The sequence below is a fragment of the Ambystoma mexicanum genome, chromosome 8 (genome assembly GCF_040938575.1).
Source record: "Ambystoma mexicanum isolate Mex_15411 chromosome 8, UKY_AmexF1_1, whole genome shotgun sequence".
Lineage (NCBI taxonomy): Eukaryota > Metazoa > Chordata > Amphibia > Caudata > Ambystomatidae > Ambystoma > Ambystoma mexicanum.
Window position 1 is genome coordinate 1454392047 of NC_090929.1, and position 72089 is coordinate 1454464135.

Consider the following 72089-nt stretch of genomic DNA (forward strand, 5'->3'; position numbering starts at 1 on the left):
TTCAGTTGACTTGTTCAATTGGTGGCATCTCCATCTCCCCCAGATCATCGACTGGGTATGACCTGAGTGGCTTTCTGAGAGAGTAACGTTTCTCACATCTGCGATACATCAACGATGGCAGTGAAGGACCTAAGAGCGAGGTGCATCTGTCGTCTCTCAGTCTTCGGGCTGAGAGTCGTATGGCGGTCATAAGGGCCATTCTTGGACCTCCATCTTCAATTGGCATTCTAATGGCTGCTTTTTTACATAGATTAAAAGATCATTTTCCAGCCCCTTCTCTTGGGAGAGTCTACTGGATAAATCCTGCTGGCATTTATCAGCCTTATAGTGCACCAATCAAAAAAGGCTGTTTATTCCCAAATGCGTGTCGTCATTAGCATATGGTTTGCTATATGCAGCCATAATGAATAGATCAGTATTTGCATGGTCTGTCTTTTTTACATAGCCTATGTTAATTGCAAAAAATACCTTTCAGGGAAAGCGCTAGGTAGATTTACAATGTAAAACCCAATAGCAATCTTTAACGCTGCAGCTGCTTTAAGAAGCCCAACTGCCCTTTGTATTAATACCTCAAAACCAGATCTGTCTTGTGACAAATCACACATAATGACCATTTCCAAGATGGCTAAAAGCCCTGTAACTTACCCCTGTCCACACTGTGAACACACATAGCTGCCACGAGACATCTCTATTCTGTGGTGTCAGTGTGCAAAGGTGTCAAAGTGTACAATTTGGGTTCTGCCTTTCCTCCACTGGACCACACAACGCTGTGTTTTACAGCTGTTTCAACAAGACTGAAAGAAACACAATGAAAGAGCATGCATCTTAAACAACAGCTTTATGCACCCTCCCTTTTCTAATCAGCGAACATTCACACCTCTTAAGGGATATGCCAAGGACGATAGACCCCCACATTCCATGCACACAAAGATGTGCCTGCAGCAATTTCACAATCGTGAAGGACAAATGCAGAAGACAAACGCTGATCTTTGCATTGCAGGCCTGTGTGACAGCTTGGGAATGAGTGTTATGCTCCAAGCAGACCAGAGCCAGCAAGATAGCTCACTAGGACCCAGCTTCAAAACCCCAGTATGGGAGACGCAAAAAACAAACGTACCGTTCGCCTGCTATCCAAGAAGGGTCCTCCGAGTGACAAAAAGTAAGGGAACGCTGGTGGATTTTGCCAAAAAATAGAGGAATGTCTTCCTCTTTAGTTACCACCGACTTTGACCTCTGAGTGTGCAGCACAAAATTGAGAACCAAAGACAGACGTTGCGTTGAAGGAGGATAAGGCAGATGAAATACAAAATGGTCCAGGACCTCTCTATGTCCTACTTTACAGCCTCCAAGTGATCTGCGAATGTTGCCAAAGTCTACTGGCTCAGAGGCAGAAACCCATACCATCGGAACTGTTAAGGCAAGGAGAAAGCTCGGGGAATTTTCGTACCAATGAGAATCTCGCTACAGGGATATAAAGGAAAAGCAAGAGAAGACAGCAGAGGTTCAGTAGGCAAATGGTTGGAGCCAAAATAAAACAGAGCTGGAGAGATTCTAGCGTCAGTGGCTGGAGACGTCAGTCTACCTGAGCAGATGAACGCTCAGACTGAAAGATGTCCTGCAGAGTCCTCTGATTCCATGAGGCAGCGCAGCCCGGCCGTAGGACATGGGGGACAGATCCCCCCACAATTTTAGGTTGGGGGATACAATGGGATTTATCCCCCCTCCAGTTTCCCCCAGTTTGTGTGTCTCCCTGCATGTGCAGTGATGCGTGCAAACTTCGGACTCTGAAGTTTGCACGCAGTTCAGCAGCAGCGCTGCGCTGGTTGTAAAGAATCTTGTTACAAGTTACAACAACAAGAGGAACTCTCGTGCGTTCAGAGTGTTATCAGTATGTTCCTCCGCCTGGTGCGCAGTGCACTGCTGCACAGCCGCCTCTCTTCCAGAAGAAGCCACTAGCAGCAGGCAGCAACGTGTGCTCGGCTCCTCCTGATAGTGTGACTCTCTGACAGACTGCTCCTGTTAGTCGACTCGACCTGCAGTCCGAGACTCGACTAAAGAGACACCTCACTTATCAGCTAACAATGTAAGTCAAAGTGCCCCCCCCCCTGTCTGTGGCTGGCCTTGCCAATGCTTGCCAATGCTTGTATAGGGTGCCCTGAATGGGCACCTGTCTTGGTGCTGTGTTTTCCTGCCTGGGGTGTAGCTGCCTGTCTCCATGTTCACATTATAGCACCTGTGCTCGGCAGAGCAATAGTCTCTGCCCAGGGCCTGCCTTTCTAGAGCAGTACTCACACAGCCGAAAAAGAATACACATAGAGCAATTGTAAGCTGCACCACCCAGCGGTTCTGCCAAGTCAAGGGTGGCGTCGGAATTGAAGCATGTGCACGTCAGTGACATTCAACACTCACTGCGCCCAATACACAAAGTGGGCATTTATGTAATATTAATAAGCTGGACAAAAAAATCCATGTTTCATAGTGAATTTATCAAAATTTGACAATTTGTTAACAATGCACCAGAAGACATTTTGAAATTTCATTTTGTTTGGAAAGGCACTTCATAGAAGGCTCTGTGTAGTACCGTCCCCCCACGCCCTGTCCTCCCTTCAGACCCCCGCACACACTGAAAGTGGTGTTAAATTTGGACCCATTTTGCCTGGTGATTCTCTAATCTTCCACTGCGAGTTGCATGCGTTGGAAAGGCCGGCAGATGAGACTGTAGATGTGTTTCTATAATAATTCTGCCAACCCTACGTGTAGATAAAAGGGGTACTGGGTGTGTGCCATGCATTTGGGACTGCAGCGGACACATGGCTGAATGTTCATTTCCTGGAAAAGCTGTGTCTCTGCGTCTAGGGGCGTGTGCAGATGCCATAGGGTGGGTCCCCTGCGTCCTTGCAGGACTTTAGCAAATAGGCACACTCAGGTTGCAGAAAGGGCCACCGCACCACTCACACTGCAATCCATGAATACCTTTCAGTGAGCTCTCTCGGGTATTGTTTGGGCACAGCAACCCCGCATATTTGCGTGTTATATTCTGCACATATCTGCGCACAGGCGCAATCTGTGTAACACGTTCACACTGGCCCAATCATACAAGAAACATACACACAAGCACCCTGAAGGCATACATTGAGAACCCACCTCTCCCCCACCACCACCACCAGCAGCAGCAATGACGCACAGGATGCAGTGGCAGCACCTGCAAACTATGTTAATAGAACTAAGACTAACACCCCCCTCAATTTTTCAGAATGAATTCCCAGCTCACCCGCGCAGGAGGGTCAGTAGAACTGCATCGACCTGCACAGAGGGAGCAGGGGTGCAGGCCCTGGCCGCCCTCTCTAATTCTGCTCTCTTGAGGCTATGCAGATAATGCATAGAGAAGGTGTGTGTGCGTGCTCAGGCAGCATAGTGCACAAAGCTGAGCATAGCATGGACTTCATTTAGGGCCGGGATCACCATGGGTCGCAACTGCGAATCCCTAAGGTCTCCCTTGCTACCCCTGTGGTCTCCCTTGCTTTTTCTTTTTTAATTGGGGCTCATGGGCTGTGGCCAGCAGCATGTGGCTCTTTGTTGTGGATTGGCTGGTTTTCCGATAGCTATAGCAGTAAGCTAGCTAGTGGGTTGAGTGCTGGCTGCTGCAATGTGTGTGAGATTTGCAGGTTCGACTCCCAACAAGGTCAACTCAGCCTTCATCCTGCTGAGGTTGACAAATGAGTACCCACACAGGTTGGGTGATATTGTATGCATATTTGTTCTATATAAAGCGCTTAAGCGAAAGTGCTATATAATAACACATCATTATCATTTGGCCATGGACGTCTTCTTGCATTCACAATAATTTGGTAATATGGGCCTATTCGCCATGATTTTAACGATACATATGGTGATCCGTTCTTGTATGAAATGTATATCACATTACACTGATATTGTAACCATATTTTTCGTAGTGTACTCAGAAACAATGCTATGTGATGCCACTTCCTGTTTTGGCAAGGGGTGAAAGGTCATGTTCCATCGCTTCCTGTGATGTCACTTCGGGGTGGGGGCAAGTTATCAATCACTGATTCCAAGGGTAAATGAGAAGATACTCTGACAACATCCTTAACACATATAGCCGAATCCACTTCATGTTATCAGGCCTTTATTTGCAAGGACAGTCCAGTCTGCGTCCCTGGTTACTGAATCTTTGAACTTGTGCAAGTGCCATTTTGCGTGGCATTGGCATTTGGGCAAACATTGCCCTAGTGTAGAAAAACCTTTCAGTGCATGTTACACCAGTGCAAAGTTTACCCTACTGCTGATATGATCCCTAGTCACAATAGTAAGCACCAGGACACACATTACCCAGGTGTAAAAAGTAAGGCATTGAAATTATAGGTTGTTTGCACTAGGGCACTCTTAGCACTTGCGCACATATCTTGGGAACACTGCACTTGGGCTGCTGCAAGGTTTCTGTAATTCGGCCCCAGGTTTACTAGGATTCTGCACGAGCTGAACATATGGCAGCCCTCCATCCAGTGTGTAACTGTGGGGAATGCAGTGGCGTGCTAATGGGCCATTTTCGTCTTCAGATATCTGTTTTTGATGCAGTGGGTGGTCGCCCTCATTCTTGCCTTGTTTCCTCAAGGGGGGGTTTCTGACACGGCTGTAGTAGGCGGGAGAGAACCAATCACAACCACTCAATACACTATCGGACACTTCCATCTTTGTAATTTTGGAGGGGCAATCTGTGTGTTGTATGCCTGCTTCCTTCCGTATTACAGATTATACCTGCACCCAAGGAAAGCTAGCCGGTCCACAATTTGAAAGCATGCAGTGCACGCTCACTTGTGTGAGTGGTCTGCATGTTGTGGCAGAGCGTGTTCCTGTTTAATGGTCAGTGGTGTGCAGGTATCCTACTGCGCCATCGGTTCATTTTTGTATCATACGTTTGGCCTCCTGATTTAGATCTCCCGAATGTGTACCTTAATGTCTGTGTGACAGATGGTATTCTTACTTTTCGAGTTTTTTGATACAAAAAAAAGCTAAGTCCCAAGGAGTCCCCTCTTCCCCCCAGATTCTATGGGTCTCCTACGCCCCTGGCATGGGCCTAGGACATGAGGGTATGGGGGGGACAAATCCCCCCCACAATTTTTAGTGGAGGGATATAATGGCATTTATCCCCCCAGAATATGTCTGTGTTGTGCACAGTGCACTGTGTCTCTGTCACTGTCTGAAGTTGCATGCAGCATGTAAAAACACTTCTGCAGGCTTTGCACTGCTGAAAAGTGACTTTGCACTGCCAACAACCCCTGATTCATGGAACTGTGTAAAGTGCATTTTTGGCATGCAAAATCAGTGCAAAGTCATTTTTGCAGTACAAAATGACATTGCACTGCAAAAATACACTTTGCACGGTTCCATGAATCAGGCTTTGGGTCGGCAGTGCCAGTGCAAAGTCACTTTTCAGCAGTGCAAACTTGCAAAGGCACTTTCAACCCGTGAAGAAAATTCCATGAATCGGGAAAATAAAATGTGTCTTTACATGACATTGCCGACGAGTCGGGACCGACACTTCCCTGCTGACACAAAACTCTCTAATGACTATCAGTGCAAAATGGCACAACCCCGCCGCCGTTTCTGCCACAACCAGGTACACTAGCTATTCATTGGAGCCTATGGAATAGCTGTGAGAAACTACATAGTTTGGTATGGAAATTAAACCGAAAGACTGCCAGATGGCACACCACAACCCCTGTTGAAGATTAGGATGTATATCACAATATGCTAAAGCCATTAACATGACAGAAAAGTGATTTGGGAACAACCAAAGCATGCTGGGGCAGAGGACGTGCTGCACACAGGCCGGTTTTCCAAGTGCAGAGGGCAGGATTGGCAACCCGTACTCTTCTTCCACCCCAGTGTTAGCATGAAAACCAGATCAAATCATCAGTTTATCATTTTTAGCTATTCTCTGATTACATGAAGTAATCATCGGAAACCTTTGACACAACATTTCAACTTTGTATTTATTGAAAGCTCCTTCGCAACACAACACTTGCATTGGTGTGTTTACAAGAACAGGGCCTTTTGAGCTCCTGCATTTGTGCATCACTAATCCAAAGCTTTGGATATACCCCTTAAGTGCCAGGCTATTATGCAAGTCTATGCAAAAAGGACAAGCATACTCGTCCTTGGCACTTAAGGGGTGCCTAGATAGAAAATGGTGTTTCAAAGTACCACAAAACAAAAAGGGGATGGGGACAGGGAAGAAAACATCAATGACAGTCCTGCTAGGCCTTGCTGTTAACAATATATGCTGTCTGTCAGACGTCAGTGAGATAATAAATCAGTAGCTCCTGACCCTTATTCACATATCCTGATTCCTTCTCTTAAAAGATCTTGGTGAAGCAACTGCACATGCATGTGGTTGGGCAACCAGCAAGGCTCGAAATAGAGAAGTATCCAAAGCGACCTTAATTAGAAATTCCACTCAGCCTCATGGAGCCTCACCAGTCTGGAACCCAAGGTCTTTAGTTCCTTTAATCACTGCTTACTCAGTTGAAGTTCTGTCCCATTCAGCCGCAGCACGTCCCAGAATGCTGCCAAAACATGCTTGCCTCATCAGCCTACGCCAGCCTACGCCAGCCTACCACAGCCTACCACAGCCTACCACAGCTTACACCAGCTCCCACAGATTGCAGGTACACAGCTGAGAAATAGATGTTGCGGCTGCCAATGCTCTATTAGTCTAATCAAAATGTCGTAACCAGGTTCGTGCTCAGCCACTTAATTTATAAGCACTATGTGTGTCCTTCACTGCAGTCCTGGTAAAAACAAACATTGGCAAAGCCAGCAGTTTTGGCTTGTGAACAAGTATTATGCATTGGCCAAGCGCTGCTGTTAGATGCCCAGGTACTCACACCACAAGTGACTTTGCTGACTCAAAAGCCCAAACTGTTGGCATTGTCAATGCTTGTTCTTTTTCAAATCAATTAGGATAAAATCAAAAGAAGAAGATATTGTGTGAGTATATGTACTCTATTGGTGAATTGAAAGATGCAAGCACTTAGACGTGGGGCTTCAAAAATAAGTTATTGACGGTAGAATAAACATCTGCTTTGTGGGATAGGGGATGCAGGTATAGGGGAATCTGAGGCTGAACAGGGCAGTTCCTGTATGTGGGGAGCCCTCGCAGCCCTACTTTACGTGATGCTAATGCAGGTTTTGGCTAATGGGTGGGCTGATGCATTCTGCTCACGGGTGTGGGCAACAAGAGGCCTGCAGTGTAGGAAATTACATTATCCTGGACCATGTGTTTTGGTTTGATTGAGCCCACTAGCACAGGAGCCGAGATTGAAACCAGCTGCATTGGTTCTTCCACTGCGGTTTGGTGGTGCTCAGGCACCTCAAAGAGGAAGGGAACTTTTATTTTTATGTGGGAGCACAGCCTGTTGTCATTTTGTGGACATAGAATACCCTATAAGGTTGGGACTCTGCACTTCACACCCTTCTCGGAAGGACTTGGAATGAAGGAGCCATATGAGCCCAAGCAATGACCAAAACGCACACCTTCTCTTTGTACACATATTTGAGCGATGTCTTACATGCACTTTGACCACCTCCGAAGGTTCCACACCGTATACATCAAAAAAAGCCCCTGTGTGGCAAGCCTCAGCCTCCTCTCTCAGTAGCCATCAATCCCAGACTCCCATGACTTTGTGTGGAGATTGGCACAATCATATCACTTTTTCATGGATCGCCTCCTTCTTGTCCACATCTCTTGGACTCGCCATTTGCACCACATCCATCAGGCAGCGATTAACACTTTTGTCATTATTCCTGCCCCTCATGTCCCCAGCCCTCCAAGATGTCAGGCTGGAGCCAGGCTACGATCACCTACATGGCCCTCAAGGGCCTCTCCATCCCTCCAAAGACCCAATTGGAGTCAGACGTGACGCTTGTGGCACCAGACTCAATCACTCCCATAGGATAACATTGGGGATTGGACTTGTAGTGCATTGACGGGGACAAGATGGATGCACCCACATATTTCGGTTCCCAGAACTGCATGTGCAGTCTAGTCTTTTGGGTGTGGTTCAGCCCAGAGACACCTGGGATACCCAGAGACTATTTAAGCCATGCCCAGGCTGAGAAACATGCTTTGTGTTTTCTGCACCTGCAGCGTGACACTCACCGTGTTTGGATCGGTCTCCAGTAGGCCTGCATCTTTCTTCTGCGCTCAGCTCCTGCAAGAACAAGAACACCGTTAGGAACAGCCTTACCTTGCAGTGCTTCTGCCCATCATTCATCGCTCCTTCTGTTCTGCGAGCATCTTCGGCGGTGTCATTCCCATCCCGGCACGCCGCTTTCTAAGGAAAAGGGAAAAGAACAGAAAAAAGGCATTAGTAAGCATTCAGCAAATCTTTGCTTATTTTTAAAGATTGTACGAGCTTCAAACATGCTGAAAATGTTGCGGCACCTAAAAGACACAGAAAAATAACTCAGTTCAATACAAATACGAAAGGGTCACATCGCGCATCGCGCTCTCACTCACCTTCAGTGCTACTCATCTCAGCAGCACGTCGCCATCCCCGGACACCGGCCATCATCTAAGGAAGGAAAGGAACGAAGTTAGAGAACTGTTCAAAAGACTCATTATACTTACCTGTCGGACTCTTGCCAGTGAAGTAGCTAGGCAGCAACAAGCCTGCATCAATCAATGCGCCCCTGCGCTAAAAGCAGGGCGGAGAGCACACTTTCCAAGAAAACAAGGTGAGCTGTGGATCAAAGGGAAGGGTTGGACCCCGGGGAAGAAGGGGTTCAAGCACACAGAGACAATAGGGAGTTAAACTCTACCAATCCTGTGTTTCAGGCCCAGTCTCCAGTCGAGTAGACTCCAGGAAAGGGTTTGAGGTCGTAAGAGGTCAGAACAGGCTGAGTGACGTCCCAGTGGATACCAGGTGAGCGTTACAGAACACAAAGCCTCACATCAAAATCCACCTTGGCGTCATGGAAACGTCAGAAACCGACCAGTTAGCCCACATGTTGGGGCAGCTACGTTCCAAAGCACATGCAGCCAGGCAGGAGACCAACACCCTGAGGAGAGAGCTGATAGTAGCCAAAGAACACACTGATGATTTAAGCCAGCAACTTCTCCAGTCACAACCAGGGCATGCACCATTGCCGGGAAGCGTGCTCTCGATGCCAGCACCATCAGCCATCCCGTTCAGATAACCCTTCCTGGGGCAGTTCCCTTGGCCCCGCCCGAACGATTTACAGGGGATCCCAAGAGGTTTGCAACGTTCATGAACCAGTGCCGCCTGCACTTCCTTTGTAGACCAGGGGCCTTTCCGAATGACCAATCACAGGTCGCTTTTGTGCTATCCTACCTGAGTGGTAGCGCCGCGGACTGGCCTGTACACTTTGTGGCCCAAGACGATCCTTTGCTGCATGACTTCAGGGGCTTTCAGCAGGAGATGCAAAAGCTGTTCGCCCGTCGTACTCATGGGCAGGCATTAGACAACAAACTTCTGTCCCTACGCCAAGGGAATCAAGACCTATTAACATACATAGCCACGTTCAATAGACTCGTAGTTGAAGCAGAATGGCCAGTGGAGAAGAGAACCACGTTATTTCATCAGGGGTTGCGGGGGGAGCTCAAGGATGTTCTCGCACAAGTAGTGAACCCCCCGAAAGACTGCTCAGAATTCATTGACCTTGTTGTTCAACTGGATCATAGGTTGCAGGACCGAAGAGCAGATCGAACCAGACCGGACCCTCGACCTATTTATGTGCATTCAAAGGACAATATTGCCCGCACAACGGAAGGTTCAGGTGAACCAATGCAAATCGGGGTGTCAGATCCCCCTTGACTGAAGCAGAAAGGGATAAAAGGAGACAGCAGCAGTTATGTCTGGACTGTAGAAGGTCAGGTCATTTCCTTAAAGAGTGCCCTGTGAAGCCACCGAGGAGGACGGTAGGGGCCACGGACAAGGAAGATACCATCAAGGAATCGGAAAACTCCCCAGCCCGACAAGTGTAGGGGTCCACTTGTCGAGCGAAGAAAGTGAACTACAGACCTCCAATTTTGCACTATCTGTGGTCTTGATCAATCACCAACAACCATCTCAGATGCACGCAGCAAGAGCGTACATTGACAGTGGAGCCGTTGGGAATTACATCAACCAGGATCTTGTGGCAAAGATGGGGCTTCCGTTACGCCCTAAATCAACCACCGACACTGTTACCACTGTGGACGGCACGGAAATAGCTTCTGGTCCAGTATCCCAATGCACTGCAGCTTTAACCCTTCTGTTCCAGGATGGACACCAAGAATCTATCGTTTTCGACCTCATTAAGGCACCACAATTCCGGTTGATTTTGGAAATGCCATGGTTGGTAGCTCAGAATCCTCGAATCGATTGGCATGCAAAAGAATTGGCCTTTCCTGAGACTTGCGCCCACACATGTTAACGCCAAGAGAAATAACCAATAGACACCAGAACCTCCACGCTTGCGACTGTGGCAATCGGCACCCTACCAAGCAAATACCAGGACTTTCAAGATGTCTTTCAGAAAGAACAGGCTAATACCCCGCCACTGCATAGACCATACGATTACCAAATCGACTTGATACCCGGCGCACAAATCCCTTGTGGGCGAATTTACGCACTCACGGAACCAGAAAACCAGCACCTGAAGGCCTATCTTGACCAATACCTGGCCAACGGGTTCATCCGTCCCTCAAAGTCTCCAGCAGCCAGTCCTCTATTCTTCGTACTGAAAAAGGAGGGGGACTTGAGAATGTGCATCGACTATCGCGCACTGAACCAGATTACTGTAAAAAAATGCTACCCCCTGCTACTGATCCCTGAATTGCTTGATCAAGTTAAAGATGCCCAAATCTACACAAAACTAGACCTGAGGGGGGCATATCACCTTGTTCGCGTAAAACAGGGGGACAAATGGAAAACTGCTTTTCGCACCAAATACGGCTTGTACGAATATCAAGTAATGCCCTTTGGCCTTTGCAACGCGCCTGTAGCATTTCAATACTTCATGAACAATGTCCTACGGGAATTGATTGAAGTCTGTGCTCTAGTGTACATCGACGATATTCTAGTATATTCTGCATCAAAGCAGGACCACGTTAAACACGTCTGATCCGTATTGGAGAAACTCTGTCAACACCAGCTCTATGCCAAGCTCGAAAAGTGCTCATTTCACATCTCCGAGGTGGAATTCCTGGGCTTTATTTTCAACCCGAATTGAATCTGAATGGATGTACACAAGGTAGATGCTATCCTGAACTGGCCATCTCCAAATTCATTAAAGGGGGTTCAAAGTATGCTGGGTTTTGCAAACTTCTACCGCCGGTTCATCCCAGGATTTTCGTAAATTGTGCATCCCATCACGTCATTGCTAAGGAAAAGCAACAAAAAGTTCCAGTGGACAAAAGAAGTCGAGGGAGCTTTCCAGAAACTCAAAGCAAGATTCACATCTGCCCCAATCTTACGCCACCCTCGCTCTGATCTCCCATACCTGGTGGAAACGGATGCCTCAAGCATGGCTATGGGAGCCGTCCTCTCACAAAAGGAGAACTGCTGGCCATTAAGTCAGCCTTTAGGCATAATAGCTTGGTAGATGTGTCAGGACATCCAATTGAGGGCACTTATTGGAAAGCCATGTGCGGCTTTACTTGCAGCGTCTCATTAAGTACTAAATAGAAACTAATTAAATTCAAAGTCCTACACCAAGCTTATATGTCCCCCAAAAGACATCTTAAATGTGACCCCTCAGTGTTAGGCAAGTGCCCCAAATGTGCAGCAACTAATGCTACTTTATTTCATTTAATGTGAGCTTATCCACGTATTCAAACATTCTGTTATAATGCCGTCTATTTGTTGTTTGAATTCTTCCGTCAGCTCCCGCATCCGCATCCCATTGCGAGCTAAATATACTCCACAGCACTAACCTCTCAAGCACATCGTAGACTCCAACTTTCCACAATGTTTTCTCTGTGTTTCCATTGTTTCTGGTTTGTGTTCAATATTATGTTTCACCTGGTACAGAATTATAACAGAATATTAGCAACTAACTTGGCGTTGGTGGAACCCAGAAGTGGACTCCATGCATTTTGGTGCTGGACTGCCCATGTGCCCGGGACAAAGACAAATACATACAGGTTGTGTTTGCGTGTCGTCACAATATGCCCCAACCAACAACCCATTACAATGTAAACCAGCAATACCGCTCAAATCAACGGTTTTCATGAAATGAAATTACATGTTTTTTGTCCGGTTTTAAAATGGTGAACCTTATTTTTGCGGGTATTACACACCTCCCGTCCTTCAATCCATAGCGAATCCTCCCTTTCTTCCAAGGACGAACAACAATTGAACCTTCTTAGGAGCACGTATGCTAAGTTTCCTTTTGGTGAAGGAAAGCCACAAATCAAAAACATACTGTACAGGAAGCGTTGGTGTGAACTGCCACAAGCAACATCAAACGCACTGACCTTCACTCCAAGGGATCGATTAGCCCGGCCGTCCAACATGGCATTCAAAATATGTTCGAAAAATGAACTAATTGTTTGCTGACATCCACCAATGCCATTCTATCGTGAATACTTTCTTTACTAATCTATACTCATAGTGATTTACTTATTTTAGGGCAGCTTTTCCAGTTAGAGTCCTCCCCATTGTCACGTCTGCGTGCGCCCTGTTTTCGCAGAGGAATGTGCTGTGCAGATAACGCGAGACACTGACAAGTCATAAATCCAAGTGCCCTTCCATCTCCACTGAACTTCCTGTGCACTAACAAATGTTGGAGGAGAGGTGGTATATCCCGCCCCTCTGCACCATTCTCGTACCGGGCAAATGATGTATAAACTAAGGTGGGATACATCTCCACCTCTCCTCTACCTATTTGCATCACCAATGTTTCATATAAGTGTATTAACGCTGTGCTAATATGTATACTTTGAACTCCATTTGTGTCCTTCCAAATGCCATCTTTTTCTAGTCCCTCTGCCCCTCTGGTGAAATTTTCACTCTCCCTCTCACAGCGCCGCGCACAGTCAGCCCCCACCACCTCTGTCAGCTCAGCGCATCTCCTACTCTCACGGAAATGCAGCTATTCATTTTTGCAAGTAGCGAGTGTCGAGCCCTGACAAAATGTGATCATCCAAGAATGTGAGACAAAGGCCTGCTCCAACCTTAGTGCCCCATACATCTCTGCTGACCGACTCATGCCATCTCCACCCCCTCCATGCCAGGCCGTGGTCCCCTGAATCCATGCCCCCTATTCCCTTTGAATGCATCTGGTCACCAGACCCTACCCTTGCACCACCTCCAATTCACCTACCATATACCTAATCTAGAGTGGTCAGATATTTTGGTAACACTAACACCTATCACCACTGTGTTTGAAATTGTAAGACTCCAAAGGCTGCAAATCAAAGATCTTCCCTTCTGATAAGGCACCCGAAAGGAACGACCCCTAACACATTCCCCCATAAAAATATAGGTCACAATGCACCTATTTCACACCAACAGCCCCCTTTCATGCAGTGTTTTGCTAACAGTTATTAGTTCTTGCATGCCAAGTTTGTTATTTAGCTTACGTCTCATTCCCTAGTGGGACGCAAATTTATTCTGTCTATTTGGACACGTGCATGCTAAGGCAACCGCAAACCCCACAGTTGCTTTCATGCAGATATCCATCTGACCCTCCCGTGCCCTGATCAGTGAACGACCCACAAGAGCTGGCTGAAAGTAGGAAGGGGGGAAAACACAGAGTTACACTTTATGGCATCCTCCAACAGGCACTTCTTGCAAAAAGAACTGACAAAGAGGATACATTTGAAAAGACAATTTGGAAGCTTAATACTTCCTAATACTTTTAATAGCTTTGAAATTCAAGTTAAATGGATTTCCATTGGTCATGTACAATGTACAAACATTGTGGAGCATACACACCGCTGCTAATCATTTATACCGGGAAGTCAACTGTTCAATGAGGTCCGCTTTTGGTGGACATGGCTCATTTGCAATATTTTGTAGCAATGTATGTATAATAGGAACAAAATCAGGATCGATTCCATGAGTATGCATGGCAACACAGTCAAATGAGATCTTGCCAAATCGAATTCCATTTCTTGGTATATCGGCTTGGCAACCATTTTATTGCTTCGTTTTGCAAAGGCCATTGTGTAACAAAACATTCCAAAGTTCCCTGCAGTTCTCGATTGTTCTCTGCCTAGACTCTCGTTATGTGCTAATATGGCTACTAATGTTCAAGATTGCATACCGTCTATGCCGAAATGCAACCTCTTGGGCCTGTACTTTAGAAACATATTGTGGAACACCTCTAAATCTCCAGTGTGACAGAATTCTGTGAGTCCCTTCAGGTCTCTTGAAAGAGTTTTATCAAACACGATCTTCTCAAGAGCTTTGTGTGGAGATAAAGATGGAACCAACCACTTCTTCTTGCGTTCCTGTTCCTCCGATAAAGGTCCATGTGCACATTGGTGAAAATGTTGGTTTTCTGTCCATGAGTGACCGTTTGAACAGAAGTGCATCAATGAGCGCCATTTTTCAAGTAGAATTTCCCCAGACCATCACAAGTTTTGGAGCTCCACCAAAGTTGGTTGCTGAAAGACTGAGACCACTGTAAAATATTTTCTGAACCCTTTTTTTTACCAGCAGCTGTATTTTGTATTGACTGATTTGGCAACGTGCCATACATCAAATTGATGGTGAATGTTTGGAAACTGCTCTCGCATGGCCTTGGCTATTGAAACATGTCTGTCAGTGGCTATGAGATCTATTTGCATTCCCCTCGATTGAAGATATGAAACCATGTTTCTCCATGACCACTGAGGATTTACATTGGGACACCTGCATGACCTACGAACTCGCAATTTTGTTAGTTTCCATGTCCTGAAAGTGGTATGTGCACTAATCTGCTGAAAATCTGGGGCTGTCACATTGGCCATCGCCAGCTAGCCTGAACCGTTTGCCAGAGAATGTCCTTTCAATTGACATTTGTTCAATTTTCCAGGCTTGACTAATAGCAGGGAATAAACACTCTCTTTGATATTTGTATCAAAGAGAACTGAAGTCCCACAAATTGACAGAAACTGGACATCTTACTAAAAGTCGAGCCACTGAAAAGTAGAACTGCTGAACACAGTAGATTTACAGCTGCCACTTTGCCCAGCATCGGTTGAGCGGACCATGAAAATGTATCATGGAGATGGGCACAGGTGGTTTGGATTTTCAGGTTAGTGCCTTGTAATACGCGATTCACATTCACCAATGGATCCTCGCATATTTTCCCCCTCACTGGATATACACATTTCAGCATCAGTATAATCTCTACCAGGCAGCTGTCGAATACAATGTATTTCTGCTCCTTTATTAGCCAATCGTCCTGCATGATTGTGGTTTGTGACTCAACTGTGGTGGACAAATCGGCCCAACTAGACAAACTGTAGTCGAGATTTTTGGCAAGTTCCTCGGTCAATTTGCGTTGAAGCTTCAGTCTCTGTTAGTTCAGCTTGTGTTATTTACACACGAATTGGAGAAACCATCAACGTTGAGTGTTTATTGGGTGACTTTTGTTGCGGGTGCTGATTGTGTCAAGTGGTCAGGGAGGAATTTAAAAGCATCTTCGTTATATTCAGTTTCATCTTCATCTTGCCAATTTCTCACATTGTAGCAATGGTCCAACAACACTTTACTGGCTTTGCCAGTCACCTTCAATTCAGTTTCTGGCCATTGGACATAAGTATCTCAAGTCTGCTTATTGGCTGTACCACGCTGCGCCTTAAATAGTAGTTGCTCCATGGTGAAATCTGTTTGACAAGCAGCATCTTTAGTTTCATTTGTTGCCTGTGTCTTTATACTTCTTTTCCTTCTGGGCCTCTAGGAGATGGGTTGTAAAAACATGTTCATGTAAATCACACATCAGGTATATAACACAACACTTTAAATAAAAAAACATGTTATGAAGAAAACACAAGCCCAAAACAATTCTAGAAAACGAAAATGTTTGTTAGTTAACCTTGTTTTCTTGATTTTCTGTGAAACCATGGTCTTCTCTATAACGACTGCACCAGCAAGTTGCTCCACTTCCTCTGATCCATGTGCCTCCTCTTCCAATTCCTGACCTTGCATACATTCCTTGAATAGAATATTCATTAAAAAAACAAAAGTCAAACGTATTTGAAATTAAAATCTTACATAGCACACATCACATAATTACCTTCCTACGCAGTATATGCCATTTAGTGAAAATATACATTTCGAATTTCACCTGAGTGATGGCAAGTGTACTCGATCAGAGATCACAGCGCAAAACATACTGATTCTGATGTTGCCCTCAAACATTTTGCAATGTATTCTGCATTAGAGAGAAATTGTAACGTTAGAACTGAAATGATAAATGTTTCAAACACTTCACGTTTATATGAATGTCACTGTCTCATAGTATCCTATGTAGGATTTACTTTCTTTCCTTCAAGGGAACTGTCAGTATGCATACCTCATACTCTGGACCAGCTCCAAATGATGATGTAATTGTAGTCGGAGTACCAGCATCCCTCTGTAACACAGTACTTGTTTTAGTATGGATGAAAACTGCAGAATGGAACAGAGAAAATTGGATGCAGACAATGGTGCACGTAAAGAGAAATCCATAAATGACAAATAGTGTAAACAACCAACAGGATACATAAACAATTTAATATTATTTTAAATTCCCAGCACAATACATTCTCGTAATTGAAAAGTGAAATAAAATTACCTGATAGGAGCTCGAAGTAGTTGTTGGAAAAGAAATGGATGCAGAATCTTGGTCCATCATTTTCAGTGCATTGTCACAAAGTGGTAAAAGGGAAAATAAGATTTACATTAGATATGTGGGAAGATCCAACTCTCGATAATATGAACTTCTGCAAGTCTGTAGGGCTCACCATTGGTATACTGGACGTGTCAGTGGTTTTGTCACTTGCGAGGGTCTGTGCTTCCTTCAGTATGCTCTCCTAAAAAAATGCACATGTCAAGCAACCAATTACAAAAAGATTATGCATCTTTTGAAGGGCACTATGGTATTGTTTTCTATGGTCATAATTACTTTCTATGATGCTCCATAAACCAAGGACAGATGTGTAGTAAAATGGGCTATAAGTAAAAAGTAATACAATCTGGTAAATATGCAAACTTTAGTAAGACACATTTACACCGAAAGCACCAATCCGTTCATGTAATTGCCTGTTCAGTACCCCACCGCCTACAGCTAATTCCTCATCCGGGACTCACCTGAGGCAGTGTGTGTATGAATAGAGTTGGAATTGCATTTGGAAGCAATTTACGAGACGTTCTGAGTCAATGCTTTTTTGTGTACTGCGATTGGTCGTACATATCCGGGGTAAAGTGCAGGCTGCAGATGCTGAACCGATTGGCCCTCGAGTCTCCCAAGACATCCTGGGCTCTACTTTCAAGCTCGTCCACTGGATATCCACAATGTCGAACCCATTCTCCTATTAAATCAATATTTGTCGGGAATGTATGCATGATTGTACCCTTACTTTTGACATGGCTCCTAGAATGGCAGCCAAAAAACATACAAGCAGGCATTCTTGAAAAGTCTGTATAAAAAGAGTACACATAATTACAAAATAATTCTAATGAATGCACGAGATTGATGGAATTATATCAAAGTTTTCTATGCAATGTTTGTTTTGGTCAATGAAGCAAAACCTGGGTAGCGTAGTCGAATATACACTGGGATAACTTTCATACAGAATTGATGAATGCGACGGATATCGTAACGTGTTACTCGTCTGTTGAATGTACTTTCATGGATCAAAAGGAAACATGCTTATAGACATGGTCCGAGAAAGACCACCCCGAGTGGGACGGGTATGCCCAGACGTGGGTCCCTAGTCTGCCGGGCCTAGAGACCCAAGCTACTCCTCACTGATGACGCCTAACAAGGCTGAACCATGTTTAGGGATGCTTGTGGTCTCGTGCAGTAGGGATGTGACCTAGCAGTTCGGGCTGGACTGCCCCTTTTGGGGTAGGACCAAGCCTGATTTGCATATAGTTTTTCTCCTTCTGTAATGGCTTGGCAGGCTGAAAAACGATGGTCTGGAGGGTTGCCCAGAGCTTTGCCCATGGTTATGATTAATTCAAAACCTTCCAGCCATCACCTTTGTGTTTTGCCAAAGTCACCCCGAGTGGGACGGGTATGCCCAGACGTGGGTCCCGAGTCTGCCGGGCCTAGAGACCCAAGCTACTCCTCCCTGATGATGCCCAACAAGGCTGAAACATGTCTGGGGATGCTTGTGGTCTCGTTCAGAAAGGATGTGACCTAGCAGTTTGGGCTGGACTGCCCCTTTTGGGGTAGGACCAAGCCTGATTTGCATATGGATTTTCCCCTTCTGTAATGGCTTGGCAGGCTGAAAAACGATGGTCTGGAGGGTAGCCCAGAGCTTTGCCCATGGTTATGATTAATTCAAAACCTTCCAGCCATCACCTTTCTGTTTTGACATGGTCCGAGAAAGATGCAATTCTATCACAATTGACACTGATGAAATTTGCTATATATGCAGTGGACAATGGTAAAGTCATTTAGATGAATGAACATTACACTACTGTGTGCATTAGTTCAAAATAGATAGAAATGTTGAGATCAGAAAGAGATGATTACGTGGTCTGCCCTTACCTTGTCTAACAAACAATTAGATTCAGCAAGCAGGGAGGGGTTTAGAGTTATCGTGACCTCAAAAGTAGCCTCTGCACCCATGTCTGCCGTACCAGGTGCACCTTAGGCCACAGATAGGAGATCTACTGAATTGTTATAGTAATTTCCAATTAAGAGCTTTGCGCTTGATGACGTATGAAGAAGAATCCCACGTGGAAGTAGAGGAGCAGTTGAAGGTGGGACCAATGGCCTGGCATCCCCTGTGGAACAGGCCGCCTATGTATAGGTTTGCACTAACCAGCTACGAGGATTCCTAACCTATGTGAAGTCAAAATGTGCTATTGGTAGGATTTTCTGACGGGTAGCAAAAAAAAGACATTACATGCTGTCTGATTTTCCTACCCTGTCAAGTTGTCCTTCCTCTGCATAGGCTGTGAAATGTGCCTAGTGCCTACCCATTGAAATGTACCCACATTTTCCTTCTACACAGTCAAAATGTGCTATCGGTAGGATTTTCTGACGGGTTGCAAAAAATATTACATGCTATCAGATTGTCCTACCATGTCACATTTTCCTACCTCTGCTTAGCCTGTCAAATGTGCCTAGTGCTTACCCATTGAAATGTACCCACACTTTCCTTCTACACTGTCAAAATGTGCTATGGGTAGGATTTTCTGATGGGTAGGAAAAAATGACATTGCATGCTGTCAGATTTTTCTACCATGTCACATTTTCCTACCTCTGCATAGCCTGTCAAATGTGCTTAGTGCTTACCCATTAAAATGTACCCACACTTTCCTTCTACATTGTCAACATTTTCTATGGGTAGGATTTTCTGATGGGTAGCAAAAAATGACATTACAATTGCTGTCAGATTTTCCAACGGATAGGATTTTCTGACAGATAACAAAAAATGACATTATACCGGCCCCCTCACCACTGCACTATATAACATGATAAAAAGCAACAAACAACTCAAGGTAAAATGTCTCACTTCGGTACTGCAAGTTCCAGGGACCACATTTGTATTGGTTCTTGGAGTTTAGAACATGCTTTTTAAGGTTTTCAAAAACACTATTAAAAGAAAATATCCTCTCTTAGTTTTGTGCGTGTGATGATTTTATGAAAGGCAAATGCCATTCGTCCTGTGCAATTTGGGTGGTTATGCAAATCCATTTTAAATAAATGTGCATATTTCACCTTGATATGCTAATTTCTGACTACGTCACATTACATTGAGTTTGTTGATGAGTCCCCCCACTTTAGATTTTATGACTTGACCCCTGACCAGTTTTCAGAAGGCACCAATTTCTTCTGCATTTAATGAGTTAAATAGTGTAGACTGACTGAGCAGCAACGGTATGCTTTAGCTGAAAACAGCCCAGTTATGGATACATTGCAAAGGTAGAGCACCTTTAAGTGGTCAGTCTGTTCTCGGGAGCTCTTCTTATTTTTATTGGGAAATGTTCTTATACATCAAAGTGAGCTGAAATTAACACATGAAAACTAGAAGAAAACCGATCCTTTGCCAAAGGAATTAAATAGTAAGGCTCAGTGATGGAAGTTTGGTCATTTTCAGAGAAAGAATCTACAGAACTCATCTGCTGAACATTTTAGGATGCAGAACAAGGTTCTTTACGCATTGGAGTTTCTTCAGTCAAGTTAAAAAGAAAGTGCTTTGCTGAGGTTACAAACAAACTGATGCTAAAAGTGTGAAAAGGATTTCCTCTGGGCTTTCCGCAGAGCAACCTCAGGTACTGTTTCATTCCTTAAGGAACACAGGGGGAACACAGTTTTCTTTGGAAAAGGAAGACACTTGCCGTATTTATTTATTTTCATCCATGCAGATTCCTCTAACATTCTGTAGCAAATGGGAGCACGCTTACGGAATGTGCCCATAATTCTTCTTCTTTTTTATGTATTACTTTTCACCACAGCATATGCTCTTTTGACACATGCAGCACTTGAACATTTGCCAAATACTGCTATGTATGCATGCTCCATTTCGGCAGCTGCATATCACTCCACAAGATTAGTGCTGGTACGGTGGCAGTGATCTCGCAGTTGTGCTTGTGTTTGCCTCTTGCTTCAATCCCTATACAACTCTGTATTAATGCACTTCTCTTTTTTTCTTGCCTTTTCTCAGGGACGTCATTTCACCAGCCAGGGGTAGCGGAAGAGACATCACACGACCATTGACCCCTGGTGACATCATAGGAAGTGATGTCATTTGACCCCACCCCAAAGTGATATCGCGGGATGCGATGGAACGCGACCTTTCACCCGTTGACAAAACAGGAAGTGCTATCACATAGCAGTGTACACTACAAAAAATATGGTTACGATATCACTATAATGTGATGTACATTTCATACAAGAATGGATCGCCGTATGTATCGTTAAGATCAGAGTGGTTAGGCCCATATTACCAAATGAATGTGAATGCAAGCAGACGTCCATGGCCAAATTATAATGGGGTGTTATTATATAGCCCTTACACCTAAGCGCTTTATACAGAGAAAATATACACCCAATATCACCCAACCTGTGTTGGTACTCATTTATCACCTCAGAAGGATGAAAGGCTGAGTTGAGGCGTTTAAGAACAGACTAAATCAGTGACTCACCCCCTGAAGTGTGCCTGAAATAAACCTTTAATGAGTCTAGCAATTATTGTATAGAATTCCAGAAAGACACATTATTTGGTATTCCTATTCTTTCTTATTGAGGGTCACTGGTGAAAGTGTTAGACGTGTGTCACTCCTTTTCTGCTTTTTCTTCTTTTTTAAGGGGCTTTTACAAGAAAGCCAGCCACCCCAGAACTAAAGAGCCACATGGTGCTGGCCACAGCCCATGAGCTTGCATTACAAAAAAAAAAGTTTTCTTTTTTTTCTAGAGGTCGCAAGGGTGACCACAGAGGTCGCAAGGGACACCTCAGAGGTCGCAGTTCTGGTGACTCCTAAATGACGTCCCTGCCTTTTCTAAGACTCACATGGGCTAACTTTGACAGAAACCTACTTGAATTTGGGAGAGCATTTTGCCTTGAATTATATTATTTTAGTTCAGATCAAGAATTTCCAGGTGTCTTTCTTATTATCTCTTATTCTCACACCTTTGTGCTATACTCGTCACTGGGTGCTTTAGCCCTTCAACATGGCACGCAGCATCAGGCACGGCAAAGTTTCTAGTTCATTGTTTGTTATTCTACCTTGTTTCATGGGTAGTCCCCCTTTTGCATAGCCCAGCATATGTCTTGTTGTGGTTACTCTTGTACAGAGGGTCACAGATATGCTTTATCTTTTTTTTTTTTACTTTTATTTATTCAGCTCGGTAACACAGATACAGGTGAGTAACAACAAAGCATATAAAATCAAAACAATGCAGACATCACAGATTCAATTGGTAAATACAAAAGCAGTAAATAAAGGAAAATGAATCCTCATGTGCACCTGGGGGATCCATAGGAGATCAGCACAAGGGCAGATGGAGAATAAATCAAGGACCGACTGGGGATGAGCGAGGAGAAAGAGCTGGGGATACAGGATCCGAATCGGTGTCAATGGGGGACATAAATGAGCGAAACTTCAACCAAATATCTCTAGATCTGGAGCGGGCAGGCTGTTGTATCACCCAGGACTCTTCGGTGTCGGAAGCCCACGTAACTGCCCTCAGCCACTGTGCGTGAGTAGGGGTGGTAGGCCGAAGCCAACAAAGTAGAATTGTACGCACTGCTAGTAGCATACAGAGGCCAGCCAGTTTCCTGGAATCACGGTGGAGCTCGGGGAAATCGTGGAATAGGCACTTCATTGGGGATGGGGAAATAGGATATTCGAGAATGGATGAGACGGTGGAACACACCGTGCTCCAGAATTGAGTGAGACGGGGGCAATACCAGAGCATGTGGATATAATCAGCATCCTCATAGACACATCTAGGGCACTTAGAGGAGGATTCCTTCGAGATGCGATGTAGCCTAGTCGGGGTGTAATGGTATCTGTGGAGCAACTTGAATTGAATTAATTTGAAACGGGAGTTGAAAGAGACCCCCTGAATACGTGCGCACATATGGGCCCAGCGATCATCAGTCATTTCCAGGCCGAGGTCTAACTCCCAGGAGCATTTTAATTTGGGGAATGCAGGGGATGATCTGGTTTGAAGCAGGGTGTATATCCTAGAGATTTTGCCCCTCATAGGGGAAGGTGAGGACAGTTCAGTGATTGCAGGCTCATCAGGTGGCAGTGCTGGGAAAAATGTGTATTTGTGTTTGAGTACCCTACGGAGGGATGAATATTGAAGCCAAACGGAGGGTCCCCGCTTAAGGGGCAGTGGGAGGTCAGACCATTCTATGAAATTACCCTGCTCGAATATGTCATGTAGCAGTTCATAACCCGCCTCAGCCCACGTACGAACAACCGAGAGAGGGACCTGTGGGACCTCCGGGAGAAAATTCCAGATTAGGAGATTACCGTGAAAGGGGTGGACGGTACCCAATATTTGCCATGATTTGGATAGGGCCAAGGATATGCACGTAACTGGATCCAGTGAGTCTAATACCCTTGGCATGGGCGTGACCACAAGGGATCGGATGTCGCGGTCACCGACCGATAGCTTTTCCAATCTGACATGGGGAGGGGGGTCTGATACATTAAACCAATGCGCAATATGTTGAAGTTGTGCCGCTAACCAGTACTTGAGGAAATCAGGTGCCCCAAAGCCGCCAACCTCCATTGGGGCGGCAAGGGTCTTGAGCTTGAGGCGGACCGCACCCAAGTGCCAGAGGAAGGTGTTGAGGGTATGTGTCAATGTTTGAAAGAAGTCAGCTCCCGGCCACTGCGGAACATTAGCAAATCTATACAAGAGTTGAGGGAGCACCACCATCTTCAGTACCCCTATCCTACCCGCCAGTGAGATCGGGAGTGTGTTCCAGCCCTGTATTTTTATCAGAAGGTTTGCAAGGTAAGTCTGATAGTTCTCCTCCAAATCCTGTTCGGGGTGACGTGACACCACTATGCCTAGATAAGTACATTTAGACTGGGCCCATGTGAATCCCAAGGTATCGGGGGAGGAAGTGTGCTGGGAGTGAGCGGGAAAAGGGTTGATTGTTCACCGTGAGGCCAGAAATACGACCAAAGAGAACAACATCCTCTAGTATTGGGGCCAGGTTAATTTCGGGGGAACGAATGAAGAGGAGAGCATCATCAGCATACAGGGAGACTATATCCGAGAAACCGGCGGTGCGTAGACCCCTATGTGCATGGTTTTGTCGAAGCATGTCAGCAAACGGCTCCATTGCCACAGCGAAGATTAAAGGAGAGAAGGGGTAGCCCTGTCTAGTGCCTCTTGCTATCTGAAAGAGGGGGGAGCAACGGTCCTCAGTGCGGACTCTGGCAACCGGGTTAGAGTAAAGTAGCCTGACCCAGGAAAGAAAGGTGGGGCCAAATTTGCATTTGTCGAGTACTCGCCAGAGATACCTCCACGAGACTGAGTCAAAAGCTTTCTGCATATCAAGTGTCGCAGCCACTGTGTGTACACCTGGGCTCACCCTACTTATAATGTTGAAAAGGCGTCCCAAATTCAAGGAGGTGGAGCGTCCCGGGATAAACCCCGCCTGGTCTGGGTGGATGATATGTGGCATGAAAGGGATAAGTCGTAAAGCGAGTAATTTTGCATATACCTTGACGTCACAGTTGATTAATGTGAGTGGGCGGTAGGAACCGCACTGAGTGGGGGGTTTGTTGGGTTTTAGTAGGACTGTTATGGTGGCTTCGCGGAGCGAGAAGGGGAACTGACCCACCGCCACCGACTCCTCCCATAGCGCAATCAGATGAGGAAGTAAGAGTGATTTGAAATGCTTATAGAACTCGACAGGTATACCGTCCGATCCAGGGGATTTGCCTGATGAGAGAGAGTCTATGGCCTCCGAGAACTCCTCAGGAGTGAATGGGCTCTCAAGGGATTCAACGGTCTCGGGGGAGAGGTCCGAGAGGGGGAGTTTATCAAGATAGGCGTCAATTTCTGGCGTGCTGGCGTTGTCTGAGTGGGCATATAGGGATTTATAAAAGGAGAGGAATTTGGCATTGATATCTCCAGGTGAAGTGGCCAGTGATCCGTCAGGTCTCTCAACTCCGGAAATGGGTGGAGCACCAAACTCACATCGGAGAAGTCTAGCTAGGAGACGGCTTGGGCGTGCACCCTCACCATATCTCCTTGCTTGCCAGGGATTATCAAGAAACCTCAGCTCACGGTCCGCGAGCGTACGGAAGGTATCAAACTCTGTGCCAATTAACGCAAGGATTTCTGGGGTTTGGTCTAAAGTATATTGGGCCTCCAACGCGGATAATGTGGCCTCGCTCTTGGCAATCTCCCTGCGTATAGTTTTGAGTATACCGTTTTCCTTAGAAAGGGCAATGCCTCTGATGTAGGCCTTAAAAGACTCCCAGAGAGTGGCCTGCGAAGACACGGAGTTAGTACTGATCTCGAAAAACTCCTCGATCGCCGACTCCATCTCCGCGCTGAAGACTGGATCGAGGAGGGAAAGTGGTTTCATTCTCCAGTGTCTGGATCGGCCACGGTCTGGGCCCCAGCACAGGGTGACAGTCACTGGCGAGTGATCAGAGAGGGTCCTAGGGAGGATTGCCAAGGCCGATACGCTCCTTATCAATACAGCTGACACTAGCCACCTATCAATTCGGGAAAAGGAATCGTGAACAGAGGAGTAAAAGGAGTAAGAGCGGGAGTCGGGATAGAGGAGCCTCCATGCGTCAATCAGGGACAAGCGGGGAAGGGAGGAAAGTGCAGTTTATGCTGCTCTGGAGAGTTGACGGGGTTTGGAACCAGATCTGTCAAGGTCCACATCGAATATCGTGTTAAAATCACCTCCCCAAAGAATTGGTATCAGCGGGAAGCCATCTAAGAGAGTCATAAGGTGTGTGTAAAAATCGGGGTCGTCGATGTTGGGGCCATAAATATTTAGCAGGACCACTTCCTTATTCTGTAGGGTACCATGGAGTAGCACGTATCTACCCTGGGGATCAATTGACGTTGTAATGGGGACGAATCTAAGGCTCCTATGAATAAGGGTCATAACCCCACGACTCTGGGTAGAATAAGTGGTAAAGTACCTTTGGGGACCCCATGATTTAGCAGATTTTTCACAATATTCAGTGCATGCGTGCGTTTCCTGAAGGAACAGAATTTTAGTCCCATGTCTCTCGGCCTGGAGCTGTAGTAGTCTCCTTTTCTTATAGTTCCCCAGCCCCCGTACATTCCAGCTCATGAATGTCAGAGTTTCCTCACTCAACACTCCCGAGGCAGCCATAGAGGAATACGGGTGAATGAAAGTACGCCCCCCATGAACCGTGCTCCATGCGGTCCGATCCGTGACGCCATCGGGTCCGTAGTGTTCTGAACTCTACCTTTCCTGCGAATACCAAGCTTTTTTTAACGTGTAACCCCATTCCCCCCACCCCCTCCCACATCCCTCCCCCAAACAGAGGGATGAAAACCCCATGGCCAAACAACCAAATCCAAAACAATGGCATCAACGCCTGGGGGGCCTGCGAACTGGCCTGGCGGCAATGCTCCGAACCATGAGGCAATTTTAGGATAAACATAATGCCCGACAATGATATCCGGTCCCACCCGGGGGGTGTCCCACGAGAGGGGAGGAGGGGGCATGGTCAACTGATAATGAACCAATATAACAGGTTTACAAAAAGTAACCTCCCGATCAACTGGATCGGGATGATATATGTGTTCAGCCACAGCTGTCGCTAAGTGTCACAATGACAGCAGGGCAGCGGGAAAGGAAGGCAGATCCAAGAAGGGCCCAGTGGCGAGCGAGGGAGCCCAACAAGAGGACAAACAACCCAGCAGGAGACTGTCGGGTGCACGTCGGAGGTGCCCAGAGAAGCCACAGCGGTGCATAACCAGTTAATGGGCTATAGCTGTCCAGCAGGGGCCCCCAGTGAGAGGTGAACGCTTACAGCGTCAATATCTCAACCAATGTGATGATGAAGAAGGATCAACGTTGAAAGGAGTGCAATTCAAGAACGGATAACAGTGGGATCGAGGAGCTTCCCTGGGGTACCCGGGCAACCAAGTGAACAGAGAGTGGATGTGAGGAGCACCAGGGGCGCGTTGATGAGGGGCAGGCTACACCATCCACCGCCCAACCGCCCGGTCACATTGTGGTATGTCAGTGAGTTAGTAGCCACAAAACATCATAGGAAGACAGCAAAGAGATTAACGCTATACGCCCCAGATACAACCAGTACGGGACGCACAGGTAATGACAGTATATCGCAAGATTATAACAATTTCGGAACAGGACACAGCGGCATTCACTCAACAATTAGTTCATGTTGTGACAAGCCGATGACTCCATGTGTAATCTGATGCAGCAAGGGATGAGAACCCAACAGTGTTCATTGCAAGTACAGTTCAGCCGGGGAAGTGTTCATCTATGAACCTGGAAGCCTCCTCAGGTAGCGTGAAGAAGTATACTCGATTCGCATGCTCGATTCGCAGTTTAGCGGGGTATAGCATGGCATATTTAACCTGGAGCTCCCGCAGCCTCCTCTTCACCGCCAGGAAGGTCTTGCGTTCACGCTGGACCGCCACCGAAAAGTCCGGGTATAGATGGATCCTGGCTGCGCCCAAGAGAAGGTCGCCCTTGATTCTCGCCGCCCTGAGGAGGGCATCACGGTCGCGAAAATTCAGGACTCTGACTATAATAGGGCGCGGAGGGGCGCCAGGTCTGGGCTTCGCTGTGAGTGCACGGTGGGCTCTCTCGATCGCAAACTGTGGGGAGAGTTTTGGGGAGTCCAGGAGCTGAAGTAGCATGCCCTCCACATAGTCCTCCATAGGCTCCTGTATCCCGTCCTCCGGTACCCCGATGATGCGGAGGTTATTGCGCCTCGAACGAGACTCAAGGTCCTCATTTTTCTTCTCCACCTAAGTAACACGGGCGGATAGCGTGGAGACCTCCACACGGAGGGAACCTAGGCCATCCTCGGCGGTGCTCACCCGTGTCTCGATCTCGGCCACACGGCCATCGGTCCTCTCCATATCGCCTTAATAGAGGATATCGTGCCATTCATGTCGTCAAGTTTGCTATGAATTGTGGTGAACCCCTCCCGGATGTACTCCATCATCTTCTGGGAATCGGGCTGGTTCCAGTGTCGGTGGAGTGGAAGGTTCCTGTGTAGATGTCTCCGCCCCAGGGCCCCCGCTGGCTTTGTGAACATATTGATAGAGGATTGCTTTTTGCCAGTTCCCGTCGACATGATGCCGGTAAGGGGATGAATTTAAGGCCAGAAGACCAGACAGGGGAGTGGACAGGGGTCCGAGGGAGGGCTCCCGGATCGTCTCAGGCTCCGTGTGAGTGGAGAGAGAGCCAGAACAACAGGATAGAATATGGCGACTACCCTCCAGATGGGGGGCCCAGTCACTGCTAGACTGCAGGCCCCGGGAAAAGGGGGCCTCCTCGACCAGTCAATGAGAGTAGAAACCAGTAAGCAGTAGACAGCCCCAAGAAGTTCTGTAGGGGGTCAGGGCCCCCAAGCAGTACCCAGTCGGAGAGGCCAGAGGGGCCGGGGACCTGTGTGTTGAAGTGGTGGGGTAATGCAGGGGTCCACCAATGTACAAAGCAATAAGGTGGTCGGCACTCAGTCCATTAGGCAGAAGTCGTCGTGCGCAGGTGGAGGGGTCCGGAGCCCTGGAGCAGGCGTAGCGGAGGGTCCAGAGTGTGGGTGGCTCGGAAAGGGTAGGCCCCCCCGGGCTGTCCCTGCCCCAGTTAGATGGACCACCAGTCAGAGCCAGAAGTTGTATAGGGGGACCTGGCCACCGGACCCCAGGAGGGAGACCTCCCCGTTGGTGTCGAAGGGTGGAGCCGGAGGGTGTCGCGGCCCGGGGAGAGACCACCGAGGGGCGGGTCCGCGTCGGCACACCCCAGCCTGAGGGTTCCAGGGAAAGGAAAGTGGGATCACCGTGACCAGTCCGACCTACGTGTAGTGCCCGCAACCAGCGACTGGAGGACCCATGTAGGTCGCGTGGTGCACCATGTATCTGGGGCTCCAAGTGTTACCAAGGTCACCGGGGACCGGGATATGTAGGACAGGGTCCACCGTCGTGATGCGGGCATAGACAACTCGCCGCCCGGAGCCGGATCGGTGTAAGGAACACACGTAGTCAGCACGCCGCCCAGGACGGGGCAGCGGAGCGAGTCGCTCTGGCATCCAGTCCAGGTCCCAGCTCACAAGGCGAGGGACAAGGCTACGGCGCAGGCCATCCCCACTGGTGTCAGGCGGGAGAAGGCTGCCGCACAGGGCGGGAGGAGCGCCCCTCCCCCACAGCAGGCCGCGAGCCGCGGGACCCAGGTGCGATCTGCTGGAGCTAAGAGCAGGGCCGAGGAAGCACCCGCTCCCGGCCCGCGCGCAAGGGGCCGCGGCTCCGAAGCAGGAGCGGCTCGGTGGGCGGAACTCGGCCAGTAGACGCCCGGCCTCACCAGCAGACACAATCGTGTGACGAATGTTCAAAATGCCGGGGCAAACAGGAGAAATTCGTCGGATAGATGCCTCTAGGAACGGAGCTGAAACTCAGGCGGCCATCTTCTATGAGCGCAACAGCGCACCCCCTACATATGCTTTGGCCCTCATTACGACCCTGGCGGAGGACCATGGTTCAATTTGCACCATGGTCCATGGCGCAGAGCTGCCAACTCCGCCATGGGGGTTGGCGGACTTACCGCCCCATTCCGACCTTGGCGGGGCGGTAAGTCCCCAATCCCCATTTACCCTTCCCCATTCCCATTTTTGCCCCATAGGGTATAATGGGAGTGGGGAAGGCGTTAATTACGCCACCGTAAATTACGGTGGCGTAATTAACAACAGGTCCCGTAGCGCCATGGATTTTTCCGCCCGGAAAATCCAGGCGTAAAAATCACCATGGCGCTACGGGAAGTCGGAATCTGGCGGAGAGGTACGCCATGCATTACGCTGGCGTAAACCCCTCTCCGCCAGGGTCGTAATGAGGGCCTATGTGTTCTTTTATTTGTTTGCTTGCGGATTATGGCGAAATGCATTTTGGTACACTACGCCACTCCATTACTTATGGTACAACTTAACATGTGCGCCTTTTATTTATGTCACACTTTGTGGGAGTAAACGTACAATGCTGTGCACACAGCGTAGTTCTCTGTACCCTCTCTTACACTCCTGGCAGTTGCCATGGCAGCTCCGCCAGTACCAGGAATGTTTTGCTATAACACGTCTGCATCGGTTGCATCCCCGTTGTCAGGGTGGCCAGACGCACAACAGTTCGCCAACGCATATTGCTGTGGTTGTTAAAAAAGGGAAAAACGCTAAAAGCTGGCGCTTCCAATTGAAGTTAGTACGCTTGCATTACTCCTTGTTCCTTGTATCCTGTTGACTTCCATGCTTTTGACCCCAGCATTCGTTCCTGACTATTCTCTCTGGATTTCCATTACACAGTATCATATCTTTCTGTTTCTGAACGTGCTTGAACCCGCTTCTGTGTCAAAGGACTGACTTGTATTACCCTTAAAAAAAACAGTATTTCGCCTGCCCGCTTGTTGTCAGACCTGCGCCTTGTGTTATGGCTTGAGAATGGATTTTCTACTGACCTGTACAATTCCTGAAGCATGTTCACTTGATGCTATACCAATGTGGGATTGTTAAATATTTGATTCACCTAGTTAGTTGTGTGAAGCTATGTTTTGCACTGAATTTCCATGAACACTATGTAGTAAGCACGCAAAACGTGTTCTCCATTCAGTCGTGAGTGCGTCCTTGTTTTGCCGGGTGGCAGGTCTGTACTAACTTAGCCCGCTTCTAGGCTTTCACTTCCACACACCAACCTCTGGTCCCCTCATCGGGTCAGCCAGCGTAGGTCTTATTTTTTAACATCATTTTATATTCTCGCACCATTTAATTACTTCCGTCACGTTTACCTTTCTTGTCCTCCTGATGTAGATACCAAGTTTTTCCACCAGATGTCGTCCTGCATCATATTCCGATCTTCGCCCAGGACTTCACAGGTTAGTCCTCCTAGCATCTTATGCAGTATACCTTAATTTAGAATACGTGCTAACCCCTTCTATCCTTTGTTCCCACAGCCTGGTATATACCTGGTGGTATTTGCTCTTTCATGTGAACCTCAGCATTGTCTGTCCAAAAGAAACAGACAGGGCAGTGTTTCAGAGGAACGGTTGCCCACACTTGAGGAGACCCTCAGATTGAGGGTTCACATAGATGTCAGATCGTAATTCCTGTTAGGCTACACATGATTGTACGGAATCCTTGTCCTCTGCCTTGTAAGTACACAGCAATTTGTCTGTTCATGGACTATGGCGATTTATATTTTATCCATTAGATATCATGGGAACTATAATGTCTTTCTGGGGATTCACTTTTCGGGTGATTCAAAATATGGGCTTGTTGTTTTCCTGCTTTTTTCGATGTAATTTCTTTAACAGCCTTGAAAAATACCTGCATTAAGGTTGAAACATGAGTTGGCTGTCCACTGTTACACAATACTTTTCATATGTGGATACCTGCATCGACCATATATTTGTGTTTTAAGTGCTTTTTGTTTACCATGATACATTAAATCACATCTCTTTGTCTAAAAAACCAGTTCCATGTGCATAGTTGCCTGGGTTATTCAGCAATTAGTTACCCTTTTAGGTGGGCTGTTGGGGTGCAGGTGCTTTACCCAGGCACATGCTTCGGCACTCACATTTATACACACAATGATTATAGCATTCTCTGAGTGGTCAGACATGTGACGTGGACGGACAACTTTGTAAAGAGTTTTCAACTTTAGCCATTTTATTAAATAAAAGGGTTGAATAAACGCTGCACTATCCCTACCCTTACGAGGATAAGGAAACTCATGGCAGTTCAATTCAACAAATATATTTAACATAAGATTGAATTCACAATGCGAGCAAAGTCTCTTCTCATAACCGGAGTAGATTTCCCTTCCCCATATCCGGACAAGGATTTTCTCCACAGTTCAAAAGAAAGAAGAAAATCCGGTTTACTATAAAGTTCCAATACAGTTCTCAAGGACTTGTGTTTGATACAGTTTGGCAACTTCAGAAAGATCTCAAGATAAATAGTATGTTCCAACTCCCCCTGTCTTAAGGACAGGTTTCACCTTAATATTCTTCAAGTGAAAAATAACAACCGTCTTTGTCAGGATAATTTGTCACAACTGTGGTTTCAAAAAGAATTATGATGTTGGCAACTACTCTTGGGATTAAGAACAAAGTTCACATTTGTTCTCTTCAAAAGTTCCAACTGTTCCTGGAGTAAAAACAGAGGTCACCTTGGTATTTGTTTATATGCAACAACAACAAATGTCTTTGTCGGGATGGTTTAGCATAACTTGGGTTTGAAAAGAAATAGGATGTTCCAACTCCTCCTGAAGTAAGAACAGAGTTCCCCTTGGTATTTGTTTAGATGAACAACAACCAATGTCTATCAGGATGGTTTAGAAAAGAATTGTAACCTTTCCTTGATAGGCTTACACAATTCTTCCTAGAACGTCACAAATACAAATTAGTTGGTTTCTGTTAAAACCACAGTTCAGCACTTGCATCTACTACTACCTGGCTTATTCCTCTGCCAGGTACTTTTTGACAACCACTTCTTGCCACACGGGTTTACTCGCCTGCCCATCTACTTCTTCACCAAAAGAATAGAAAAGTGCTGCAGTGGTAACTTCCAACTTAGAATAACAACAACTTAATCAGACTTCTTTAGCATCACAACAAGTTATGGGAAATAAGGAACCACATTAGTGCTCTTCAATCTTCCCTGGCTTCCTCTCCCTCTGGATAACCTTCTCCAGAAGGGCAGCCTGTTTACCACCTTTCTTTCCCCTCTGCACCAACAACCAAATAGTCACCAAAAGACAGTCTCACTTTTTCTCTACTTTGGCAATCTAGGTTTCTATCACCTGATGATCTGTCTCTCATCGCACACAAGCAGTAAGTCTTATAATCATTAATCCTCTCTGTATTCCCTTCTTGCCTTGAGCGTTGTTTGTTATATTGACATTGCTGGCTGTTAACACACTCTTGGCGTGGGTATTGCTTGTAAGCTTTTGGACCTTTCCCAACTTCCCCAAAGGGTTTTTGGGCTTTCCACAATCTCATGTGCTTATTTACAGTGATTACAGTTCAAAAGGTACAGCTTTTGTTGGTTTCGTATAGTTTGGTGATCAAAATTACAGATACTGCTACTTTCACTCACACCCGGGTGAAGCGTCCTGCCATGAACACACGGATAGCGTTGGAATGCACTGCAGTCACTTGCCACTCGATTACGCTCCACTCTGTGTTTGTAGGTCTTCAGTTGTTGTGGCAGTTGGACAACCTTCTCTGGTCCTCCTCCGCTCACGCCACTGAAGATTGGAGCCTCTTCTGCTCCACAGAGAATCAAGTGCAACCCTGCCACCTGGTGCCTCCAAAGAGGGCACCCTTCACTCGCTACTGCTGCTTTCTGCTGCACAAACTCTGCACACCAAACTTTTACTGGGACAGTGTCCCTTCCTTACGCTTCCTGCTGCATGCCCTCTGCAACAGAGAGAGTTTAAGGCGAAGACTCTTGCAGAACCCGCCACCGCTTCAGGTGTATCCGTGGTCCCGCCATCATCTCTCACCTCAGACCTTCCTCTCAGCTGCAATTACAGCCCGCATTGCTTCTTCCTCTGCCACTACTCTACTCCTCTCCTCCCCCAGCTTCATCCTGATGCCTGCACCTGAGCGGGCTTTCTAATGATCATAAAAGACACTCTGACTCGGAATGCGGTGCCACCCTAATCCTACTCGACCTCTCAGCAGTCATCGACACCATAGACCACTCCACCCTTACCACTCCACCATTGACCACTCCACCCTTATGGACAGACAAATCTCTCTCAGCATCAAAGAAACGGCTCTGAAGTGGATATCCTCCTTCCTCCCCAACAGATCCCAAATAGTACACATGCCTCCTTTCTCCTCAACTCCCCACCCAGTCGGTCACGGAGTGCCTCTTTCTTCCCTCTGCTCTTTAACCCCTACCCAAGTCCCCACCCCACATTCATTGGATCCCATGGCCTATCCTGCTATAACTATGCTATAACTACGCAGACAACACCCAAATTCCCAAAGGGCCTCTCCTCAACCTCCCCCAATCTTTCAACATGTCTCTCAGAAATCCAATACTGGGTGACTGCCAATATCCTCCTACTCAACCCAGACAACACTGAGATCAAGCACTGTGGGAAGACAGCCCTCTTCCCCCAACCCACCACATGGTCGCTCTCTCTGGGTCCACCGCCACCACAGTAAAAAACCTTGGATGCATTATGGACATGGTCCTGACCCTATCACATCACATCAACTCCATAACAAAAAGATGCTACTTACACATTCACATTCTCCATCGCCTTTTTCCCTACCTGACCTTCCCACATAGTCTCTGCAATCGTCGCCGTCATCGTTTCACAGTTAGACTATGCTAATGCCCTATACCTGTGCCCCCCCACATCACAGGCAAGAAAACTACAATGGGTATAAAACACAGCTGTGAGGCTCCTCCTATACCCTAGAGAGCACATCACACCAGCCCTGTGTGTCCTTCAATGGCTTCTGATCGGGCGACAATACACCTTCAAGGCAATGTGCTTCACCTGCTGAGCTCTCCACAACATAAGACCGGAATACCTGCAGGATAAACTTGTCATGCGACGCATTCCTACCGGGCGTCTGTGGCCCGATTCCGCACTTCCTAATTCCTGTCACGTCTTTCGCGTCATGTCCACTTAGCCGTCTAGTCTTTTTCCGCTCAAGCGAACGTGGCGTTATTTAAGCCACACCCTTTCTTCCTTCTGTGCGTTGCAACCCCTTGACGGTCAGCTGTGCTTTCTTTTGCTGCCGCGGTTTGCTATACGCTGTATTTCTGCTCCGCTGAGCTTTTCCTCTCTCTGCACCTCCTCGTCCTCTCGGGTCCCGATTCCCGGGACCCCCCTTCTCTCTATATATTCTTCTTTTTCTTTTGTTATTCCCGTCCTGTTTGCCTGCCGTTTTCCGTTTTCCTGGAGTAGGAGCTATTGTATTTCCTACCCTTTCTGTTTATTGGTCATTCTTTCCGCGCTTTCCATTTCTGAGATTTGCTGATATCCGCTGAGTTCTGCTAGTACAACCTCCATCAGGATACCCACCTGCCATTGAGATTCACCGGGGTTTTTGCCTACACTTGTCTTTTTTCCCCTCTCCGGTCCCTCCCGGGAGGGGGTCACGGTCAGGGCGTTTCTATCGCTCGCACTGTGGCTTCTTCTCGTGGGAGACATCCGCAACAAAGACAAAAAGAAAAGGACTACAGAGCACATCGAACTCTCAGCTCTGTTGAAGAAGACTCTGATTCAACAGGTGAGGAGGTGGAGGAGGGAAGCGGGGATATTGACGTCCTATCAGTGGAGACTGCTGACAAAACGTACACACGAGAGGCCTAACAGAAACCTCTGATTAGGCGCTGCACTTCTCATCATTCCAGTGACAAAATCAACCATAGAGGCCTCCACTTTCTCAGTCCAATCGCCCACCATCTGGAACGCTCTCATTACCCATCTGCTGCACAGATCACCTCACCTTCAGGAAGGTTCTCAAAACCTGGGTCTTCCCTTTGGCCTCCTCACAGACTTAGCCCATCTCCCGGGTAAATTATTACTCATTCCTGACGGGAATGCAAGGGCATCTGAGGAGTTGACAAGATGGGACAGAGCACTCCCCATTGGATACATCTCTGTCAATGGCTTTATAAGCTCTGCAAGATCATATCTAACTAGGTGTTAGTCTTTCTTCACTGCAATGTCAAGCACACCATTTATTTATTGGACATTTGCATGGCACCTATACAGCAGAAAGTGTTTCCAGGCACCGCAAGACAAAAGGGGAGGGGGAACAGGGGAGAATAAAACAGAAAGAAATGGTCCTACTAGGCCTTGTGACTTTTCAGATCGTGCAAGTGCAGTAAACAAAGTGCATGGGTGGATAGGCCCTAGGGTTGAGGCAGGGTTAGTGCTAGGGAGCCCAAGGAAGGCAAGTGTGCAGGGAGGTTTGCAGTAAGGGTAAAATGTGCAAGGAACAGGGGTGGACCAGACTCAGTAGGCAAGTCAGGGAGAGGTGCCCGAAGGCAAGTGCTGTGAGGTACTGCGGAAGACTGGTAGTAAGATGGCCTGGCCCCTGTAGGACTCAGAAGGGACCAGGCAGCCAGTCATAGCAGCGGGGGGACATTAGCATGGGAGGAGGAGAGGGAAGGAGGAGGAGAAGAGGAAAGTATTGAGGAGTTTCTGGAACTTAAGGAGATCCGTTTCAAGTCTGAGAGGGGATGGGAGGCCATTCCAGAGGGAGGCTGCTGCAGAGGAAAGAGATCTAACCCCCACTCTTTTCTTTGGAGAACCGTGTGACCTGCAGAGAGTTAGAGCTAGAGGACCGAACTATTGTAGCAGGTAGGTATTTAGGGAGGTAAAGTTTGATATAGTGCAGTCCCAGACCCCAGAAAGCCTTGTGGATGATGCAGAGGGTCTTGAATTTGATCCTTGCAGCCATCGGGAGCCAGTGGACAAATGTTAGGGCTGGAGAGATGCAGTCCCCGGGCTTGAGACCAAGGATAAGAGTTGCAGTCCTATTCTGGATTAGTTGGAAAGGGTAGAAAAAGACAGTCCGAGGAAGAGGTTATTGTAGTAATCCAGCCTGGAGAGATCCAGAGCTCTGGAGACATTGAGTTTCTGGGGTAAGGTGAGGAAAGGGAGAATGCCTCTGAGGAGGAAGAGCTGAAAGTGGGCCTTCTTGGCAAGGTCCGTGAAGTGAGGTGAGAAGAAAGAGGAGCCAAAGAGGACTGCCTTGTTTTTTGTCTCAGAAGAGGGAGAGGAGAGGGGGCCCAAGTAGGGCATCCAGGGATTAGGAGGGAAGGAACGGGCAGGAGTTCCAATGAGAAGGATCTCGGTCTTGCTGGGGTTAAGACAGAGATCATAAGCAGCGCACCATGTCTGAATAGCAGTGCCAGTCAGGCAATTGGGAGTGACAGAAGGAGAGGAAGTAGAGGTAGGCAGCTTAAAGGAAAGAAAAGGGCCCATTTGAACCTGGGAGGGTCTATTCGAAAGGAATGAGGTCAACTAAGCCTGTGCCTGGTCTGTGATGTCCAGAGTATTGTGGGGGCAATTTAAGAGGGTGACATGATTGACAGTGTCGAAGGCATAGGACGGATCCAGGAGGATGACAGCAGAAGGAGAGCACGAGTCGAGATTAGACAGCAGTTTCCGAAACCAGTAGGAGAACATCAGTGGCTGAGAGGTGTATTGTGCAGGGAACCACAGGGCACCCCTTCCATCCTCTTCTGTCAAGTTTGTGGAATTCTGTAAGGTGCAAGCTCCAGATTTCAACAGGGTCCAGCACCAGGACGACACATGCCTTGCTTTAGAGTGCCACATTGTGGACTACTCCTCCCCCCCTCACTGAAGGCAATTAGGGTGAGCAGGTTCCCTGAGAGAATGTGTGAACTGGCTCAAAAGGACTATCCTTCTTTCACATTTCAGGTGAAAGTTTTCTTTTCAAGCCATTGTAAACCAGCCATAAATTTATTGGTGTTTTGGATACATGCCCCAATGCTCCAACCACAAGCCTGTCAGGACTATACTGCACTGATGATCCCTAATAAGAGTTAGATCTGGTATGTGGCTATCCTAACACCCTTGCAAAATGTCTGTCTTGGGTTGATTAAGCTATGTATAAAGTAACACTGCCCTCTAAGACAAACACAATTTCCTGGAGAAAAAGGTTTTGCTTTTGGGCTAATTTGCATACCCACAATGCCTTGCTGATGTGGCTCAGAACTGGAGGTGAACTTGTAGCGATGGTTACTAGGTGGCATTGTGGAATGTGTGAATTGGCTCAAATGGATTATCATACTTTCGCATTTCAAGTGAAAGCTTTTTTTTCAAGCCTTTTTAATCACACCATAACTTTATTGGTGTTTTGTGTGTGTGTGTGTATATATATATATATATATATATATATCCCACTGTGTTTTAAAAACAGAGCTCAACATCTGCATTTGCCAGTTGCCGTTGGCAAACCATAATTTAAGCAAGTAACAAATATTGTTTCTTATGCATGTGGGGGTAAGGCAACTTGATATTTTTACTCTGGCTTTAAACGCCTTCTACATGTGTCTTCAAGCTCCTTTATACAAATTTCCAAACACACACATTTAATGACAGACAGATATGCTTGTATTGCACCAGATGGCCTGGGGAGTCAAAGGTTGCTCCACGTAGCTGTTGGTGTCAAACTAATCAGACTCTTCTGTGCTACAAGCAGGAGCTAAATTGCTTATTTATTTTATTAGAATTTTTGGTCAGTGCTGGTCCTACCTATAGGGAGCGCCTTACAGGCTTCAAAGGTTAAAAAGGTGGGAGGTAAAACAGAAGTCACAAAATTTTTTCAGGACAGGATAGAAAAATTAGGATAGGCAAGTGGTAGCAGGAAAGATGGAGGGATGGGGTTTTGTGTGGGGAAACAGAGAGAGGGATCAGTAATGTGAGACTCACAACTGTTTAGTTTTCTCAAGGTTTGACATTTTATTTTAAACAAAATTAGAAAAGAAACCCTAACTAAACCTACTCTACCAGGGGATTCCCTACCTAGTCTAAGATCTCAGGGAAGACCTCCTAGCATACACAAAACTAAGCCTCACACTAAACAACAGAAACAATCAACGCAACATAGAAAGAATATAAATAAAAGGTTACCAAACAAACAGTGTTTTGGATGACTTCTACTTGTCCCGGGCAGATCTTGCTTCTCCAGGAATGTCCCAAAGTTAATTTCTTCCAAGGAAAAGAAAGTCTTAAACCAAGTCTTCAAATGTTCCAAAGAAATAAACATTTGCACAAATAAAAACCCACTCGTAACAGTTCCTTCTTCACTTGATGAAAAGATTCCCTTTCCAAGTTCCACAAAGAAAACAACATCACCAATGATATTCCTGTATAAATTCCTTGCAGGAAAGAATGAGTAAAGTTGAAGAGAAAAGTACCACTTCTGTTCACCAACAACGTTTCTTGCAACTTCTGTGGCGTGTTTTAAATACAGTTTGTTAGGATGCTTCTTTCTAGGGTTTGCTCTCTCTCTCCAGTAACCTTCTTCTGCTAATGATACTGTGTGAGCAGGCCCTCTGGGCCCACAGTTGACCTCTGCGTCTACTACATTCAACTGATACAATTCTGACAAAGTATTGAAAATCACAGTTCTACTGTTGCTACTGCGACTTAGAAGTGTAGGCAACTTCAACAAGACTCTTCGACCTCTACAGGTTGGCAAGGCACCCTTCCCTTTTGTATGGCAAGAAAGGGAAGCCTCTTTGACCTTCCTTTCTGTCTTGAAGCTACCACAAAATCTGTCTTTAGCTTCCAGACTATTTCTTCTCAACTTGAACAGTCTCAGCTCTACAGATTTTAAAGGAGTTCTTTTTGACAAATACCCAACTCCCTTCCCCAGCTTCATATAGACCCTTTGCCTCCAGTAGTTGCTCTAAAGCTGTATTGCCACTCTTTCAGCCTTGGATAGCCTTGTCACCCTTGTATCAGAGGACTCTGGATTTACAACAGCTTCAGCAAATCTAAAATAATGGTGTTCAATTCTTAAATGAGCTGATTTCAGTTTCACAGGGTTTGGTCGACTGGCTTGGGTAGTAGTTGTTCTTCGTTTAACTTCATCTACTTCTACATCAGTGTTCAGTATGTTACAAAAAGCAAGTTTCTTAATAGGAACAAAATTAAGCACACAAGATGTTGTTTTGATCTTGAACTACCACTTTGAAAAATATGCGTTCCCTCCTTTCGGTCAGCATTATGCTTCAAAAGTAATGGGGAAGACACTGGCCCTCATTCTGAGGTTGGTGCTAGCTATTAGCGCCATGACTAGCACCAATACTGGTACCGCTACCGACATGGTGGTATGGGGACTTACCGGTCCATTCCGCCCTTTGCGGGACCGGTAAGTCCCCATTTGAAATGCCATTCCCCATTCCCATTTGAGCCCCCATAGGGCTCAATGGGAAGAGGGAAGGTGGCAATAACGGTACCGCAAATTGCGGTACCGTTATTGACCCCAGTATCCCTTTGGGGGTTCCGTCCTTAACGCCTGATAAAACCAGGCGTTAAGGAAGGACCCGCAAAGGGACCTCGGAATAGGGCGCAAAGGGATTACGGCACCGGTGTCATTACCGGTGCCCGCTATCCCTTTGCGCCCGGGTCGTAATGACCCGAACTGTTTTATGCGCAACTTCTTCTGATGTTAATTGTGATTGTAACATTTTGGGAAAGTCAAGTTTTGCTTCATAAAGTTATTTTTTTTAAAAACAATTTTTATTAATTCCAACTTGATAACCATACAGTATAACAGCAAGTATGCATTTCAAGTCTCACTTACAGTGTCATGTTGTTTCCTCTCACCCCCCGACCCTCACCCCACCCCCTTTCCAGAGCCTGCCAAACACTCAGCCTTCCACAACCCCATCTATGGGCGTCTCTTCTTCCTCACCCCCTGAAGGGCTGTCTTCCTCTGGGCTTACCCGGTTGGATCCAGACAGTGTAACTACTAATTGCTTCCAGGCTATCAATGTGTCTGCTTCCTCCAATAGTTTGCTGCTTCATTCCACACTACTGTTTCAGCATCCGCCCATTTCTGGAGATCATGCCACCAGGCTTCCACTTTCGGTCTTCTACTTGCTTTCCAGCTCATTGCTATCCTATGTTTAGCAAGTATATATGCCAGGTCCTTAAGTTTACTCACGTGTTTGAGTTTACAATGGCCCAGGGAACCACCCTCACTTACACTCCCGTAGGGAGTTTACATCCAAATGTATTCCTTTCCCCGCCATGAGGTGGGCCACCTCCCTCCAAAACCTCCTAATTTCAGGGCATGCCGAGAACATATGTACCATTCCTGCATTCACCTCCCCACATTTTAAACATGTTTGTGTTCCAGTGCTTTTAAGCTTGGCTATCTTCTTGGGGGTCATGTAAGCTTGTGGGTGACATATAACTGAATCTGTTGCAACCTCACGTTCCTTGATACTTTCTTGTGGTACCCCTGCACCCTAACCCACAACCCGTCTCCCATTGATTCCCCAGCCTCCTCCTCCCAATCTCGTCTCGCCTGGGTCACCTCCTTCCCCACCTTAGACATCAATAGTTCATATATTCGGGAGACCTCATGGACTCCTTCTGACGCATTATAAAATGTTTCTATGGCAGTGTCGGGCCAACACTGCCTCTGTCCATGTGCCTTTTATCATCTTCACCAGACCAGCGTACGTGATGTATTGTCCTCGATGTAACCCTGTGTCTTCCACCAGAACATCAAAACCTATCGCCTTCCCTTCCTGCCACACATCCCCGAGGGTCGCTATACCTTTTGATTCCCATTCCCTCCTGATAATCCTCATTTGCCCATCCATCCCATCCAGTGCCACTAGCGGCATCTCTGGGGAGCACGGGAACGGGTTCTCCATTACCTGGCAGGCTCTCCGCCACATCTTTCCCCCCAGATCCAACAGTCTTGTCCCTTCTTCCTGCTGCGATTTTGGCAGCCACATCCATTCATTCAGAAAGTAAGGAGTGCACTCGGCTCTCAACAGTTTGGACTCTGGTGTAGGATCTTCCGATAGCCATCTTGCCACATACTGAAGTTGGCTAGCCAGATGGTATACATCGAAATTGGGCAATCCAATGTCCCCTTGTTCATATGGGTTTTGTAGCTTCCACAACGCTATTCTATTCCTGGAATTGTGCCATATGAACCCCCTAAATATACTCTGAACTTTAGTGAAGAATTGTTTGGGTATCATGTATGGAATATTCTCAAAATAGTGTAATAGCCTGGGCAGTACCACCATCTTTAACAATGCCACTCTCCCCATCATGGTCAGAGGTAACTTGGCCCAAAATGGCATGCTATTTTCTATTTTAGACACCGCATTCTCTGTGTTTTGCTTGTGTTCAACTTCAACATTGTGGTATACATCTATTCCCAGGTATCTGAACGTCTCGGTTTCCCACCTTATCTGTAATACCGGCAGTTTATGTCGTGGTATTCGTACATATCTACCTAGGGGGAATATAATGGACTTTTTGGGGTTAATTGTTATGCCCGACAGCATCGCGTATCTCTCCATAACCTCCAAAATATACTGTAGGTTTTCTTCAGGGTACTTCAAGTACAGCAGCATATCATCTGCGCGCATCGATATCAGATGTTGCCCTCTCTTCGTGCTGATCCCTACTTCTCCATATTGCTGCCTCGGGTATATCGCTAGGGGTACAAGTGCTAAAATAAAAAGCATTGGGGACCACAGGCATCCCTGTCTAGTACCTCTGCTAAATTGCCAATGTTCTGATATAGTCGCTCCCATTCTGACTCTAGCCAATGGTTTGCTGTACAGCAATTGGACCCACTTCAAATATGCGGGCGCAATACCATATTCCTTTAAAACAGCCATTAGCCAGGGCCATATGACTGAGTCGAAGGCTTTCACTGCATCCAATGAGATTATTGCCACCTCTTGGGAGCCCCCTTCCGTCTGCTCTATAACGTAATGGAGCCTCCTAAGGTTGTCAGATATACTCCTACGTGGAACATACCCTGTCTGGTCAGGATGTACGAGTTTATTTATAACTGGTCTCAACCTATTTGCCATCACTGCTGTCAACGCAACATAGAAAAACATCACTGCTGTGAGTATTTTACTGTCCTGGTTGAGCATTGACAGTGGTCCATATGATCTGCAGTCTGTGCTCGGTTTATTGTGCTTAAGGAGCGGGATAATGATTGCTTCCCTAAGGGACTCTGGAAACATACCCCTATCAAATGCCTTGTTTAACATTGCTAGCATCAGGGGGAGCAATTCTGACCTGTATGTCTTGTAAAATTCACTTGGGAGTCCATCCACCCCTGGGGCTTTATTAGTGGGTAGTATCTGAATTACTTGTTCTAATTCTTCTAGCGTAATTGGAGACTCCAGGTTCTCTCTTTCCACTGCCTCAAGTTTGGGAAGATTCATCTCTGTCAATGACTCCAGCACATCAATTTCCTCTCCCTTGGTTATGCCTGTGTACAATCTCTGATAGTACTCAAAGAAACAATTGTTTATGCCTTCTTGGGTATCTTGCGTCTGCCCAGCCATCCTCTGCATTGCTCTAATAGTTTGTCTGGGGGTCTTGCTCTTATATAACCAGGCTATTAATCTGCCCGGCTTACCTCCTTCTGCAGGTTGCCTTTCTATGTATTTTTTGTAGTTCAGGTTGCATAGTCTTTCCCAGTGATCCCAGCAATCTTGTTGTAGTTGTTCTATGGTCTCCGCCTCCTCTGGGGTACGCCCACCCTCACGCATTTTGGTCTCCACTTTCCTTTCTGCGTCATGCAGTTCCTGTATTATAGCATTCTGCAACTCTTTTGATTTTAATATTGCCGCTCCCTGCACCACCACCTTGAATGCCTCCCACAGTATACTGGCCAATCCTACACTACCGGTATTGTGTTCAAAGTACTCTCGTATTTATTTCCTCAAGTCTTCTCCAAACACTGTGGGCCTCATTACGAGAATGGAGGTAATGAAAAAAGGAAGGCGGAATGGTAATAGCGGCATCATTAAAGCGTCCGGGGCATTCCGACCCGACAACCCGCCAATACCGGCACCGCCCATACCGTGCCCCCTCATACCGGCATGTGCGCGTACACGCACCCCTGCGGGGAGCAAATACCAGCATGCCGGTAATAGGAGGATATCACAGCCCACGCGGACATGCAAATACCGGCATCCCGAAGGTGGTAATCAGAGGCTGCATGATGCCAGCCATACAGGCATCGCGGACCACCCGCAAACAGCAATCAGCAATCAAGCCAACTGCCACAGGTGCACACAATCACCACAGGTGGACTCAATGGAGTCAGGGCCAGTATAAAAGGAGTACACCCACACACCACACCCCTTCCTACACCAAAATGCTACCACTAGCTGTTGCAATCATGGCGCTGGAGAACATGCCCATACTGCTACAACTACAGCAACAACAGCAAGTACAACAACAACAACAGCAGCAACAACAGGCAGCACAGAGGAGACGCAGGAGGAGAAGGAGGGTGAGACAGGCCCAGCAATTACCACCAGTGCAGCCAGTAGTCCCTCGTAGGCAGCCGCCAATCCCTCGCATCAGACCCATTCCATTCAACCTAACCCCTGAGCAGATCCGCACCCTGTACCGGTTGGACCGGGACACCATCACCACCATAGTGGACATGATGGGAACGACATTGCCAGCCTCAAAGAAATACGCACTGCCATCCCCCCGCTACTAAAGGTGGTGTCTGTGCTCCACTTCCTGGCCACAGGCACCTACCAGCACACAGTGGGCCAGCTGCATGGCATTTCACAACCACTATTTTCACGCATGCTGACCCAAGTGCTGGATGCCCTCCTGAAGCACGCTAGCACACACATATCCCTACCAGGGACTGCCCAGGAGATAGCCGACACCAAAGTAGGCTTCCATGCACTGGCAGGCATGCCCAATTGTTTTGGTGCCCTGGACTGCACCCATGTCGAATTGGTTGTCCCCCATGCCGTAGAGGCGGTGTACCACAATTGCAAGCAATACCACTCCATCAATGTCCAGATGGTATGTGACTCCAGCAAGATCATCACACATTGCTGCGCCCGATTTCCTGGAACATCACATGATGCCATGGTGCTGCGGAACTCCATGCTACCCCGTCAAATGGAGCGACATGCAGGAAAACGTGCCTGGCTGCTTGGTGAGTTGCGTGAGTGGGCCATGCCAGTGCATTGGGGTAGGGATGTGTTGCGATGCATACCCCACCTGGGTGGGAAGGGGGGGAATACATACCCACCTGGTTAGGAAGGGGGGGGGAATGCATACCCCACCTTGGTGGGAAGGGGGGAATGCATACCCCACCTTGGTGGGAATGGACGGTGAGTGGAGAATGCACGCAGAACTAATGACACCTGACCTGAACCCCCCAACCCCAACAGGACACATCATTGGCACACATCTGACCATTAACACATATCAATGACCACATGTAAGACGCACAACCTGACCACCATGTGTATGTCAAGCAATGCATGACTAAACAGGATTGCAACTGTGCCAATGTGGCTACTGTGTCCATGCACAGTGTAGTATACACAGCATAAATGGGAGGCTAAACATTGTCATACAACCACAGTACATCCCCCTCAGCATGCATCATTTCACCCTGCATCATCTATTGAATGCCATCCAGACTACCACACTTCATAGCAGTATAGTATGCATCTAGTTGACATTCGTGCATCCGTACAGGGACATGTGCATAACCACACCAAATAGCTGCGACCATGACTGTGATAACTGAAGGTGGCAGCTCAGAGTGACACACACCTATTTGTATTTGCTTGCAGGTGATGGAGGATATCCCTTGAGGCTGTGGCTACTTACCCCTGTGCGCAACCCGCAGAACAGCCATGAAGAGGATTAGAATCGGGTACACACCATTACCCGTGTTGTGATTGAGCAGACCTTTGGCCTGTTGAAGGCGCGGTTCCGCTGCCTTAGCAGGTCTGGTGGAGCACTCATTTATAGGCCTGAGAAGGTGGCAAAGATCACCATGGCCTGTGTCATGCTGCACAACATGTGCGTCCTGAGAAATGTACTACTGCCACCTGACATTGACATGCATGCACCGGGTGAGGTTGATGAGGATGGAGACGGAGGTGAAGCAGCACCCCTGCCAGTACGTGATGCATAGGATGGCCATGCAGTACGCCAATCACTGATTCACGAATACTTCTGAACCACAGGGACGTGTGTCAGTGACACACGTGGTCCATGTGGACATGCACACAGGGAATGTTGGGATTTGGGCACTGAACACCGTCATACAATAAATGGATACACACCAAATCACCAATGTCCAGCAGGTGTATTGGATCAAAGTGCAAAAATGTGAAACCCCCCCAAACACCCCCAGTGAACTCCCCAACACCCCAATAAACTCCCCAACCCCCCCCCAGTAAACTCCCCCCCAATGAAATCCACCAAATGCTGCCATTCACCCCCAACCATGTGTCCGACTCCCATTGTCCGCCCACACTACTTGCGGGACTTTTTGCTGTCCGGGGGCAGCATTTCGGTGTGCCTTGCACTCCTTCTGGTAGGACGCACAGGGCTGGTGGGGACTGAGGAAGCAGGTAGCAGGTGTGGTGGCTGATGAGGAGACGGTGGCAGGTTCGACGCCTGCTGCAAGGCGTGGCCGCTGCATGTGGAGCAGGATGGATGTTAGTACCTCTGTTATTGCCCCTAGACAGTCCCTCATCAGCACTGCCGATGCATTCACTGTGGCTGTGTTAGCTGTAATAGCGGCAATGGTCCCCGCTATGGCAGTGGCTATTTCCCGCCTGGTGTCCTCACCATCTGCAATGTATTGCCGCAGGAGCTCCAACATGGAATCCTGTCGGGCCTCCACCCTCGCCAGATGTGACTCGAGGGTGTTGGTGGGAGCAGGAGTGGTGGGTGGTGCACTCACGGGGCCTGCATTTTCAGTGCTGTCCTCCTCGAAGGGGCTCAGGTCCGAATCATGCAGGCAGTGATCAGCACTGCTGTAGGTGGGTGAGGGCTGAGTTTGGGGTGGGGGGGTGGACACAGGGATTGGGGTGGGTGGACATGTCACTTCTGTGACTCCCTCCTGGTCCTCATTCTCCTCCAAGTCATCTTCTGTGGTGGCCAGTGCTTGTAGGGACTCTCCTTCCACAGGTGTGGGTGTGGGCTGCTGGGTCTCGAGTGTGTCAGGCACACTGGCAGTAGGTGTTGTCAGCTGTGTCTCGGCTGTGTCAGGCACACTGGCTATAGGTGTGGCCTGCTTGGCTGCCCCGGAGGTGGTGGTGGCGGTAGCCCTTTTCTGTGTGCGGGATGTGGATGCCCTTGCAGTGGTGTCTTGGCTGGCATCTTCTCCATCGATGCCTGGGGGGGGGGTAGAAGAGATGCAGGGCATCAGTGATGGTGCTACATGCCAGAAGCATACTATGGTGCTGTTCATTATTCATTAAATCATGCATTCATGTCTTACAGGTATGTCACACAGGGTAGTCTGAGGGGGCATTTTGGCATTTTCTGCATGGCAGGTGGCATGCCGTTGATTTGGGGTTTGTGTGATGTATTACATGGGCACGGTCCATGTGTGTTGGCTGTGTGTTGGTTATGGGATTGGCACTCAGCATGCATTTCTGTCTTGCAGGGTTTGGCCTGCCATCTGGACTTGTATGTGTTCATGTGGGTGTTGGGACATCCATTGCCTTGCCTAGACTCTCTTCCACATCACTTGTGCTACATCATGGTTTCCCCTACAGGGATCTGCAGGGTCATTCACCTCCTTCTGGTGATGATGCCGCACCTGTCTCCATCTCCCCAAATCCCTCGATGGTCTCTGGATTAATGAAGGTGCTTGCGGTCTCCTCCCAGGTGGTAATTTTGGCAGGATAGTGGGGACCCCCGCCTGTGGCCATGGCCTCCCTCCTGTTGCTTGCCATGATGTTACGGACCCTCAAGCGGAGGTCATCCCACCTCTTCCTTCAGTCCTTGTCACTACGTGGGGTGGTTCCTACAGCCGACACCTTGCGGGCTACCTCCTGCCAGATGACCTTCTTCTGCTGCTGCACCTCACGCTTCAGTTTCTGGGATTTTATGTGCATGTGCAGCAACGGTGTCTGCTAGCATATTTAATTCAGCGTCGGAAAAGCGATGTTTCCGCAGCCAGGGGGTGGTCTTCTGGATTGCCTTGGACATTATGGAAGTATTGGCACAGAGCTCTCCAGGAAACAACTGGTGGTTTGGGAGAATTGCAATGGATTGTGTTTTTAAAGATGGCCGCCGGCCCATTTCCCGTTCCGACGCAATGACGTTATAGGGGTTCCTCCTAGGCGGTAGCGGTATCGGCGGGTCCCGTGATTGCGCTATCGGGGGGTTGGAGGGCCTTTTGCGGCATGCCGGTATGGCCATTACTGGCATGGGGATTTGTGCGTGCTCGCGCACTCGTAATCACCCGCTTCTACCGGCGTCATACGAGCACAGACCCGCTCGTTCCACCATGCCAGTAATGACCCCGTTTTTACCACGCTACTCGTAATGAGGCCCTGTGTCTTTTAGTGCTTCTTCCCTAAGTCTCCATGTCGGGATTCTCGCCTTAGGAGGCAAGTACTGCCATGTTACTATCAACTGTGCCTGATCTGAGAGGACCGCAGCTTTATATTCTGCTCTCACCATTTCTCCTGTTAGCTCTGATGCAACAAATATATAATCTAATCGGGTGAGCAGGTTTTGTGGGGCAGCATAGTGGGAGTATTCTCTAGTGTGTGGATGGTGCATCCTCCACACATCCTCTACCCGGAAATCCCTTAATAGGACCTGCAAGGCCTTTGCTACTGGGTTAGGCCTCTCGACTTTCCCATCTGATCTGTCGAGCTTTGGGTCCACTTTGCAGTTGAAGCCCCCCCATATAACTGCCCCTTCCATAAATGGGCTACTCTTGGCATGGAAAATTCCTAAAGTAACGTGGCGCCTTGATTCGGAGCATAAATGTTAATGTTCACCTCTTTATTTTCTACCAACCCTCGTATAAACACCATCCTCCCATCTGTCTCTATGGTGCTATCCACGTCATAACTCCTCTGGCAAACGCGGAGTATGTTGCTCCTATGGTGGTCCCTTTCCATTTCCTCGCCACCACCTCTTGCCTATCTTTAGTGAAATGAGTTTCCAATATGTAATTTCTGTCTCTTCAGGTACATCATAACTTTATTCCATTTGATATAATTATTCAGCCCTCTCACATTTCAGATCACTATCTTCAGGTCACCCATCGTATCCGTACCCTACTCCGCTCATCTCCTCTCCTACCCGCCTCCTTTTAGCTTGTGATTGTAGGCTTGTCCCCTCTTAACACTCCAAACTACCCTCCCCCTGAACACCCCAACTCCCTCTCCACCCGCCTCCCCAATTATCCCCAACTGTTGCCGAGCTCTATCGTCCCTGGATCTCAGGCTACCCCGCATCTAGCCCCTTTCCCGGTAATACCGATACTTGGAGCTCAGCAGGGGGATACCGTTCTACCTGTATCCCAACTAAACTACCTATTGGGGTGAAAGTGTTTCTCCTGGTGCCGCTGGTCCAAATATACTGCACTATTTACGCACACCAGCCTCAGTTTTTGACACGTGCTGCATTATATTATAGACCTAAAGTCAATGCCTATGTAGTGTTAGTCACAACTTGTCATCCGCTTGGGTAGTAGTACTGCTTGGGAGCATCGTGGATTCCTATGTCCCAGTGCTCGTATACTTAGTCCTACATACAATGGTTCCCAACAATCACGATCCAGTCTGCATTATAATCTAGTCGCAATGTCCACCTCTGTGTAATGCTCATTGCATCATAACAGCAATGCCTCTGCAATGCTCGTTACCACATGTCGTCCACTTGGCTAGCATTACTGCTCGGAAATATCACGGATTCCCTTTTCCCAGTGTACATATACCGTATCCCCATACAACCTTTCTTCTCATTCACAACACCGTCTGCATTATAATCTAGTCTCAAAGTCCACCTCTGTGTAATATTCATTGCTTCGTAACATCTACTTATACAACAGTGCAGCCATGGAGCCCGAGATTCACTTATCCATTCCACTCTCTATCTGGTCATCCGCTCCCGCTGGACCATACCTTGCGTCCAACCATGCGTCACGTCCTCCAGAGTCCCAAAAAACAGGGCTATTTCTTATGAATTACAATTGCGTCATGTAGCTGCGAGTCTTAACTCTGGCATTTCCCATCAATGTTCGTTCCATCAGTGGCCCCACTGTCCGCAGTCCCAGCTCCGCAGGAACTCCTATTCACTCACGTTGGCTCTTATCTGCCTGGTCATCTGCATCTGCTGGGCAGTTCATCGTGTCAAGCCATGTTGTTACCTCCTCCGGGGTGTCGAAAAAGCGTGCTTTGTCTCTGTGCAGTACTTTTAGCTTTGCGTGGTACACCACATGTACTTAAATCTGGCTGCACGCAACCTTCTCTTCACCGACACGTAGCTCAGCTGTTGCCTCTGTAGCCCCAGTCTTGGGAGGATAGCTCCGGGGCAACGTGCTTGCCTTGGAAGCAAGACGACACAGAGCACCACAAGTTCGATCCCCGGGTCCGCGCTTAAAAACCTCTGGGTATTAAGCACGTTATAAATAACCCATCGCATCATATCATATCACATCTTACCAGGAAGGTGTAATCCAGGTACGCCGTGATGTTCGCCGATGCTCTGCTCATAGACCCTCCTTTACGAAAGTGTTCCAGGATCTTCTCCCTGTCCTTATAATTCAGAATCTTTGCGATGATTGGCTGCGGAGGGGCTCCCGGTGGTGACCTCCTGGCCAGGGCTCTGTGCGCTCTCTCCACAGTGAACCCCTGGGTGAGCACTTCAGCGCTATTTCCTGAACCAACATATTCTCTATATAGTTTGTCGGGTCCGGGTTTTCGACTCATTCCGGCAGTCCCACTAGGTGCACATTATTTCTGCACGCACATCCCTCTGCTTCCTCTGCTCTGTTCTCCAGGTTGCGCACTCATTGCTGCAATGTATGGACTTCCTTGCCGTTAGAAGCACAGGTAGCCGTGTTTGCTTTCACCTCTGTCTCCAACCCTCCTGTGCGTTCGTATATCGCCCTGACATCTTGTCTAAGGAGGTTGACGTCCACACTAACGGCCTCTATTTTGGACTCTAGCACTGCTTTCCATTCCACAATGGCGGCTTCAATCTTGGATCCCCACAATGCCTTCAGCTCCGCAATAGCTAATAGGATCTGGTGATCATCAGGCGCTGGGGTTGCCTCTCCTTGAGCGTGTCGCTCCGGAGTCTTTGTGTCAAATATCGCCTGGGTGGATTTGGCAAACATTTCTATTGGCTGCTGTTTCATGTTCAGTTTATTTGATTTGGATGCCATTTAGCTCCTCTGTCTGTTCCTAGCTGATTATTATGGTCTGCCTATACTCATGCCGGTTTCTATTTCCCTTTGCAGGGCCCTGTGGCCTACATGTCAGTGTGACCCCCCACCATCTTCAGTGCACACCGCAGACGTGGTGTTTCGTGCCAGCCGCAAGGTCCGCTTCCACCTCCTTCCACCCAATGCACAGTGCAGTTGTGCCCAGGCCACCAACCTGGGTCAGTGTGGAGCTACTGGCCTCTGTCCTGTTTTCACCACCTATTGGCCATGCCTCTGTGTCCTCTGTGATCTCGTCGTAGCTTTTTATTTCGGTGACCCACCTACATCCGGTTATATTATCAGCCCTGTTTGTGACAGTCCTCATTGCTACAGTTGATTTCACCAATCTGCTTTCCAAATGTATAATGGTATTCTATTGTCTGAGTCCACAATAACACAGGCCCTTTCACCAAGCTACACTTTGTGGTTTTCTCAGTACCACTCTGCATACATAAAGGTCATCAACAGTGAGCCATATGGGAAGCTCCGCCAGCGTTTCCTCAAGGAAGCAACTGTATCTAACATGTATTGAGCACTCCAAGGTTCCAATATCAAGGTTCCCCCGAACACCAACGTTCCACTGGTGTTACTTTATGTCCATGTGCGAGTGTTGCAACATTTCGGCAGGCTCGTATGCAGTAGCAGCCACACATTTATTCTGTTCCTGGTGAGCCGCTCCGTCAACGAGCCTGCTGTGAAAGTAAACTATTTATGAATGTCTTTTGGTCTCATCTGAGAAACGCGCACTCTATGTTACGCTCACCTTGTCTCCGCTGGGACGTCGGGCGTTGCTGGGTGAGCGGATGTCTGCAGGACTGCTGGGCTTGACAGCTCAGGAGGTATGGTCTGCTCCTGGTGACTGTGTTTGGTGGACCCTCAGTCCTGCTATTCCTTGCAGGGGTGCTGTTGCAGGCTCTTGTCGGACCAAGTTACGTCACTGGCCCGCTTTGATTTGAAGAGTCGAGCCTAGAATTGCTGTGGCTAAGACTGGCCTTGCCCTGACTTGCTATGGAAGTCCTTGCCATGTGGCGGTAGTCTTTTCCTTGTTTTCTTGCTTGTTATCTGTCTTTCTCTTGTTTTCTTGCTTGTTATCTGCCTTTCTCTTGTTTTCTTTCTTGGCCTCTCCCAAGAGTATTTTAGCATTGTCCTTGTATCTAGCGTTCGTTTTTCTGTTGTTGCCCTTTCTTTTCAGGTTTGTTTTCCCGGTGTTCCCCTGCCTTTGGAGATGCTGGGATGGAAGCTGGTGTTAGCCGGGGCAAGCTCACGAGCACAGACCCGACTCTGGTGCGAGTTAGCAGTGCGGAGGAACGGAGCGCTATGCCCAGCCAGCTGGAGTAACCGGTAAGTGTTGGCTGCGTGGAGTGTTGGGGTTGTGGAGCGCGTGGGAGCTTTTCAGTTTCCCCGTTCTGACCTGTTGCCTTTCTTTTACTTTTCTTTCAGGTGCCGAGTGGCAGCAGTTCCGGGAAGAGATGACAAGGCCTCTGCTGAAGCTCCATGTCGGGCATCCGGATCGTGATGCAGGTTCTCAGGTAAGTGTTATCCTTTTTAATCATGTCTGTGTTTGTCATCTTGCAGCTGGAGAGTAGCTGGAGTCGATGCAGGTCCCGATGTAGTGAAGAACAGGGAGCTGGTCATGTGAGCGTCACGCTGCTAGGGAGCACAGTAACGTGAAGCATGGATTTCAGCAAGGGTGGGGCTTAAGTATTCAACCACACCCTGCCACTCCCAATAGTCTAGCCTGCATGCAGGCAGGAGCAGTGGCTCAATATCCTGCCATCTTGGAATGAGGAATGAGTGCTTCCTGTCCCATATGATCCTGGTGCCAAAGGCGCCAGGACCGAATCCAGGTGGCTCTTTCTGGTGCATTACGGGGTTTGCACAGAGTGGCGCCAGGGCATATCTTGAGCCTCCCGCTACATTCTGGAGCATGGGTGTTCTAGGGCAACGGATTGTGACACTCTAATCAGTATGAATCTCCGCTGGCACTTTCCGACTGCAATGAAGCCCTTCATTCCTTTCATGCAATCCGATATGTGTGGCATGCTCTGTGTGTTCATGAAGAGTTATCCTTTTATTCTCCCGCCTTGATCTCAACAGTGTATGGCAATCGGTCCAGCACTCGTTCAGGCAGCGATCTTGCTACGACTTCTTATCTCCTCATGTTCCACGTGGCCATCCGCAGCTGTTTCAGTCTGCTCACAGCTTCACTTGGATGTGCTACGTGTCCATCGCATCTTTCCGCTGTTATACCAGGCTGCATGCAGTGTCACAATGTAGCTTCCGGACATTAGTGTTCTATGTGTTCCTCGCGGTCATCTGTTGCTTCCACTGCTCGCGTACAGTGATACATTGTATCAAGCCATCTTCGATATGATGCTCTGCAGCTGACTGCCTTACATGTGTTCAGCTCCACTTATCATGCTGTGATTGCAGCTTGCTTCTATTCTCTTGTATGTGTGCCATTGCTGATTTCGTTTGTGTACATGGCTCCGTTACGTTTCACCAGTGCTCCGTGCCCAACCTTTCCTTTTTTCTTATCTAGGCGCCATCTTGACACATTCACTCACAGGACCTTCCAAACTTCTCTGTCTCCGCATTTCGTTCTGCTAACATGTTTTGCCTCGGACTTGTTAGCGCTTTGTGCTCATCATGTTCATGTACCTGTGGCTTCAGTTCCACTCCTCTTAGCGAGCTGTGAAAGTCTATTTGTCCGTCGGATCGGCAGGAGCAGCCGAACACACGTCCTAGACGTGGCCAGGTAGCCACGCCCCCCCCTGCTTCATAAAGTTTACCGGCAACATTCTCCTCTTTAGTAGGAGGCAAGTACCCACTAGTCAACAAGTGAAATCTAACAATGGGGAAAGGAGATGCTTTCTCTGCATGCGGGTACTTCAGATTTGTTAATATAAGCACGTGTTACCATTCCCTTGTTAGAATGACTTCCCACTTCTGCGAAAACATTTTACTCGCTTTTGTGGGGATGAGAGTATAAATTAAACTGGCTACAGTTACCTGCAAGGAGTTCCTGATGATTTGGAGTACATAGATCATTTCTACCAACTCCACAATCACAGTGGCTGTTGGCTGCTTCTGCTTCCAGACTAGATTTCTTCTGCTGCTACAGGCACTCTTGGGACCAACACTCATCTGCAGCTTGGGGGTCTCCGATCCAGCCTCAGCTTGCTTCTGCACACAAGCCTTGGGTGGATGCACGCCTTCAGCTCTGCATTCACAGCAATTAGGCACACCTGGAAAAACAGCCTCTTTCTCCCAGTTTCTTCCAATGCTGCCACAGCCAAACAAGGTTTGTGTGCACAGGACCAACTCAGAGCCTGCAGGTGAAATCTGATCTTCCTCTGCTCTGGTGTCCCTTCTGTAGTCACACTTCCTTGTGAACTGCCAGCCTCGTGCTCTGCTTCTTCTGCTACTGATGACCTTCCTGCGCCTGCTCCAGCTTCTTTTTACTGCTCCTTTCTGCTGCAGCCTTTTATGCCCCTCAGGTGGGCTAATTGGCTTCAAGTACAGGCCCCTAGGATTAATTGTCTGACCTTGGCAAAGTCTATTAAGCCTGTGTACCTGTCCTTGGCTCCTGCATGCCTCCTCGGCCCTCTTCTTCTGCACAGTCCCTGTGGGATTCTGGGACATGCAGTCCACCTTAGACAAATTCCGTTTCTTTACTTCTTTAAAAGTTTTAAGATCTTTTTTCCTCCCTTAATATTATTGAAAAAGTAGTTATAAGGTTTCACCTTTTGAGAGACAGATGGGGCAGGAAAAGTCACATGTTCGCCGTTCCTTTTGGCATACCTTTGGCAATGTGGAAGATATGGGGATTTAGGAGTATAAAAGATGTATTCTTCACTTCTTTAGAATTTACCTTTCCATCCTTAGTAGGAGGCTGGGATATATCAAAATAGCAATAAGCCAATTTCTACTCTAAGTCTGTGGTAAGAGTATTCCTCTTCAAGGAGAAATACTGTGTCTCACCCTGCGAAATCTCTCCACTGCCCTGGGCCTCGTCTCCACCCAGGTGATACTCCCGCAGTACACCACCCCCAGGATTGGGATCAGGAAGCGTCTGCCCTCTGCTGGCCACCTGGGAGGAGACTTTAGGCAGGGTTTTCATGTGGGATCCGTATGATTCTCAACAACAGGTACGTTTTAAGGCTCTTTCTGAAACTAGTGATGGAGGGTGCAGTGTGCGTGGGAAGACATAGGGAGGTCGATACTTGGGTGCTCAGTGGGTAAATGCTTGCTTTTGTGTGCATGTTGATTTGCCAATGGGAATGTGTAGGAGATACTAGCTTGCTTGTCTGGTGTTTGTGTAGCTAATGGGTTTCAGTTTGTTGTGAGGGTAAGATGAGGTGTTGTGGTGGATGGCTTTAAGAACAATGCACAGTCCTTTAAAGACAATTCCTTGGGGTATGGGAAGCCAGTGGCGCTGGGCGAGAGCTGGGGCGATGTGTGACTGTTTTGGTAGGTGGAGGATGAGTCTGGCTGCTGCGTTTTGTATGGCTTTTAGGGGGGCAAGGGTGCTGCTGAGAAGTCCAGGGAGGAGTGCACTGACATAGTTCAGCTTGGAGAGAACCAGTGCTTGGACTGCAGTGCACAAGTCATCGCAAGGCATAAAGATAAGCAGTATCACATCACAATGTGCATTACAATACCACTGAGCTGCTTTTTATTTATTTATTATTGTCGCACTAATTGCAAGATGGTTTTTAGAGCAAGTGCTAAGCTCCAGTACTGCTTAATTGTATGGATGGTGTTGGAAGTGTGTGCTGCGTGGAGCGTGCAGGCGAGGCAGATGCCCCTCAGTGTTATGCGCCCGAATTCCTGGAAGCAGTGGAATCGCTTCCGTTGGGGCAGCCATTGAATGTTCCATCATGCTTTCCTTAACCTATGGTGGCGGTCTATTCTTTTACTTCCCAGATTGCCGATGCTCGGCTGGCGGGGAGGTACTTTACTGCCTTCCTCCCAGTGAGCCGCGCGTTGCAACATTGGAGTTTTTGCTTTTGCTTTCTCTCCGGTCCTGTTTTTCAATGCTCCCTCTGTTTTTCTCATTCGCCGCGGGTTCGGTTTCCAGGCCCCAGCTTACTCTCCCTCTCGGCTCTTTATTCCCTCCTTCTCTGTCTCTCCTCTTACTTGTTCTACCCTTTTTGCACCATCCGTTGGCTTCTTATTTTCTTTCTTGCTCTCCACTTTTTCAGCCCACGTTTTCCCATGCTGCTGTTCGCGGCGTCATCCTCTGGATCCTTCTCTGCAAAGGCTGTTTCTACCTTTCCTCGTTCATATTTCCGGTTGTTACTGATTGGACTGCACATACCTGCCAAGGAAAAGAAGAACTTTTCTCCATATGCTCTGCTTCAGCTACACAGATATCAGGACGTCTTCTCCACCACAGGGTTTTTTCTGCCAAGGGCTTTTCCCCTGGATATTCGCCTTCCTCGGTGGAGGGGCCTCAGTGCTACCGTTCACAGGTGGCCACTGTGGCTTCTTATCGAGGCAGGCTTCTGTCATCACAGCTGCAGCCATATAGAGAGAGCCCCATAGATTATCGTTCGGACTGCAGCTCTGCAGGTGAGGAGTCGGAGGGAGGTAGTGGGTCGGAAGACAACGAATTGAGCACAAGTGTGTCAAAATTGACAGATTCCAACGCCAACAGAAAATGGCTACTGCAGAACAAGTCCAGGAGTTAGTGGGTGCTGTGCAATCATTATCCCAAGAAGTCCAGACCCTAAAGAATGAAAATCGGATGATTTCACAAGAAGTACAAACCCTGAAGGCAGAAAACCTTGTACTTAAGCAGCTGGTAACAAGCAGGGAACCGTCACCTGCTCCTGAGTTGCCACCTATACCATTATCCACAGGTAAATTAGATGGCACACCCAAGATGGTTAAGGAGTTTCTCGATGCTTGTAAAGTGTATTTCACATTCAGACCTGTCATGTATGCTACTAGTCAAGCCACAGTGAGCTTTCTCATCTCTAACATGACAGGTAATGCCTTGGCATGGGCCACACCCCTTGTTACTGGGTGTGGGGGGGTCCAGTTCTTCAAGATTTTTAAGGGTTTCAGTCACTCCTAAGGCAGACCTTCGAAAGAGCAGAAATAACATATTCGGCATGTGAGGAATTACTTGATGCTCAACAAAAGTCCATGGACGTGCTATCATACATCTCAATGTTCAAGACTTTAGCCACTCAAGCAGGGTGGCCAGAACAAGCTAAGTACACCATTTTCAGACGCGGTCTGAAAGAAGAGATCAAAGATGAACTGGCGAGATCCTCAAGGACTACCTCTTTGAACAAATTACTCTCTTCGGTTCTCCAGATTGAAAACCGTCTGACAGAAAGACGGAACAAGAAAAGAAGGGTCCGATGGAGAACTATGCCGGAAAGACCCTTGCCTTCTTCCCCAACTCCTGCCGCAGCTTCATGACAAGACAAACCTATGCAGATAGGCACCACTCAAGGGCCACTCTCTCTAGAAGAAAGAAGATGATGTCGAGAAAGAGGATTGTGTGCCTACTGTGCTTCAGACACCCATACCATCCAAGGATGCACAGAATTGTCCTCTCGAAGGTCGGGAAACGACCATCCTTGGAGCTAAAAGGGACAAGCGTCCGAGGGACCAAATCTACTGCCAATCCCTACGTTTCTCTGTCAGTCTCTTCTATGCAACAGACTGAAGACTCTCGGCTTTTGGCAATCTCATTCCACATCAAGGAAGCTCAGACTGGATAGAAGCTTTAGCTCTGCTAGACTGCGGAGCAGCCGGCAACTTCATGGACACCTATTGGGCAACTAAGATGGGCATTGCAAGACTCGAACGGTCTGAAGTCCAGAAGGTGAAAGGAGTTGACGGTTCTCCTTTATTTTCGGGGCCAATCACTCACCAGACCGAAGATCTTCAGCTGAAACTCTTTCAACACACAGAATCCCTCAGATTCAATATCACCCGGGCAGCTCATTTTCCCATCATTCTAGAAATATTGTGGCTTTGCAAACACAATCCTCACATTGACTGGTTCAAAAATCAGTTGGCCTTCTTGTCAGAACTTTGCAAGCTACATTTTCTATCACAGCCGTGTGTGGCTAAGGTACAATCTATGGTGACGAGCCAAGAGGGAACAGTGGGAATTCACTCGGTGCCTGTAGAGTATAATGAATTCGCACAAGCCTTTACTGAGAAACTGACTTTGGAGCTCCCCTCACATAGACCTGAAAACTGCGCCATAGAGTTGGTTCCTGGGTCCTTGGTTCCATTCCGACGCATGTTCTCACTCTCTCAGTCAGAAAAGAATGTCCTCAGACGATACCTCGATAGCCATCTCGAAAACGGCCTTATTCAGACTTCCAAGTCTCCTGCAGGGGCTCTGCTGTTTTTCATTCCCAAATGGGAGTCATCAGAATTGCGACCTTGTATTGACTTTCACGGCTTGAATAAAGTCACGATCCGAGACCGGTACCCCATGCCCCTCATAAATGACATCCTGGAAGCTGTACAGGGGGCAAGAATATTCACAAAATTAGACCTCAGAAGTGCTTATCACCTGCTTCATATCCGTCAAGGAGACGAATGGAAGACAGCATTTCGTACTCCTTTTGGTCTTTATGAATGTCAGGTGATGCCCTTTGGCTTAGTCAATGTTCCAGCCATATTCCAGAGGTTTATGGACAGAATATTCTCTGATCTTCTGTTTATCTCAGTGATCATCTATCTAGATGACATCCTTATTTACTCAAAGGATCCCACGCTCCACACTCAACAAGTCATTGAAGTACTCAAACGACTCCAGGAAAACCAGCTTATAGCCAAACCAGAAAAATGTGTATTTGGAGCTAAATCAATCTTCTACTTAGGATTCATCCTTTCTGAAGACGGCATCATGATGGACGAGAAGAAGGTCAACGCCATTTTAGAGTGTCAGTCTCCCACTTCCGTCAAAGAAATCCAAAGGTTTTTGGGGCTAACTAATTTTTACCGCAGGTTTATACCCAACTTTTCAAGAGAAGTACTACCCATCACAAATCTCCTTAAAAAGAGTGTTGGTCCATTTCACAGGACTGAGTCCGTTTAGGATAGTTTCAAGCATCTGAAACATCTGTTCTGCTCGGCCCCTATACTCAAACAACCGGACCAGACCAAACCTTTCATCTTAGAGACGGACGCATCTGCAGTGGCGATAGGGCAGTATTGCTCCAGGAAGAAGAGGGCATTGAATACCCAATTGCTTATCTCTCAAAAACCCTGACTTCTAGCCAAAGGAATTATTCTGTGTTAGAAAAAGAACTGTTAGCCATGAAGCAAGCTTGTGAAGAGTGGAGGCATCTCCTGCAGGAAGAATCCATCCTTTCACTATCCGCACAGACAATTGCAACTTGAAGGTCTTGGAGACCATGGAGTGTGTGAACTCCCGTCAAGCTAGATGGGCCCATTTTTTTGCACAGTATGATTTTCAGATTACCTATATTCCGGGCAACCAGAACACGTTGGCAAATGCGCTGTCATGGAAGAGGACCAATGATGATCTACCACTGCATAACCCAGAACGTATGTTCCCCAACACTCGAGTCATAGCCATGGTTGACACTTTCTTACAGCAAGTTAGACATGCCATAGCCCAAACACGGGAGTCCCAGACCCCCTTACCCAAAGATATCACAGAAGAAGAAGGATTCTGGTTCAAAGGCAACCTGCTATATATGCCTACTGACAGTCTTCGCTAGAAGATTCTGTTCTGGTGCCACCACCATCCCGCGGCGGGTCACAGAGTATGGTCGGGAACACTAGATCTCATTCAACGCACATATTACTGGCCAAATCTAAAACAGGAAGTTAGATCATACGTAAAAGGTTGTTCTGTCTGTGCAAAAGCCAAATATCTATCTGGGAAACCATTGGACTCTTAGAACAGATTCCAATCCCGACTCGCCCTTGGGGTACAGTTGCCACTGACTTCATCGTCGACTTGCCAAAATCACACTCTTGTACTTGTATTATGGTAACTGTTGACACTTACACCAAGATGGCACACTTCTCTCCTCTGCCCCAGGTTCCGTCAGCTGAAGGAATGGCAAGAGTGTTCCTCCGAGACATATTCCGCCACCATGGTCTGCCTGACAAAGTGATAATGGCTACTGTAGAACAAGTCCAGGAGTTAGTGGGTGCTGTGCAATCATTATCCCAAGAAGTCCAGACCCTAAAGAATGAAAATCAGATGATTTCACAAGAAGTACAAACCCTGAAGGCAGAAAACCTTGTACTTAAGCAGTTGGTAACAAGCAGGGAACCCTCACCTGCTCCTGAGTTGCCACCTATGCCATTATCCACAGGTAAATTAGATGGCATACCCAAGAAGGGTAAGGAGTTCCTCGATGCTTGTAAAGTGTATTTCACATACAAACCTGTCATGTATGCAACTAGTCAAGCCAAAGTGGGCTTTCTCATCTCTAACATGCCAGGTAATGCCTTGGCATGGGCTACACCCCTTGTTACTGGGAGGATCCAGTTCTTCAAGATTTTGAAGAGTTTCAGTCACTCCTAAGGCAGACCTTCGAAAGAGCAGAAATAACATATTCGGCATGTGAGGAATTACTTGATGCTCAACAAGAGTCCATGGACGTGCTATAATGCATCTCAATGTTCAAGACTTTAGCCACTCAAGCAGGGTGGCCAGAACAAGCTCAGTACACCATTTTCAGATGCGGTCTGAAAGAAGAGATCAAAGATGAACTGGCGAGATCCTCAAGGCCTACCTCTTTGAACGAATTACTCTCTTTGGTTCTATAGATTGAAAACCGTCTGACAGAAAGACGGAATGAGAAAAGAAGGGTCCGATGGAGAACTATGCCGGAAAGAACCTTGCCTTCTTCCCCAACTCCTGCCGCAGCTTCATGGCAAGACAAACCTATGCAGATAGGCACCACTCGAGGGCCACTCTCTCTAGAAGAAAGAAGATGACGTTGAGAAAGAGGATTGTGTGCCTACTGTGCTTCAGACACTCATACCATCCAAGGATGCACAGAATTGTCATCTCGAAGGTCGGGAAACGACCAGGGACAAGCATCCGAGGGATCAAATCTACTGCCAGTCCCTATGTTTCTCTGTCAGTCTCTTCTATGCAACAGACTGAAGACTCTCAGCTTTTGGCAATCTCAGTCCACATCAAGGGAAGCTCAGACTGCATAGAAGCTTTAGCTCTGCTAGACCGCGGAGCAGCCGGCAACTTCATGGACACCTATTGGGCAACTAAGATGGTCATTGCAAGACTCGAACGGTCTGAGGACCCTCGGGGCTCATCACTCACCAGACCGAAGATCTTCAGCTGAAAATCTTTCAACACACAGAATCCCTCAGATTCAATATCATTCGAGCAGCCCATTTTCCCATCATTCTAAAAATATCGTGGCTTCGCAAACACAATCCTCACATTGACTGGTTCAAAAATCAGTTGGCCTTCTTATCAGAACTTTGTAAGCTACATTTTCTATCACAGCCGTGTGTGGCTAAGGTACAAGCTATTGTGACGAGCCAAGAGGGAACAGTGGGAATTCACTCGGTGCCCATAGAGCATAATGAATTCGCACATGTCTTTACTGCGAAACTGCCTTTGGAGCTCCCCCCACATAGACCTGAAGACTGCGCCATAGAGTTGATTCCTGGCTCCTTGGTTCCATTCGGACGCATGTTCTCGCTCTCTCAGTCAGAAAAGAATGTCCTCAGACGATACCTCGATAACCATCTCAAAAACTGCCTTAGTCAGACTTCCAAGTCTCCTGCAGGGGCTCTGCTGTTTTTCATTCCCAAACGGGAGTCATCAGAATTGCGACCTTGTATTGACTTTCGCGGCTTGAATAAAGTCAATATCCGAGACCGGTACCTCATGCCCCTCATTAATGACATCCTGGAAGCTGTACAGGGGGCAAGAATATTCACAAAATTAGACCTCAGAAGCTCTTATCACGTGCTTCATATCCGTCAAGGAGACGAATGGAAGACGGCAGTTTGTACTCCTTTTGGTCTTTATGAATGTCAGGTTTGGCTTTGGCTTAGTCAATGCTCCAGCCATATTCCAGAGGTTTATGGACAGAATCTTCTCTGATCTTATGTTTATCTCAGTGATCATCTATCTAGATGACATCCTTATTTACTCAAAGGATCCCACGCTCCACACTCAACAAGTCATTGAAGTACTCAAACAACTCCAGGAAAACCGGCTTTTAGCCAAACCAGAAAAATGTGTATTTGGAGCTAAATCAATCTCCTACTTAGGATTCATCCTTTCTGAAGACGGCATCAAGATGGACGAGAAGATGGTCAACGCCATTTTAGAGTGGCAGTCTCCCACTTCCGTCAAAGAAATCCAACGGTTTTTGCGGCTAGCGAATTTTTACTGCAGGTTTATACCCCACTTTTCAAGAGAAGTACTACCCATTAAAAACAGTGTTGGTCCGTTTCACAGGACTGAGTCCGTTTAGGATAGTTTCAAGCATCTGAAACATCTGTTCTGCTCGGCCCCTATACTCAAACAACCGGACCAGACCAAACCTTTCATCTTAGAGACGGACGAATCTGCAGCGGCGATAGGGGCAGTATTGCTCCAGGAAGAAGAGGGCATCGAATACCCAATTGCTTATCTCTCAAAAACCCTGACTTCTAGCCAAAGGAATTATTCTGTGTTAGAAAAAGAACTGTTAGCCAGGAAGCAAGCTTGTGAAGAGTGGAGGCACCTCTTGCAGGGCGGAATCCATCCTTTCAGTATCTGCACAGACAATCGCAATTTAAAGGTCTTGGAGACCATGGAGTGTGTGAACTCCCGTCAAGCTAGATGCGCCCATGTTTTTGCACAGTATGATTTTCAGATTACCTATATTCCGGGCAACCAGAACACGTTGGCGAATGCGCTGTCGTGGAAGAGGACCAATGATGATCTACCACCGCATAACCTGGAACGTATTTTCCCCAACACTCGAGTCATAGCCATGGTTGACACTTTCTTACAGCGAGTTAGACATGCCATAGCCCAAACACGGGAGTCCCAGACCCCCTTACCCGAAGATATCACAGAAGAAGAAGGATTCTGGTTCAAAGGCAACCTGCTATATATCCCTACTGACAGTCTTCGCAAGAAGATTCTGTTCTGGAGCCACCACCATCCCACGGCGGGTCACAGAGTATGGTCGGGAACACTAGATCTCATTCAACGCACATATTACTGGCCAAATCTGAAACAGGAAGTTAGATCATACGTAAAAGGTATCTGCTGTCTGTGCAAAAGCCAAATATCTATCTGGGAAACCAATTGGACTCTTAGAACAGATTGCAATCCCGACTCGCCCTTAGGGTACAGTTACCACTGACTTTATCGTCGACTTGCCAAAATCGCACTCTTGTACTTGTATTATGGTAACTGTTGACACGTACACCAAGATGGCACACTTCTCTCCTCTGCCCCAGGTTCTGTCAGCTGAAGGACTGGCAAGAGTGTTCCTCCGAGACATATTCCGCCTCCATGGTCTGCCTGACAAAGTGATATCGGACAGAGGAACGCAATACACTTCAAGATTCTGGAAGGCTGTATGTCACCTGTTGGGTATAGAAAGGGCCCTATCGTCTGGATACCACCCGCAATCCAACAGTCAAACAGAAAGGACCAATGCAACGCTCGAGCAGTATCTTCGCTGCTATTATAACCAACAGCAGGACAACTGGAAGCCTCTATTAACTATGGCCGAATTCGCATACAACAACTCTACCCACGCTGCGATAACCATGTCTCCCTTCTACTGCTCCGATGGTTTCCATCCTTGGAGCATCCAACCTACAACCCAATGACAGTCCAACATTCCAGCAATTAATGAGTTGCACGATAGGATTAAGGAGGCACATTCAACCACCCGTTCAAGTCTTGAAACATCTGCACAAAGAAACAAACAGCAGGTGGACAAACACCGTCAGAAAGGTCCCGAATGGGAGGTTGGCTCGAAAGTTTGGCTTTCTACAAAATGTCTTGCTCGATGGGTTCACCTCTCCAAACTATCCCCTTGGTTTCTGGGTCCTTTCACCATTCTGTCTAAGATTAACCCAGTAGCCTTTAAACTCAAGTTACCTCATAACCTTGGAAAGATTCATCCTGTTTTTCATTCTTCTCTTCTCAAGCCCTGTATTTCACATTCACCTGGTCGCTCCCAGTCCAACTACAACAACTTGTTGCCTGATTCTGAAGAGGAATATGAGGTTTCTCATATATTCAACTCCAGATTTCGCAGGGGACGGGTGGAATACCTTATTGGATGGAAGAGTTATCCAAGATCCGAAGATTCTTGGGAACCTTCCTCTCATATGAACGCCCCCATACTCCTGTGCAGGTTTCATAGAGCACACCCGGGGAAACCCGGAGGGTCTGCTCTGAAGAGGGGGCATACTGTCATGCGCCCGAATTCCTGGAAGCAGTGGAATCGCTTCCGTTGGGGCGGCCATTGAATGTTCCATCACGCGTTCCTGGCGGGGAGGTACTTTACTGCCTTCCTCCCAGCGAGTCACGCGTTGCAACGTTGGAGATTTTGCTTTCGCTTTCTCTCTGGTCCTGTTTTTCAATGCTCCCTCTGTTTTTTTCATTCACTGCGGGTTCCTGTTTAGAGACCCCTGCTTACTCTCCCTCTCGGCTCTTTCTTCCCTCCTTCTCTGCCTCTCCTCTTACTTGTTCTACCCTTTTTCCGCCATCCGTTGGCTTCTTATTTTCTTTCTTGCTCTCCACTTTCTCAGCCCATGTTTTCCCGTGCTGCTGTCCGCGGTGTCATCCTCTGGATCCTTCTCTGCAAAGGCTGTTTCTACCTTTCCCCGTTCATATTTCCGGTTGTTACCGATTGGACTGCACTTACCTGCCAAGGAAAAGAAGAACTTTCCTCCATACGCTCCGCTTCAGCTACACAGACATCAGGATGTCTTCTCCACCACAGGGTTTTTTCTGCCAAGGGCTTTTTCCCCGGGTATTCGCCTGCCTCGGTGGAGGGGCCTCAGTGCTACCGTTCACAGGTGGCCACTGTGGCTTCTTATCGAGGCAGGCTTCTGTCATCACAGCTGCAGCTGTATAGCGAGAGCCCCATACATTATCGTTCGGACTCCAGCTCTGCAGGTGAGGAGTCGGAGGGAGGTAGTGGGACACTGGGCTACGATGAAAGATTGAATTAGTGCATGGCCCGGGCCATGAAGGCATCATGAAGCAAGATACAAAGTTCAAAATAAAATAATTAAATCAAATGTCAGGATAATAGAAGGCCTAACCTACCCTATGCTAAGGTGGGATTTCAAAGTCTGTCTGCGTCCAACCCCTATTCTTGCCCTCATAACTAAAGCTAAACAATGTGTAGGGCTGCCAAGAACAAAACAAATTGTTTAACTCAATGTTCTGAGCTTCTTCCAGCTCGCAGCTCTCTTTCAGCTCCACTTCCCCAAGTGTTAAATAGTTCCAAAAAAGTCTCAAGATTACCTTTCTCAAGTTTTAGATGATACAGTTTCAAACAGTCCTTGGGGTTCCCTTCCCCAAGTTCCAAGCAACATAAGTTCCAAGCAACATAGTTCAAACACAAAAAGGTCTTGAAGCTCTGTTCTCAAGACAAGTGTAGTTCCACAAATCTCAGGGTTCCCTTCCCCAAGACTTTAACTTCACCACCACAATGTCCTTGTTTTTCAGCATTTAGGTCTCACTGGTCTAGGCGCAGTTTTCAGACTGAACGGACTACCCATCACAGGTCACGCAACCAGGATCCTGTACACCAAGTCACATTCACTCAGTTCCTCTTTATTGGCCTCTAGGCTTTATGTGCTGATTTACACTACTCTTGCTTCTCTTTGTCAGCCTTGTGGCACTGCCATCACGTGTCACACACCCCTTGCCAGTCTTTGGCCTTGCTGCACTGCATTCACTCATACAAATTCACACTGACGGTGTTTTGTTTGCACCCCACCATATTATGTCTCTCTGTCACACTTGCACCCTTTTCCATAATTTCTTTTCACATGGGCACTTTCGCTGTTCTCTTTATTTGCTTGTTCCATAACGTTTTATTCCATTCCAAACTTCAGGGTTTCCTTTAATTCAGTGTTCAATATGCATTCATGCTGTTTAATTTTAAGTTTCCATTCAGCTCGGTATTCAATATGCCTTTGTTTTGCTTAATTTTCAGGTTGTATTTAGATCGGTATTCAAAATGCCTTTGCTTTACTTAAGTTTCCAACAACCAGAGACTTTCAAAAACGTTCTCTCCGAGACACAAAACCACTCTTATACAAAGTATTCCTTCTCGAACTTCAACAATGGAAATGTTCCTGCTCATGCACTCACGTACCAGGTTATACAGGGTTTCTCATCTGTCAGAAACTCACCGCCCCCATCGATAACTTTCACACAAACATCTGCTTCTGATGTTATGAGTCTAACTTCTGCCTCTCGAACACTCCTGTGTCTGCTCACTAACACAGGAGAATGAGCACTTTCGTTTCAAGGGAAACGGACGGCCTCTCCACACAGCTCCCTTCTCTGCCTTCAGTCTGCCCCAAGGAGCCCCAGCTCCCACGCCACACTTTGTGAGACCACCTCTCTCTGCAGTCCCGAGCGTCTCAGCATTCTGCAAACGGCAGAACGACTTACAGAAGTTCCCTCTAACAGCTTGCCTCCTCTCAAACAAGGTCCCCTGCTAGTCTCCCCCTCAGAGGCCTCCCTGTTGCTCTCTGTGGTTTTCTCTGCCTCTCATGTTATACACCTGCAACCCTTTAACACGTTCCAGGTGTGCCTCCTCAATTAAGCTTGCCTGACCACGATTAAGGGGACATGCCTGATCTTCACAACACTTTGCAGGTATCCTCCTTGTCCCAGTACTAAAGTGGTGAAATGGACTTCTTCCTCGTCTCAGTACTGTCAAGTGTCACGTGAAGGTAAGTGAGGGGAGCTGGCTTACATAGCCTAAAAAGGTTGAGGGAAGGTTAGGTTGATCATCATTAGGGAAAGTGGGATACCATGTCTCGCCTGTGTGCACCCCACTCCCATTCCCCAAGGACCCTCCACCCAGGTGATCCTCCCTCCCTTTTCCACCCCCTGGGGCAGGATCCAAGAGTGATGGCCTTTCCCTGGCCACCTGAGAAGAGGATCCAGAGGTTTTAGGAGTGAGAATACCCTCGGGTTTCTCACAAGGAGTGGATGGAATAAGCAGTTAGTGCACATGCTGTTGCTGTCCTGTCTTTGACATGGTAAGAGATCAGAAGACAGGGTGGCTAATTCCTATTAGGGGGCACCGGCGCTGAAGTGCACAGTACCTATCTGCAAAGGTAAGGTGACATTCCATGCAGCTGACTGGGAGAGATGCTCAACCCATTTGAACCTGTGTTAGTTTATTCATGAAAACTAACAAACAGTTTTAAGGATTTACAGCCACGGATTGGAGGGGTGAGGGCTGTGTGCTAATCACTCTGGAGTCTGAAAGAGAGTTTTACATGGCACATTATACCAAGAGATAATGGCACCGGGCCTAGGCCCTCAACTGGAGCGGGGAGTAGACATGATGGGGCCTTTTGTTATATACAGGAAGAGCAGCGTTCAAGTACGAAGTAAGACTGTGTGAGTTCTGCCAGGTCTTAGTGTAGATCATGCTGGCGGTGGTGCCAAGGTGTAATTGTGTCTGCTGTTCTTGTTTGAACTTCCGATTCATGTTTTACATTTATAGTTTATAGTGTGTGTTGTAATGTGTGCACACTCTATTAAGAATGTTTTCTGCCTGTGTCATGACACTTTTCCCCATAGGACCATCATTTGATGGGGTCAGTGAAAAGACAAAGAGGATAGTCATGTTTGCATGTATTCAGCGGTTTGGCACAAATTGGGTGTTATTTGTCTGCCAGTTACACAAACAAGAGCATTTTTCCAGCCCAAAGCACATGTCCTTGTAAAAGCCTGACCCCATCCCCCATTGAAACAGTGCATTTTATAGCACATTTTAAAAAATAAGAAGAAGAACAATGTTTCATTTAAAGGCAGCTCTGAACAGGTTACATTGCAGCAATAGTCACTCAACCTGCCAAGCGGCCATTTCAGCGTTTTGCTCTAGCAACAGGGACATTGTGCATCGTCTCATTTGGCATGCACAGTCAATGAAAACTGTAAACATTTCTACATTTGGTAAGAAGGTGGCAGAGTGAGGTTCTAGGCAACACTAAATGTGTTTACAGCCCTGAACTGGTGGACCCCAGCCCTTTAAGACGAGGTAGCAAAACCCTTGAGATGGATGAGGATGCAGAAGTTACTCAAACATCAATTATCGAAATGACTCAGGTTGTTGGCAAAAAGGTAACTGTTTTAATATCAATTATCTAAAGCAGGGAGAGCAACAGACATCTCAGCGTAAGGTCTCTCAATACATCTATAAAAAAAAAAGCATTCTTTTATAGTAAAAGAATCATCATTGATGACGTCAACCTATGTATTTACTAACATCATCCTACATGGCAAACTTCAAAAACCTAGTGGCTATTGTGATAGGTCCTTAAGGAACATCTAAGCATACGATCCAGACTAGTCAGAGAGTGAAGCAAAGTGATAGTTTTCTCAACATCAGAAGGGGCAACTAAGTCTTCACCTTAAACAGGTCGCTATGAACGTCACTAAATACACAACGTCCCAATGGCTACACAAACTATAGGACCCTTAATCACGCAGCCCCCTAGTCTTAACCATAGCTTCCGACCAATTAGCATATTCATCTATCATCACCTCAGTGGTCTGCTGTTAATTAAGGCTTTGAACTTGTCCTTGGGAGTGTCCTTTTGCTCTGGAGAATTCAGGGGGTTGAAGTCACGCTCTGCCCTAATGCGTAGGTGTGGCCGTCATGTTCGTCCAACTTCATCCTTCCACGTGACTGAAGACCACAAAATCGAGCTGCAGTGCCTTTAAAATACTATTTTCTAATAGACCTCTGACGTCTTCCTTGTTTTTGCCCATGTCTTCTGAACAGGAGTTTTCGATCTTTCACACAATTTGTATCCAATGTCTGCTCACCCTAGCCTTATAAAACCTTGGCTTCTTGGGGCTCGTCCGGCATTGCCGTTCAGAGTTTCACTCCTGTTAAAACTGCGACACACTGGAAAAGAGGCCTTCCTTCTCTGGTCCAGCTCTGCTATAATACGCAGTGGAAACATCCATTTTTTACTCACTTCAATCAATATATATATATGTGCATGCTGCAATCTATTCATTATAAAGAAAGCCTCAAGAATACTTCATCTGCTTGCATTTCTTTGCGTCTGTAGACGTGTACAATAACGTGATATCTTCATCATTTCTGTAGCATAAGCCTCTTAATCTTGATGCCAAGATGTCACTTATCTTTGATACTTTCTCTTTTCTCTGCATCTCTTCTATGTATGTCAGCTTGCTTCATGTGATGTCACCAATCTGCCCTTTCATTAATTGTTCCTGCTTCTTCTGGGATTTCATTCAAATGGCCATCACACTGTCTCGTATGCAGGTATGGCTTTCGCAATGGGAACCGTGCCTCCAGGACTCTTCTTGGTATCAATATTTTGACTGGTACCGCACGTGTCTCACACTCTGGTTCCCAACATATAGGCAACATGGGCGAAGTGGATGAGGTGGGGGTACTTGGCTCCTTCTCCACACTCCCCCCCTCTGGGCGATTCATCAACCACTCTCCCATCATCCTTCATATCTAGACATCCTTGTCTGAAGAAATGATTCTTTGGGATCCATATCTTTATGCATCCAGCTGATTTCACATGCTCATCCCTGTTCCAAGTCATAGGCATGCACTGTCCACTTGGGCTGCAATAGATCCACTTTCCCACATACTTCTTATGGTTCTTTGGATACAGGAACTTCGTTCCCTCATGTGCATGGATACTGTCCTTCACAAAGTCTCTGACTTCTTCATCTGTTAAGTCTCTAGCTTTCCATCCTGATTCAACATCAAATCATCATTTTCATCCCTATGGCTTTGTTTGCTGTTGTCAAGGATGGCACTCTAATAAGAGTGGCACAAGACACCCAGAAGAGTTTGGGTGCTGAAATAAAGTGGACAGACAAGTACACACACTGCAGAACGGAAAGAGAACGAAGAATAGGGAAGAGTAGCAAGGGAAAAGGTACAGAGTGAATACCCTCTTGGGGTGTATGCAGAATAGGAAAAGAGTATTCCACGAACCTTGGAAATACTCTAGCCTTCTGCACAGTTTGCTATAACAGAGTCCCACGCTGTTTGCTCATGACTTGGAACAGCAGCTATGGGTGTCTGTAATGTAGAAACAAGACAAAGGAAGGGGCAGAGGTTGACTGATGGGAACCAACAGACAAGCTCTGAACAAAAGGGTCAACAAACAGTACAAGAGATGTTACTACAGACAAATCCAGGAAAGGAGGAGATAGCAAACTAGCAGAAGGTATAGAAGGGAAAGTCGAGTAACAGGAAAGGATAGCAGAGGACAGTAAGGTACAAGGTAGAGAGCTCCAAGGAGCAGGGAAGTAGTGAGTAAGTCCACAGGAGTAGGACGGCAAGGTAGAAAGCCAGAGGAAAAGGGTTTAGGGCAGCCGGAGAGAGGTAGGCTGTAGAGCAGGGAGCCCAGAGGACAAGGGCTAAGGCAGCCGGAATGAGGCAGGCTGTAGAGCAGGGAGCCCAGAGGACAAGGGCTAAGGCAGCCGGAGTGAGGCAGGCTGTAGAGCAGGGAGCCCAGAGGACAAGGGCTAAGACAGCCGGAGAGAGGTAGGCTGTAGAGCAGGAAGCCCAGAGGACAAGGGCTAAGGCAGCCGGAGTGAGCCAGGCTGTAGAGCAGGGAGCCCAGAGGACAAAGGCTAAGACAGCCGGAGAGAGGTAGGCTGTAGAGCAGGGAGCCCAGAGGACAAGGGCTAAGGCAGCCGGAGTGAGGCAGGCTGCCGAGCAGGAAGCCCAGAGGACAAGGGCTGAGGCTGGAAAGCAGCAGAGCGAGATCAGCTGCAATGTGGAGAGCCCGCAGGGCAAGGGCGGAGGCTGGAAGGCAGCAGAGCGAGATCCGCTGCAATGTGGAGAGCCCGGCAGGGCAAGGGCGGAGACTGGAAGGCTGCAGAGCGTGATCCGCTGCAATGTGGAGAGCCCGGCAGGGCAAGGGCGGAGACTGGAAGACAGCAGAGCGTGATCCGCTGCAAGGTGGAGAGCCCGGCAGGGCAAGGGCGGTGAGGAAGGGAGCCTGGAAGGCTAAGGCTGGAGGCAGCAGGGTGGAGCAAGCAACAAGGCAGGGAGCCCAGAGGAGCTGGACTGTAGCAGGAGCCCAAAAGGCTAGGGCTATAGGCAGCAGGGTGTAGCAAGCTGCAAGGCAGGGAGCCCAGAGGAGCTGGACTGAGGTAGGAGCCCAAAAGGCTAGGGCTGTAGGCAGCAGGGTGTAGAAAGCTGCAAGGCAGGGTCCAAGCGGGAGTGATGGTAAACAGCATACAAGGATCCGAAGACAGACGCGAAAGGTGGAGGAAGGACTCTTAGTTGCAAGAGGCTGAGCCACTGCAGGCAGCAGCCTTTATACTGCCTAGCCCAGCACAGAGGCAGGCTAATTGGTTTCACCTGGCGAATCACACCTGCAGGCAATCGGCCACCTCCCTTTCTGTTCCTGGGCTGGTGGAAGCAGGACCAGACTCTAAGGCTTCTGGGGGGTGTAGTTCCATAGAAAACCAATAGGAACGGCCAGGAAACAATGCTTGCGGCCAGGTGCATTATGGTATGCGTAGTTAGTTGACAATAATCATTAAGCAGCAAAGTCCAAATGGAGCATAAATGGATGTGCCCATGGCGCAGGCATGACAGTATGCCCCTCTCCAGGCCCCTCTCCAGGCTCCCTGAAGACCGACCTGTAGGAAGAGTGTCTGTTCCACAGTACAAGAGTCTTACTCCAAAAAGACACATCATGAGGCACCAGAATCGAGTTGTAAGGTGAGAGTCTTGAATGACGGAGCCGGTACCAATGTTCTGAACCTTTGATGTAGAATTCAGAAAAGATGAAGTCTTTGGAACACAGACCCCAACTGTGTGTGCATGAAGAGAGGAACTGCGAAAAACTGCTGCAGGCTCCAAGATAGATTTTGCCTTGACGGGCAACAGTATGATGCTGGGAAGTGGAGCCATAGGTACAGCAGAGTTGGTATCTTTAGGAAGGTTTTCCAAGACATCCGAAGTAGTAATGACAACATTAGGGTTAGCCATAGAGAGTT